At 35.9% G+C, this 72089-nt stretch overlaps 5 protein-coding genes across 5 annotated transcripts; 4 read left to right on the top strand and 1 right to left on the bottom strand.

Annotated features, from left to right (window-relative positions):
* The first annotated feature begins 11763 nt into the window (after window positions 1-11763).
* Window positions 11764-12737, top strand: LOC109021134 (dirigent protein 22-like). Its single transcript, XM_019003691.2, has one exon. The coding sequence runs from the start codon at window positions 11839-11841 to the stop codon at window positions 12418-12420; it is 582 nt and encodes a 193-aa protein (XP_018859236.1). The 5' UTR covers window positions 11764-11838; the 3' UTR covers window positions 12421-12737.
* Window positions 12738-14880: 2143 nt separating this feature from the next.
* On the top strand, window positions 14881-15689 carry LOC109021133 (dirigent protein 22-like). The gene has a single exon (XM_019003690.2). The coding sequence runs from the start codon at window positions 14949-14951 to the stop codon at window positions 15513-15515; it is 567 nt and encodes a 188-aa protein (XP_018859235.1). The 5' UTR covers window positions 14881-14948; the 3' UTR covers window positions 15516-15689.
* A 22162-nt stretch (window positions 15690-37851) lies between these two features.
* Window positions 37852-41151, top strand: LOC109007184 (disease resistance protein RPV1-like). Its single transcript, XM_018986754.2, has 5 exons — window positions 37852-38417; window positions 38674-39772; window positions 39883-40176; window positions 40272-40984; window positions 41148-41151. The coding sequence occupies exons 1-5, from the start codon at window positions 37852-37854 to the stop codon at window positions 41149-41151; spliced, it is 2676 nt and encodes an 891-aa protein (XP_018842299.2).
* An 8194-nt stretch (window positions 41152-49345) lies between these two features.
* On the top strand, window positions 49346-54124 carry LOC109007183 (TMV resistance protein N-like). Its single transcript, XM_035690105.1, has 6 exons — window positions 49346-49932; window positions 50195-51284; window positions 51370-51666; window positions 51754-51963; window positions 52088-52675; window positions 53537-54124. The coding sequence occupies exons 1-6, from the start codon at window positions 49346-49348 to the stop codon at window positions 54122-54124; spliced, it is 3360 nt and encodes a 1119-aa protein (XP_035545998.1).
* Window positions 54125-54785: 661 nt separating this feature from the next.
* Window positions 54786-66670, bottom strand: LOC109007186 (casein kinase 1-like protein HD16). Its single transcript, XM_035690149.1, has 16 exons — window positions 66045-66670; window positions 65307-65435; window positions 65156-65229; window positions 64952-65021; window positions 64816-64871; window positions 62947-63018; window positions 62668-62762; window positions 62515-62581; window positions 62298-62427; window positions 61976-62194; window positions 61748-61878; window positions 57971-58145; window positions 57777-57867; window positions 56497-56654; window positions 55207-55395; window positions 54786-55083 (listed from the first exon to the last, which is right to left on the bottom strand). Exons 1-16 carry the CDS (start codon window positions 66369-66371, stop codon window positions 55024-55026), a joined length of 2043 nt encoding a protein of 680 aa, XP_035546042.1. The 5' UTR covers window positions 66372-66670; the 3' UTR covers window positions 54786-55023.
* Window positions 66671-72089: the final 5419 nt, after the last annotated feature.

The raw sequence follows: 72089 nt of genomic DNA, 5'->3' as shown, positions 1-72089 counted from the left end.
TTATGATTGACCTTGCGGTCAAAATTGATCAGGCCAAAATTGGTAGGGCCCCTGCCCAGGGATCGTATGCCTCTGCGTCACCACAAGCAGCTGGCCTATCAACTCTGCATTCATTGCGGTGCGAGGGAGATGCCGGTGCTAGGTGTCAGCAGGCTTTTCCGGTTTGCTAGGGAAATGTTTGGGCCACTAGCAAACCGGAAATAGGTAACTTCGTTGAGTGCTTATGAATAAATTCGAGAACACTCTATTCTTGAATATGTGGTCCGGACTCTTTAATAATAATAATAAAAAAGAAAGTTTAGGGCACTACAGCTCCATCATGCGTACCTTTGACGTCAAGACTTCATACACGCATCAGGAGATGCAATATGGTTGAACAATGAATACAATGTCTACGACTTCCATTATTGGTACTCTCTTTGAGCTTTCGTAGTTAGCTTAATTTATGCAGTTATTCCTTCCTTAGATGAGATATTTGAATTATGTTGTCCACTAATTTTGTTTACAGCTTTAAGTGGGGCTGGTTTACAGCTTTAAGTAATTCTATATATAATTATAAAATGTATAAATATCGTATAATCGATTTAAAAAAAATAAGATCTATTATTAAAAAATTAATTTTTTTTATATAAATTTCATATTTTATTAATTTTTTTTAAAACGATTACGTAAGAATTGTACAATTTATAATTATAAATATCTTTTATCATATATCATGGACTCAATCGTTCCCATATACGTGCTTAATTTCTTGATAACAAGTTAACAACCAACCATACGTGCTAGACTTGCACACATAACTAAAAAAATTATCAAAGGTTAAGAATGTGGTACGGCGAAAATATATTAAGAAAAATGTTAAATGTCTTAATGATAGTGGATTGTGATATTTTCTTCTATTTAATAATTAAGAAAATATATTTTTTAATGATATTAGTATTATTTTAAAATATTTAAATGATTAAACAAATACATTAAAAAAAAAAAAAAGACAAGAGAATCTTCTTGTGTCGATGGCTGTAGTGACACCCAATATATTAATGGTCTACTTTTTTGTCCACCTCTAACACGTAGTTGTCTACTTTAATTAATGCAAGAAGTTTCTTTCAAGTCCATCACAATATTAGTTAAAAGAGAGCGAGAAGATCACGTATAATTAACGGAGAAAAAGACGTCATGTACATATCAACATGACGCGAGCATGGTTTCAATTCTAAACGAGTCTTTTTAACTCATGTTATTGGAAGTATGATGTATGCAATGCATTTCACATATCCAAATATAGCTTTTATCGTGGCAAATTGAGTAGATATACAGGTTGTCCAGGCGTGAAACATTGGAAATCAATTTTTATTGTTTTGTGTTATTTAAAAGGAACTAAGTCCTATGCTCTATATTATGAAAGATATCCATCTATAATTGAGAGTTTCAGTGACGCTAATTAGAACTGTATGGATGATGGATCTAAATCTATAAGTGGGTGAGTGTTCACCTTTGGTGGCACGACAATCTCATGGTGATCCAAGAATCAAACTTGCATAACTCACTCAACTATAGAGTCTGAGTTAGTGGCTTTAGGAGCTGCTGAAAAAGAGGCCGAATGGTTGAGAAACCTCTTAATAGACTTGCCTATATATGTGGCTAAGTCTAATGCCTCCTATTTCCTTACATTGTGATAGTCAAACCACGTTATCAAGAGTGTATAGCAAGTCATACAATGGGAAATCAAGACATATAAATCTTCGATATAACACTGTGAGACAATTGTTAGAAGAAGACATAATCACAGTAGACTATGTAAAGTCAAGTACAAACTTGGCAGATCCTCTAATAAAAGGCCTAAATAAGGATCTTATTCATAAAACATCGATTAAGATGGGTCTAAAACCTATGGAATGGATCACTAAAAGATGGAAACCCAACCTAGATTTGGAATTCTAAATTCTAGATTCAATGGGAAAAACAAAATCTTATTAGTGATGGTAATAGCATTGAATTAGACCATCATATAAAAAGAAATTATTGTTTAGTGCTAGTCCTGCAATGAAAAGGAAAGATTGAGAATAACTCTTAGTGAATTTGCATAAAAGGTGTTTTTATGCTAAAGCATCTAGATGAACTCTACCTATGTGAGTGTAAAGTCAAGCCGCTTTTGTCGGAGTTTGGTAAATTGCCTATAGCACTAATGAAATTGGGTTAATGCGTATGACCTTTAATGCGCTACTATAAAGAATAATATAAATGTGTTGATATGTGTTAGTTTTTTGGTTTTATCACACGATATGATAGTTCAAAGACATCATGTCTAATATCATATTGATAAAGCTTTGAGAATCATACACTACATGGAAGATCAAACCCAAAAGGTACTTACATTTAAGTGCCAACATATAATTGTAATAGCAACATTAAAAAAAAAACAAAAATATTATTTATTATTTGAAATAAGTGGGAGAATGTTGAATTATTTATTTGACTTTGACTTCTTTTGAAGTATTTCTCCGATGTGATTTTTTGTTAGTCCCACATTGAAAAGACAAGTAAACTTTTAGTAGTTTCTAAGTGCATGAGTTCACAATACATAAATTGGAATATATGGGTAGACACACAATAGTAGTGTCACCAAATCACTGTTTTTAATATCGTACCATACCGGCTAGTACGGTCAGTATTTACCGTATCGACCCAAATACCAGTACAAGTATCATATATGTTTCGTACCGACCTATATTTCTGCATGTACAAGCCTATATTTTGGCATGTAATTTTTTATTTATTTTTTATTTTTTCAAACTACAAGTTTATTTTTTGACCCCAATTCAGATTAGACTATTTATAATTTATATATATATGTATGTATTTATATATAATTTATTTATATATGAACTATCTCGAAACAGTATACGAAACGGTACCAGTATCGAAATATTTCGTTCTAGTGCCTTAACCGGTACGGTATTCAAAACATTGCACCCAATGCGAAGCACTTACCACACACATGCACACATGACGCATAGACGCACTTAGCACTTACACATCGTCGCAAGTGATGAAATGATTTTAATTCAAATGAAATGATTTGTTGTTCATCTTTTTTGACAGTTATTATTAACTGTCAATGACAATTACGTCACATCTTTATGATAGAAATTGTTTTATTTAAATTTAAATAAAAGATTACAGCTGCTGCCATACATCTGTTCGTTCTAAGATTAGTGTTTAGAATTTGCAATTTGCATACTATATAAACAATATTGTATTCTAAGAACATACTTGTCAGATTCTTTTTTACAGAACTCAATTCGTGAGTGGAATGCAATATTTGTCTAAGATGCATATTAACAATTGTCTAACTATTTGCCATTTTCAATCTCTGTTTGCTCTTAATTTCTAACAAGAACCTGGTATTCCACCACGTTGCGGCACCAGCAGCACCGGACTTTTCCGGTTTACAAGTGGTTATGCCGAGATTAGGACTCACGTATTTGATCTCAAGACGTTGAGTACAATGTCTCTGTGTTGCATTATTGATGCTCTTTAGTCTCTTGACCTTTTGGGGTCGGGTATATTCGATAATGCTCTGTTTTTTTTAGGGTGAAATATTTTACTGTAAGTTGGTCACTTTTGAATAAAAACCCGTGTGGGATCAAGGTTTAAACATCTGCAGAAGTTGTATAGTTTTTATTTTGTGTGGTTTCCACCATGCTTAATTCCATTCTATTCTAAATCATGTCATGTTAATTAATAAAGAGACTGCTACTCCGGACAGCCACCTACCAACTCAAACTGTGGCAGAAGAGGCCAAGGATGTGTTTTTGGCGAATAGCAGCTAGTCATCAACTTTATTTATTTCTTTATTTTAAAGCTAATCAATATATAATTGGATTGTTGACCGATTCTTTCTCATGAAGACGTTTGTGAGTGGGAGTCTATCATCTTAAGAGTCCTTTAAGTGGTCAAACACTCCTCCATTCAATTTAAATTGATCCCATGAAAATATGATCACGTGGGACACGTAAACCCGAAATTTGATGGGAATTTCGGCTATAAATACATGTGTTTGGTCCCCAAACTCACTCACTCAATTCCCTCCGGTAATACACCATCTAAATAGAGTAGAGAAGAGTTTGGAAGAGCCAAACACAGTGAAAACCGAAACAAATACAGTGAATTGCATCAATGGCTGGAGGTAAGATTTCTTGGCGTTAAACCCTTTAATTCTCGTTTCTAAAGTGTTATTCCGCATTAGAGAATTTTATTTAAGTCTAACAGTTGGTATCAGAGCATTAAAATCCTCTGTCTTGATGTTTAAATACAAAAACCCGAGTTCCTCTGTTTTTTGGCCGTGAATTGAAAATTTTTTTTGGGTTTTGATTTTGGACGTTTTTAATTTGAAAGAAGTTTAGAAATCATATAGAAATATTTTTTCTAAGCTTTCTGTGATTAAAAACATCATTTTTGACGTGAAAAAACACTGTAAAACGCGAAAATCGCGCTGCGTCTGGAGGTAGAAGACGACGCGAACGACATGTCGTTTTCAGGCTTGTTGAAAACGACATGTCGTTTTGGCAGCTTATGTTTCATTCGGTTCTGCTAAACGACAGGTCGTTTTCAACTTTGATGAAAACGACATGTCGTTTAGCATTAGGTTCTCTACTCCCGTATACCGCTAAACGACACGTCGTTTTCAATTTAATGAAAACGACATGTCGTTTTACTTCGGAGGCCGTTCAAGTGTAATGACAAAAACGACACGTCGTTTTTCAATTGATGAAAACGACATGTCGTTTTATTCGGTAGTCGTTTATCAAGCCTGAAGGTAAACGACATGTCGTTTTGAGTTTCAGTAAAACGACATGTCGTTTAGAGGCTGTCTGTGTTTTAAGAAATGGGCAAAACGACACGTCGTTTTTTCCTTCTTGAAAAACGACATGTCGTTTACTTGGTGCAAAAAAAAAAAAAAAAGTTTTTTTTTTTTCCCATTTTTAAATGGGTTGAATAGTGGGTTTTTGGGTTTATGCCCATTGTGCTTATAATTTTTTATTTTTATTTTTAATTATATGCATTGAGGATATTTGTTTATTATGCTCATATTTAGTTTGTATAAATTGATTAATTTTTGCTTTTTACATGCAATTTTTGATGAGTATATAATTTAGAGCATGAGATTAAATGTTATGCATAATATTATAATCTAGATTGTGCAATATTTATGCTTATATTATGAATCTTTTGTGCATAGTTATAACATGTGAGTATTAGTTAAAATTATGTAATTCATAATATTAAGCTAGTCTTATGCAATTTAAATGTCTAGTGATCCATATAGTTTTATGTTAATTAGAGATTAGCCACAGCATCTTTAATTAAGTAAAATTATAATGATTGATTAGGATCACATAAGGAATATTAGACATTAATTGTAATTAATTATACATAAATATAATAAATTTTATCCCACAGGAATTTTTATTATATTTATATTATTAATTAGGATAAAATATCAAGTTATTCATAAATTACCCACAGGAATTATGAATGAAGTAAATAATTTGATAGTTTTATCATAAAAGTCTAAGATAGAATACACATGAAATTCATAATATATCCTTTAGAATTATGAATTAAGTAATAATATTGATAAAATTCTATCATATAGATTAATTGGATCTACTGGTATTAAAATTTAGCCCACAGGCAATTTTATGTCCTTAGATTCAATTTTTAGGCATGATTTACATTGGTAAAACATGAATATTTATTTAGGCCTCAATTTTAACATAAACATGTAATCTATATGCAGTTTCACAACCTACAAATTTCTCTGATATTCGTTATGATATCCCTGAACTTAAGGGAGATAACTATAAGGTCTGGAAGGAGAGAATTCTTCTTCATTTAGGGTGGATGGATATAGATTATGCTATTAGGAAAGACGAACCACCAGCTGTAACTGATACCAGTAATGCAGCAGACATCGCACTTTATGAGCGATGGGAGCGATCTAATCGCCTAAGCATGATGTTCATTAAGACTAGAATATCAGCTGGTATTCGTGGTTCTGTCGATCAGCATGAAAAGGTCCGAGACTTGCTAAAAGCCATTGATGAACAATTTGTCACTTCAGACAAGGCTCTAGCAAGCACCCTAATTATGAAGTTCTCATCCCTAAGACTCACCAGTGTGAAAGGTGTGCGTGAGCACATCATGCAAATGAGGGACAATGTGGCTCAATTGAAGAAACTCGAGGTTGAAATGTCGGAGTCCTTCCTAGTGCACTACATCCTGAACACACTCCCGCATCAATATGGACCCTTCAAAATCTCTTACAACACACATAAGGATAAATGGTCAATTAATGAACTCATGACCATGTGTGTTCAAGAGGAAGGGAGACTGATGATGGAACAGGGTGAAAGTGCAATGCTGGCAACGCATGGAAAGGGCAAAAATCAAGCCAAACTGAAGGGAAAAGGCAAAATACCTCCGCAAGGTGGTATTAAGAAAGATTCCAAGTGTTTCTTCTGTAAAAAGAAGGGACACATGAAGAAGGAATGCGCCAAATTCCAGAAATGGCTTGCAGACAAAGGTAATTCGACCTCACTTGTTTGTTATGAATCTAATATGGTTAATGTCAATATTAACACATGGTGGATTGATTCTGGATCAACAATCCACATTTCGAATTCCTTGCAGGGTTTGCAAAACCTAAGGAAGCCAGTGGGAAGTGAGCGAAGCATCTTATCAGGAAACAAGATGGGCTCGCATGTGGAAGCTGTTGGAACTTGCTATTTAATTTTATCTAGTGGTTTTGTTTTAAAGTTGGAGAAGACCTTTTATGTTCCAAGTTTTTCTAGAAACTTGATTTCAGTTTCAAGACTAGTACCTTTTGAATATTCCTTTAATTTTTCAAATTCATCATTCAGTTTATTTTATAAATCTGATTGTGTTGGGAATGGTACTTTGTCTGATGGTCTTTACTGCATTAATTTACAAAACAATACCACTTATGATTCAATGCATGTTCACACTGGCACTAAAAGATGTGTTATTAATGAGGATTCCTCTAAATTATGGCACCGGAGATTAGGCCATATCTCCATAGATAGGATTAAAAGATTAGTAAATGAAGGGGTACTTAATACTCTAGATTTTTCTGATTTTGAGACTTGTGTGGACTGCATAAAGGGAAAGCAGACCAACAAGTCAAAGAAAGGTGCCAATAGGAGTTCAGACATATTAGAGATCATACATACTGATATATGTAGTCCAGACATGGACTCATATGGTCAGAAATACTTCATCTCTTTTATAGATGATTACTCACGATATATGTATCTCTACATGCTTCATAATAAGAACGAAACATTAGATGCCTTTAAAATCTTTAAGGCTGAAGTAAAGAAACAATGCGGTAAACAAATTAAGATCGTGAGATCAGATAGAGGTGGAGAATATTATGGTAGATACACTGAGAATGGACAAGCACCTGGGCCATTTGCAAAGTTTCTTCAAGAGCATGGGATTGTTGCCCAATACACCACGCCTGGTTCACCGGACCAGAATGGTGTAGCAGAAAGAAGAAACCGAACATTATTGGACATGGTGCGGAGTATCCTTAGCAGCTCCAATCTTCCTAAATCATTGTGGGTTGAAACACTTAAGACGGCAGTGTATATATTAAACCGAGTTCCAACCAAGGATGTTTCTAAAACGCCATTTGAATTATGGAAAGGTTGGAAACCGAGTTTGCGACATATGCGCGTTTGGGGATGCCCGTCTGAGGTGAGAATTTATAATCCACAAGAGAAGAAACTAGACCCAAGGACCATTAGTGGGTATTTCATTGGATATGCTGAAAGGTCTAAAGGTTATAGATTTTATTGTCCATCTCACAGTACTAGGATTGTGGAATCAAGAAATGCAAAGTTTCTTGAGAATGACTTGATCAGTGGGAGCGATCAAACCAGGAACATAGTTCTGAGAATGATCATTCAGAATCTCAACCTTCCACTTCAAGTGATAGATTGGTTATTGTTTACAACACCCCTCAAGTACCAACTGGTGTTGAACTACCAATCATTGAAGTTCCACAAGTTGCTAACGACACTCTAGTAGATCAGGTAGTTCAAGAGTTGCCAACAACTTTTGAACAACCAGTTGAACCACATACTACTTCTCAGGAAGATGATGGTACAACATTAAGAAGATCTGTTAGAGCAAGAAGATCAGCAATTCCTAGTGATTATGTTGTGTATCTGCAAGAATCTGACTATAACATTGGAGCCGAAAATGATCCCGAGTTATTTTCACAAGCCATGAGTTGCAAAGAATCAGAATTATGGTACAATGCCATGAAGGAAGAGATGAATTCCATGAAGAGTAACGAAGTCTGGGATCTTGTTGAGTTGCCTAATGGTGTAAAAGCCATTGGATGTAAATGGGTCTTTAAAACCAAAAGAGACTCATTAGGCAACATTGAGAGATACAAGGCAAGACTCGTTGCTAAGGGATTCACTCAGAAAGAAGGAATCGATTACACGGAGACTTTCTCTCCCGTATCTAAGAAAGATTCCTTGCGTGTTATTTTGGCATTAGTAGCCCATTTTGATTTTGAATTGCAACAAATGGATGTGAAAACAGCATTTCTCAATGGAGATCTAGAGGAGGAGGTTTACATGAAACAGCCTGAAGGATTCCCCTCTAGTGATGGTGAGCAATTGGTTTGCAAGCTTAAGAAATCCATATACGGTTTAAAACAAGCATCTCGCCAATGGTATTTGAAATTCCATAATGTAATTTCTTCATTCGGTTTTGTAGAAAACGTTATGGATCAATGTATATACCAGAAGGTCAGTGGGAGTAAAATATGTTTTCTTGTTTTATATGTGGATGGCATTTTGCTAGCAACCAATGATAAGGGTTTGCTGCATGAAGTGAAACAATTCCTCTCTAAAAATTTTGATATGAAGGATATGGGTGAGGCATCTTATGTCATTGGCATTAAGATCCATAGAGACAGATTTCGAGGCATCTTGGGTCTGTCTCAGGAAACCTATATTAATAAATTTTTGGAGAGATATCGGATGAAGGATTGTTCACCAAGTGTAGCTCCCATTGTGAAGGGTGATAGGTTCAATTTGAATCAATGCCCAAAGAACGACCTTGAAAGAGAACAAATGAAGAACATTCCATATGCTTCTGCTGTCGGAAGCCTAATGTATGCTCAGGTCTGTACAAGACCTGACATTGCATTTGCTGTGGGAATGTTAGGACGATATCAGAGTAATCCAGGTTTAGACCACTGGAGAGCTGCAAAGAAAGTAATGAGGTACCTTCAAGGGACCAAAGAATACATGCTTATGTATAGACGAACGGACAATCTGGAAGTAATTGGCTACTCAGATTCTGACTTTGCTGGCTGTGTTGATTCACGCAAATCAACATCAGGATACATATTTTTGATGGCCGGTGGAGCTATATCATGGAGGAGTGCCAAGCAGACTTTGACTGCCACTTCTACTATGGAAGCCGAGTTCGTCTCTTGTTTTGAGGCCACTTCACATGGTGTATGGCTTAAGAGTTTCATTTCTGGGCTTAGAATTATGGATTCAATCTCTAGGCCATTGAGAATGTATTGCGACAATTCAGCTGCTGTTTTTATGGCTAAGAATAACAAAAGTGGGAGTCGGAGTAAACACATCGACATTAAATATTTAGCCATAAGGGAACGTGTTAAAGAAAATAAAGTGGTCATTGAGCACGTAAGCACTGAACTAATGATCGCTGATCCTTTGACTAAGGGCATGCCACCGTTGAAATTCAAGGATCATATAGTGAATATGGGACTTGGTTCCATTATGTAGTTTTTCATTGTATGAACAATGTTATTTTTAATGAAATTCTTAATCATTTTGATGATCTTTTCTCATATTAATGTGCACCTTAATTTATTTTTGAGAAAATTTATCAGTATTGGACCAAGAATAAACATAGAGTTTATTCATTAAGAGATTGTTCCCACATAAATTGTAAAGAATGAATACATAGTAATACATGGAAGGTAATACTCGTCATTAGAGGACCTATCGCCATGATTCATGTATTTATTACTTAAATGAAGATTATTGATGGGTTTAAGATCAGGAGTGTTGACCAAGTGGGAGAATGTTGACCGATTCTTTCTCATGAAGACGTTTGTGAGTGGGAGTCTATCATCTTAAGAGTCCTTTAAGTGGTCAAACACTCCTCCATTCAATTTAAATTGATCCCATGAAAATAGGATCACGTGGGACACGTAAACCCGAAATTTGATGGGAATTTCGGCTATAAATACATGTGTTTGGTCCCCAAACTCACTCACTCAATTCCCTCCGGTAATACACCATCTAAATAGAGTAGAGAAGAGTTTGGAAGAGCCAAACACAGTGAAAACCGAAACAAATACAGTGAATTGCATCAATGGCTGGAGGTAAGATTTCTTGGCGTTAAACCCTTTAATTCTCGTTTCTAAAGTGTTATTCCGCATTAGAGAATTTTATTTAAGTCTAACATGGATATCAATTAAGATAACATTAAAAAAAGGGGTTAGGGTACCAACAATCAAAAAGAGAAACAAAAAAAAAAAAGAAGATATATAAGCAGATAAAAACTAAACTGTAGTTTTCATCAGGAATTGTAGAATGTAAAGCTGAATATATATAATGAAATAATTAACTTTAGCAAACGAGATCTATTGAAATCATCCTCCTAATTTCAACAAATGAGAAAAAAAAAATCCTCCTAATTTAGAAATTAATTATTCAAATCTAAACCATCTCTGTTTGGATTTAGAGATGGTTTCATCTCATCTTATTTTATTATTATAATTTTCTCAAATTTTTACACAAAATATAATAAACAATTCGATTATTTCAAATCTTATAATAATAATAATATTAAAAAAAATATTCTAATAATATTTTATTAACTTATCTAAAACCATCTCATTTCATTATTCAAACGAGCTTGTTAGCCGAAATGCTACAACTTTGTGCAACATGGTGCTGCATAGGCTTCTCTGATATATTGGGATCATTTGACGCACATATATTCATCAGCTCAGGCATGCGTGATATGGTAGCATCTGCAATCAGAGAGGAAGGCTCTCTTAACAGCTAAAAAATGAAATTAATTTTCCAATTAAGCATCTGCTGGTGGAGGGGGTTCGTCCAGTACTGTTGTGGCTATGCAAGTCGGATATATGCTGCAAACAAGGGGGAGCAATCATGCATGACGATTCTCAAGATTTGACTTTTAGCGCAACACCAGCCGGGTTAAGTGCAATTCACCCGTTTTTAAAATTGAGTCGGCAGCGTATAGATGTACATAAATTAAGCCATGGGAACTCGAATACGGTCATGAGAGATAAATGACGTTTGTGCAATATATCATGTGTTCAGACGACTCATTTTCAATTGAACATAAAGGACAAGCCAAACCTTGAACGTGGAGAAGGCTGACCTTTATCAAATACTGGCTTTTGAGACATCGAATCTTCTTTTTGTAACAGGATAGGAGAAGGAACATCCAAGGTCGGTTCACCGAGGTTGTATTTGTCTCACAGATGACATTTTAATCAGCAATAAATTAGAGACATTATTAGTAGGACCTTCCAGAAGTAGGTTAACCAAATTTGATTGAATAATCTACTTTGTGGGTTGGTAAATACACGGTCAAGTTTTGCCGCCTCGATGCACAACTCCCTCTGAATATATATATATACACACACACACACACATACAACGTCCCAAGTCCAATTCATTTGCCATTACTTACTACCTGCATAGATAGTTTCTCATGGCTAGACTTCTTCCCATCTTGGTTTGTCCTCTCATCGTTTTCTATCTCCTCTCTTCCTTCTCTACAATTTCTGCCACCGCAGAAGACCAGAGCTATGCAAGGAGCCTAGACCCTAAGCTGCTTGGGCTAAAGAAACAGAAGCTCAGCCACTTCCATTTCTACTGGCATGACATCGTGAGTGGTCCTAATCCCACTGCTGTCCTGGTCGTGCCTCCACCCAAAAACTCATCCACAGCCTTTGGTACAGTAAGGATGATTGATGACCCTTTAACCTTGGGAACCAACATTACCTCCAAATTGATTGGAAGGGCACAAGGGTTTTATGCCTCAGCCTCACAAAAGGACCTTGACCTATTAATGGTCATGAACTTCGTATTCACTGAAGGAAAGTACAATGGCAGCACCATCACCATCCTAGGGAGGAACCCGCTCTTCAACCCAGTGAGGGAGTTGCCGGTGATCAGTGGCACCGGCCTTTTCCGGTTTGCAAGAGGTTATGCCGAGATCAAGACCCACATGTTTGATCTCAACACGTTGGATGCCGTAGTTGAGTACAATGTCTATGTATTGCATTATTGACGCTCTTTAGTCTCTTGGCATTTTGGGTTCGGCCGGCTGGTATATTCGATGATGCTGTGTTGTCTAGAGTGATGTCTTTTTCCTGTATGTTGGTCAGTTTTGACTGCTTTCAGCCGTGTGGGGGTTGGTTTGATTTTTTTTTTTTCTTTTAATACTGTTTAAAATAAATTAATGTGTTACGAAGACTTTTCATATATGTATTTAAACATCTTCAGATCGAAAATGCTTGATTTCTATTTTTTTGTGGTTTCCACCGTGCTTCCATTCTAAATCATGTCATATCTTGGACATCAGCCAGTCGTCCACAGCTTAATTTATATATTTCTTTTAAAGCAAATTTATATATTGGATATCAATTAAGAACAAAAAAGAAAGGGATAGGGTACCAACAATCAAAAAGAGAACAAAGAAGTAAAAGGCAGAGGATAAGGCTGCTTTTGCATAGAATAATGCACGTCATCTTTACCGTTTAAAAAGGTGTATATAATCCACAAAATTGATAGTGGAGTTTGCTAACAAGTTAACAACTGGCCGTAAAGAGTTGACTGTAAGAGCTGAAAGTGATGATCTCCACTTCGTCCTTATGAATATTATAATAAGAGTCATTTTATAGTTTGCCAAAGTTACTCCATCAATAAGAACTATAAATATAATCCTCTTTATGAATATTTTGTAAACAATTAAAAAAGGCGTTAGCTAGAAATTAAAACCTAAAGACATGTATTAGACACAATGGTTGTTGATGTCGTGTTTCGCGACTTGGGCAACTCCAGACTGTTGAGCTTGGGTCTAATTCCTGTTAAGATGGAGAATGGAGGGCTTGGGGGCTTGGTACCTTGGACGCTCGAGTTAGTTAAAGGTAAGAGATGAAAAGAGGAAATACTTGCTTAAAAAAGATGATAGTAGAAGGATATAAGAGTGTGAACCCTCTCCCTGGTCGTGGGAGGGGGGGGGGGGATTTATACTAGTTGGCTGACTCTCATGGTGCGGTAGTGGACATGTTGTTTCATATGTGGTCAGGTGTCCCTCCCACTCACCTATTGTGTCTCAAACCAGTCAGACTTGATGGTGGCTGCCTCTGACACCCAAGATTCACGTTATGGCGTGCCAAGTCTCGGGACACATTAAATGCGGCGTGACTCTCCTTCCTGGCTTGGCTTCCTCCATCTCATTAATGCGGCGTGGCCTCAGTTAGACATATCCACCTCTTTGACATGTTTGGGCGTCGAGTTTCAGGGTCAAGGGATGTCATTTTTTGTTGGCCAATAAGAGTATTAGACTGTTCTTCCTACCACCCTTCTATCAGTGTATTCTACCTAGTCATTCCTCTTCTTGGGCCTCTTAGGCTGGCTGAGCCTAGATAGGCCTTATCCTAATAACTCCCCTCACAATGGTAATACATTGTAAGAAAAGTTCAAGTAGATTTTAGAAGTTAATTCAAGATGAAGATGATGTTGACTGGGACTAATAGGACCCAAAATTATAGGTAGTACTTAAAATAATGTGACTTCCAAACTACCAATTAGTTTGACACTTAAGTACATCTCAATTTAAAATTTTAAATATAATTTACATATTTATTGAGATATTCTATCTATTAAGATGGACAATAAAATAAGTAACAAAATACAATCTTAACCGTTAAATGTCAATAAACGGGTCGGGTCACAATTAAATCTCAAAATAATTAGGTATTAGTTGCCAAATTAAAGTTTGGGTGTCAAATTATCTATCTAATGTATGATAATTCGAGAATTATATGTAGTTTCCTAAGAAGATATACAATAAAAAACCACTCAACTAGACAACATCTGTCCATTGTGGTCATAGTACGTACTATTCTAGACCCATCTTTTTAAGTTATATTTTTCACCTCAAACTATAAGACATGATCATGAGGACTTGAGAATTTGACAAATACATGAATATTAATATTCAGTATAATAAAGTTAGAGATACAGTACTGACCAGTCAAATTAAAAAATATAAATATAAAAAAACACATATTGAAAATTTATTTCTTAACGACTCGGCATATCTGGATTTGTCAACAGCATATTACCTTTCAGAACAGCTTCCAATCTTGGGATCGATAGTCAAGCATCCGTGGTGTAATTACTGCATGCAGGACCCATGCATTCCCATATCTTTTCCTTTCTGTTTTATGCGCGAAGGAACATGCATGATGGCTTCCTTACTTTGAACGCGACTCACCAACAAAGATTTTGTTTAGATTAAAAACAAGAAAAAGTAAGAGATTTGGAATTGTCAAGCAGCAGTTGGATGACATGATCAAGCTTCCAGAAGATGAGAACAGGGTTGCCCAAATTGACCGACTAACCTGGCTCCCTTTTTCAACATATGACCATCATGAGGCGGCTGCATGCTTGTGTCGGGTGAAGTACACCACAATAATTCACTTAATTTATAAATATACACTTGATCCTAGTACCATTTGCTAGCTACCATTAACAATTAGTAATTACATATAAAAGTTCCCATTGCTAGCAAGTGTTCTTCCAGCAGCCATGGCTTCCAAATTGATCATTTTCTTCCTTACAGTGGCTTCCTTCACCACAATCTCGGTTTTAGGAGAAGAACAAGGCTTTGGAAGTCCCCTAGACAGGAAACTAGTCGGGCTGAAGAAAGAAAAGCTCAGCCACTTCCGGTTCTATTTCCATGACATCGTTGGTGGCCAAAATCCTACTGCTGTCCAAGTAGTGCCACCCTCCAATAAATCAGCAACGCTATTTGGTCAAATAACGATGATCGATAATCCATTAACCTTAGGGCCCAAATCAAGCTCCAAAACAGTGGGAAAGGCACAAGGATTTTATGCGTCTGCTGCACAACAAGAGATTGCTTTCTTAATGGTTATGAACTTTGCATTCATTGAAGGAAAATATAATGGCAGCACACTCAGCATACTAGGGAGGAACAACGGTGGCAGCAGCAGGGTGAGGGAGATGCCGGTGATCGGAGGCACCAGGCTGTTCAGGTTCGCTAGGGGGTATGCTGAGGTCACCACGCATTCGTACGATCCCAAGACCAATGACGCTGTACTTGAGTACAATGTCTACGTCTTCCATTATTGATGTTCTTGCCCCTTGTTTTTTTTTTTACCATTTTGCTATCGTTTGATGATTGTGTTCCCACTTTTGATAGCCTTTAAGATAAGTGGGGCTGGTTTTGTGGTATTTTGTATTACTAGAAATTTAAACGTGGACCATATAATATACGTTCATAAATATTATATATGCAAGTAGACATTGCGGAATTTCAGTCTAAAAATCTCAAGTCTCTGCGCAATTATTCTGTGAAACGCGACATGATTAATATTCGAAGGTGTGGTTGTTTTGAAATGCATATGCTGACTGCCTTTCTGCCCCTGCTTTCGACCATGGTTAGCTTTGCTGTCGAAGGTCGTTGGATATATATATATATATAAATGATGTTTATAGTCATAGATCAGTACGCAAGCGCCGTATACTATTTTTGAAAAGGAAAATGATTTACATATAATATTTTTTACAATACTTTACACAATTATATTTTAAATGAGAGGTATTTTTATAAAACATATTATAAAAGCAACATAATTTTACAAAACTATCCAATTTTATAATATTGTTGTGCAACGTGTTGTGTATATTATTATTATTTTAAAAAAATGAATAAATATAAGTCCTACATAAAAAGAAGACCCCACTCATTTTTAAAAAGAGTATACGATGCTTGCACAACACATAACTGTATCTAATATTATCATTTTTTCAACATTTGTGTTTGCTTATTTTTTAGTATTGTAATTTGTGTTTTTTATTTTCTTGTATTTTTTTAAAATACATAAAAATTCTTTAAAAAAAGAAACAAAAAAAATTTTACATGGTAAAACGTATTCGGTCACCCTGTCATTTTCCTTGGTGTTATGGTAAAACGTATGGATTCTACATGGATTCGGGCTTTATGGAATTTTATTTTATATCCTATGGAGGAATTGGTGAAGGTTAAGCCGATCCCTTCTTTTGGGCTCGGGCTTTCCTGGTCGGGCCTAATGTGTGAAAAACCAATCGGTCGGTCGATGATCAACTCATCTTGTGTATGGTGTCCTTGTGAAAAATAAGGTCATCATGTTCTGAAGCCAAGAGTTTCTTAAAAGTTTGCATACTCTCAATTCAAATTTCAAACGTCTTTCATATAAACAGAATTTCAATTATCAAGGTATAAGTAGATATTTGTCCCACAAAAATATTCTTCCTAAAAATAATTTCTAATAAGTCCCCTAACTTTTTCAAATTTTTATAAAAACAAGTCTGAAAAGCTTTCTCAATCTAAACAACATTTTTAATAAATAAATTGTTCAAAGGACGGAATTTTCAAAATTGCAAGTAGAACATGTGATAAGTGCACAACCTAATTTGGATGATTCCATGGTACCCACGATTGATACTCCAATATATAATATGAGTCATGATGCATAGAGCATACACCAATGTCATAATCGTGTGCTGTATAAGATGATTTTATTATAAGTAATACTACATACAGTCATGGAGTGTGCAAGCGTCATGCAGTACTCACTTTGAAAAAAAGTGAGATTTATTATTAAATTATTATTATTATTATTATTATTTTTATATAAGTCTCGTATTTATTCATTTTTTCGAAATAATTGTGCGGCACTAGCATACTCACGATTGTAATTATCATTTCTCTTATTGCAAACTTCTCAAAGAGCTTTTAGAAAGACAGAACTCGTTAAGTAAAAAATTTCTCTCTATGTAAACATGACAAGTCCCTATATATACTTTTATGTTTTTTTTTTTTTTTTTTTTTTTAAATTTCTAACCATCCAATGATCAATATATATTAAAACTGGTGAACTTATTGGTAGTACGTAAGCAGATTTAAGAGAAGTGGAGAAGTATGATGTGAGTAGGTGAAACTAGAATGCTTAAAATGTACTTTGTGCTGTAGAGATGGACTTGCACATTAAAAAAAGGTCATGTTTAGTTCTGAATTCTGATGGAAACGGATAACTGCATGTTAAAGCTCTTTATAATAGTCCATTGCTTTCGGAGTGATACAATATATGTACGTAGTAGAGTATAGTAGAGTAGGGTACCCTTCCCCCCAAAAATGTTATCACAACTCATCTCATCTCATCTCATCTCATCTCATTGTATTATTATAAATTTTACAAAATTTTTACATAACACAATAAACAATTCAATTTTTTCAAATTCAAAAATAATAATAATATTAAAAAATAATATTTTAATAATATTTTATTATATTTTTATATTAACTAATCTCATCTCCACTCAATATACAAACCTAACCATAATTAATAAATCCCTTTTTCTAAGTTGAAAGCCAAGTTTGGCCAAGCTAGCTAGGTGAGCAAGCTGGAGCGTAGGGATCGAGTGGACAGGGTAGGTATCCTTCTTTTTCGTTGCAAATCATTTTTAGCTCTATGGCAAAGCTAAGCCTATGTTTTTATAAAGTGGAGAAGTGAGAAGTGAGAAGTGAGAAGTGAGTACTTTCACGAGATGACAATGTTTAGAGAGCCCAAATTTCTCGGCTCATCTGGATAGTAGTGAGATCTCTAAGGAGTGGTCAGGGCAGATGAAGGTTCCTCATCTATTATGAGGGATTCTTAGGACAGATTCATATGGGCTGGCATACCTCAGGATCAAGTGTTGAAGGTTTGGAGCGGATGGAGTGAGCATGCGGCTCTGGTTATGTCTTTTTGTTGTTTTGAATACGTATTTTTTTTTCTGGTTAAATACTTTATAGGCTTGTTTATGTTCAGTTATAGGTCTGGTAATAGGTTTGAATTATTTAAATTGGTGCTCGGGATCTTAGGGTTACGAGTCTTCCATATTATTGTAAATCTCAATTCCTTGTTTTTTATTAAGGTATTCTCCACCACAAACGAGGGTCTATTAATAAATTTAGGTGGGGATCATTATTAGACAGGTGACTACTCACTCTTTGATTAATATATATATATATATATATATAATGAGATTTATTCTTTCTAAGAAATAAGTTGGACGTACACAAGATTACAGTTTACTTTCATATAGCAGCAGCCAATGATCCTTCTCCTCACTCCTGTTCCATGGACATGAAATGAAAGTTGGAGAAGCCTACATTATACAAGCTAAGCGTACACATTCTGCATGGACATACATACATACATATATATATATATATAAGAAGATCAGACCATGCATGGAAAAAAATAAAAGAGAAAAATAAAAATATAACAAAGACCATGCAAGGAAGTTTGGTGGGATATGAGAAAGAAAATCAGTACAAGTACAAAGGTGACACCCCAAGGAGAGGCCCCGGCTCGGTGGATAGCACCTGGATCCGACCCTGGAATGGGGAGGCTTATAAGATCACTGCCTGTGGAAAGCCGATGAATAGTAATGACAAGTAACAGAGGAGAAATAACCAGCAAACGTTGCAAGAGATCGGACACTGTAGTCATTATTGCATCATAAATTACAGAAACCAGAAATGCACAAATGCATATTGTAGCTGTCATTAGGAGCCATTGCTCTGAGGGGCTGAAACTGGACGTTCTTGATCTCGGGAATGAAGCCATTGGGACAAGTGTTTAGTGAGTGAATAGTAAGCGAAAGGGTCAAGAACAATCCGAATATATATACAACGTATATAATAGATATATATGGTCAAAAGATAAAAAGTACGAATAATAATACAGGGGTAGGTGTGCTTTTGTGTGTATATATATTCTGTGGACTTTTGCACGCTAAGTTCAGTAGGATATATGAATTATTGAAACTATAGTTTGAAACTTTCGCACTCTAATTTAACGAGCAGCCTAGCTAGCTAGCTTAGATTTAACACATTCATTTGGAATCATGTGATCGTACTGGAATTTAGTACTCTTACAGTGCAATTATATTCACAGTTCATTCAATTACCGTTCAGATAATTTATTGACATATATGCAAATTAGGACAATGCTGTTTATCTCTAATCTAAGCAAGAGTTTCCTCAAGTTATATCAAAACAAAAGCATCAGCCATGGGTTCTACATGGGCTGATGCAATCAAGAAGCTCCTATTATTGTTAAGTTAGGCTCTGGAAGGGCTTTAATAACCAAGAACAAAGAAACTTTGATTTAAGGAGATAAGTTTGGGCAGGATGACTTTCAGCCTGTTGGCAATGGTTTTTGAAACAACTTTGTACATTACATTGCATAAACTAATAAGCCTGTATTCAGCTACTCTCTTTGGATTTTTTACTTTGGGGATAAGGGATCGGAGATGTAATTTACCTCAATTAAGAAGCCACCTTGGTTAAGGACTTGTTAATTGGCTTATGTTTAGATTCTCATTTAAGCTCCTTACCTCAGTTAAGGAGCCACCTAGAGGATAAAACCTCTCAATTATTTTTTATATAAATCACCAACCTTAAATGATATTTTTTATATTTTTACTTTTGACTTTATATTAAGAAGTCTAATATTATATAACAAAAAACTTTGAAATTCATATTAATGAGTTTAGAATTTTATAAATATTACAGAGCATATAGAGATTATAAATTTTTTTGGAGGGACTATTAATGTCTCATAAATTTATTTTTTTATTTTTTATTTTTTTTATAACATCTCGTAAATAATATTACTTGCCTGCACAATTCTGTGAAACGCGACATGATTAAGATTTGAAGGTGCGGTCGTTTTGAAATGCATATGCTGACTGCCCTTCTGCCCCTGCTTTCGGCCATGGTCAACTTTATTGTCAATGGTCGTCGGGTATATATATATATTTTTGGCATAGAAGATAGTAATTTGTGTTTTTTATTTTTTATATGTTTTTTAAAATACATAAAAATCCTTTAAAAAAAAGAAACAAAAAAAATTTACGTTGTCGATATCAAATTCAGTACCTTTTATCGGTTGGTCAGCACCATCCATTAGAAAAAAGCTAGGGATTCCATTGGGAGATCCCGCTGTAACCTACCGCTGCCTTTTTTTATTTTTTATTTTTTTTTGGCTTTGTTATTAAGAAAGAGTTTTTTAATAATATTATTAATTTTTTTTAAATATTTTAAATATTAAGAAATGATATGAAAACAAAAAATAAAAAATTAAAATGACCTAGCAGGAGCTCCCAGCGGTGGGTGTAGACCCGCCCCCATATTGATATTTCAATTGATATGTTGTTTTTCCACAAAATAATAACTCTTATAATATATTGGTGTTAGGACGCTGCTAGGGGACCAAAGATGGTGTCCCGACGGAATTTTCAAAATTGCAAGTAGAACATGTGATAAGTGCACAACCTAATTTGGATGATTCCATGGTACCCACGATGGATACTCCAATATACAACATAAGATGCATGATGCATAGAGCATACATCATATATAGTCATGTGCTGTATAAGATGATTTTATTATATAGTGTAACAAATATAACGTTAAGTTGGTACTACAATTCACTCGCAGATATTATAATTTAAATAATTAAATTGACATATTTTTATGATTTGAACCTTTCTAGATAAACGACAATTCAATGTTATATGTAAAAGCTTGGATATAAACAATTTTTCATTAATCCCACTAGAAATATTTCTATGCGGATTATTTCAGAACTCTCGTTAAGTAAAAACTTTATGTCTATGTAAACATATTGATCACAAGTCCCTACTTTTATCTTCTTTTTTTGTAATTCTTTAATTACTAAGCATCCAATGATCAATAGATATTAATAGTGGTGAGCTTATCGGTAGTAGTACGTAGGGCAGATTTAAGGGAAGTGGAGAAGTACGTGAGTAGGTGAAACTAAAAGTCATGTTAGTTCTGGCGGAAACGGATGGTGCATGTTAAAGCTCTTTATAATAGTCCATTGCTTTCCGAGTGATACAATATATGTAGTAGAGTAGAGTAGGCTTAATTAATTAGTTATAATTTGAGAGGATGGTCCTATATTAATATAGGTAATTGCGCCTCAACTTTTGACTGCTCCTAAGGTTAGCCCCCGGCTCGGTGGATAGCACCTGGCTCCGACCCTGGATTAATAGGGAGGCTTATAAGATGCACGCCTGCATGTGGAAAGCCGATGAATAGCAATGACAAGTAACAGAGGAGAAATAACCAACAAACGTTGCAAGAGATCGGACCACTGTAGCCATTATTGCATCATAAATTACATAAACCAGAAATGCACAAATGCATATTGTCGCTGTCATTAGGAGCCATTGCTCTGAGGGCCTGAAACTGGACGTTCTTGATCTCGGGAATGAAGCCATTAGGACAAGTGTTTAGTGAGTGAATAGTGCGCGAAAGGGTCAAGCTAGAATAATCCGAATACATATAGTCGTATACAATGTATATAAGATATATGGTCAAAAGATAGAAAGTATGAATAATAATACAGGGGTAGATGTGCTTTTGTATATATTCTGTGGACTTCTGCACTCTACATTCAGTGGGATATATGAATTATTGAATCTATAGTTTGAAACTTTTGCACTCTAATTTAACGAGCAGCCTAGCTAGCTTTCAGAGCAAGTTTATTCATAGTCATTCGACTACCGATCAGGTAATTTATTGATTGTTTATGTCTAATCTAAGCAAGGGTTTCCTAGTTATATCCAAACAAATGCTTCAGCCATGGGTTCTACATGGGCTGATGCACCCAAGAAGCTCCTATTATTGTTAAGTTAGGCTAGCTCCATTGGCATGTTTATTCTACATGGGCCAGCCATCAAGACTCATGAAATGGCTATTAAGCCACTTCATAACCCTTAGCCAAGGGAAGAGGAATGGGTACCTATTATGGATGTCCATTTATTACATCTCTGAGTCATACATAATGAGTAAGATGACTAGATCTGTATCTCTTAATATGTTTTCAATCTTGTTCAAGTAAATAGATAAAGTGAATTTCGAATAAACTCTCTATTTGATATTCACTCGAACGTCTGTCGAATAAGTGTCGAGCGAACTCTCTCTCATTCTCGAGTCATCAATAAATGATACTCATTTTCATGGTTGTATAGGATCAGAACGGATAAAAATAAAATATTTCCACACGCATAGCAAATAGAGAAGAGGGCATATTTTACCACCATACAAGAACTTATTTTCCACTAGTCTAGGCAACATGCTTGACATTGTCTTTCGGCTGAAAGCTAAGGGATTCTTTAAATGCCTCGAATGAATTTCTTCTTCTCGTAGAAAATGTAACGAATCAAGTCGACAAGCATCAAATTTCAAACTTGTGATGGGGGAGCTTGAATTTTTATATTGATTCGTAAACAGCTTTACCTAATTAATTTACATTTTTGGCATAGAAGATAGTGATATTGTATAACACTCTGTATTCCAACCAATCAGCGAATCCATTCCACAACCAATATTCTTGGGGATATATAGAAGATGGGACTTTGGAGATATGTGCCCTCACTTTTTTCTCACGACTCTGCTACAGCCACAAGACTGAACTCCACCGAAACGACAACTTTAAAAAAGATTTCTTTAAGTAAAAATAAAATAAAAATCAATCAGTAGCCACCATGGGTACTGGCTTTTCTTTGTGGGATAAGTATATTATCCTTTCTCACAAAGTGTCCGACTTTTTCTCACAAAATGAAAGGGCAAGACCATCTTCAAGCATCTAACCCCAAATTAATATAATTAAGGGCCTGCAAATGATAAACTATTATAATGATAATTTGTGTACGTTTTAGTCAAAAAGTTAGTAAAGTGGGAGGAAGAAGCTAGCGGAGCTACGTACGCAGAAACACCTTCTTAATAAAATATGTAATCATTCTTAACTACTATTTTTTATTTTTTAATCTGACGTGATTAGCTGTTGGAAGCCACCTGGAAATTACCTGCAGGCTGCAACAAACAAAGACTTCCAAACATATACATGATAAAGCATATATGATAGATATTAGTTTATTTCTTTATGCCTAGCTAGCTAGCTGCCACTCTCTTGTAGGACTAAGGCCTTGTTTGATAGGATTATTAATTTCATCTCATTTCATTCTAACTATTTCATTCTATCTCATTTTTTTTTTTTCTAAACATTGTTCAAATACAAATACAATTTAATTTTCAATTTTCAATTTTTTAATCTAATGATCATTTTTGGCATAAATAGAAGATAGTGACCAAAAACAATCGTTCAGTTGAATGAATCACTGAATCCATTCCATAACCACTCAAGAATTGCTACAAGAGTAATGCTACTCATCATTCTAACTTTCATCATCCTCCCATCATCTTATGATGTGGAATTAAATAATTAGAGATTATTTATTATATTTTACTTGTGAACCTATCATTTAATGTCACATAATGGGATGATGAGAGGATGATAGAAGGAGGGGAGATGGGTGTCGGGTGAGTCAGTATCGTGCGAGATATTTGGGGAAGAAGTCACTGGAATATTAGACGAAACAGGGGAAGAAGTTAAAGGAAATGAAGGAGGGGCGAAAAGTAAACTTGGAGAATTACCTGAAGGGTGTACGCAGCTGGCAGGACTCGTGACGGTGGATTGTACATGAGCTGGAAACTTGCCTTAGTCAAAAATCACGTTGCGAGATATATAAACTCGTCTAGAGGAAGGGTCAAAACACTGAAAGCCTTTATGATTAGAACAATAACCAATGAAAATTCAAGGTGTGCTATGATATGATAATTTATCATTTGTATAAGGACGAAGGCATGGAAAACATTGACAGCCAAATGCTCGAAAATATGTGAAGTCGGGAGGGAGATGAAAAAGACGTTCATAAGGTGATAAATAATCAAGAACCTTGGTAGGTAAGCGATTAATTATATAAGTAGCGGTTAAGAACGCATCAACCCAAAATTTCTTAGATAATCTTGATTGAGCGAGAAGAGTAAGTCCCATTTCCATAATATGATAGTGTTTCCTCTCGGCGAGGCCATTTTTTTGAGACGTATGAGGGCATGATAATCGATGAAAAATTCCATTAGCACTCAGAAATTGCTTAAAGATGGTAGAACAATATCCACTACCATTATCGCTTTGAAATTGTTTAATGGTGGAATTAAATTGTTTTTCCACTAAAAGCTTGAATTTAACAAATGTAGAGTAAACATCGGATTTATTTGAAATAGGAAACATCCAACAAAAACGTGTGAAGTCATCAATGAAAATTATATAATAGCGACAAACACTCAAAGAAGGAGTGGAAGTGGACCAAACATCAGAATGAATTAGTTCTAAAGGAGTAGTTGATTGTCTAGAAGAATCAGAGAATGGCAACTGTTTTGACTTTCCGAGTTGACAAGACACACAAATGGATGATTTATTTATTGAATCACTAACTGGAAGAGAAAAATTAGAAATGACACAATGAAGAATTGCTGTGGAAGGATGTCCCAAGTGACAATGCCAAATGGAGGTAGAAGCTTTGACGCCAACAATCATTGTGAGAGCATGCAATTTTGGTGATGATAATTGACGAAGGTTGATCGGGTACAATCCATTATCACTTCGTCCTGTCAGTAGCGTGTCCCCCGTTAGGATATCCTTCATAGAAAAATCAAAACCAGTGAGTTCAAAAAGAACATTATTATCATTACAAAATTTATTGATAGAGAGAAGATGAGCGGAAGCTTTAGGACAATAAGCAATATTATTCAAGGTAAGAGTAGATGAAGATGTTTTAATGGAGGCATTGCCAGTACGAGATATGAGCAAACCTATCCCATTACCTACGCCCACAGAGTCATCACCTTCATAAGGTTGAGAAGTCGTAAGATTAGCAATATCGGAGGTAACATGAATATTAGCACCACTGTCGGCATACCATTGATGCTGATTTAAATAAGTCGTATTAGCCTCAGCAACCATAGCAGCTAATTCAGTAGGAGGATGACGTCCCTGGAAGGAGTAGTTCATGCGATTAAAGCAATCCAAGGCCTGATGTCCCTCGCGTTTGCAGATCTGACATGGGGATCAGGAACGTGACTCAGACGGAACATGGGCAGTAGAAGGCGAGGACGGTAGGTGAGGTAATGGCTGTCGAAACTGGGTAGGAGAATTACTCGAGCCTTTAGATATTCCTGAGAAACGAGATTTGTTACTGTTGTGCCGAGAACCTGATTTAGAACCAGGTTTATGCGAGTAGAGAGCATAGGGAACTACCTCAGAGTGGAGAGACTGGTGATGAAATTTTTGCATTAGATCATGGCTTAGTAACTCTGCATGGAAATCCAAAAAAGACATAGATTTCTCTTTGGCGAGAAGCATATGTGTTGTCATAAAGGAGTGAAAAGAGGAATTGAGACCATTGAGAACAGGGAGAATTAAATCAGAATCATCAATCGGTTTGCCAACAGTAGATAATTCATCAGCAAGAGACTTAACTTCATCCAAAAAATTTTGGCAAGACAAGGAGCCTTGCTGTAAAGTTTGCAGCTTTCTCTTAATAAGAGAGATACGAGAAGTTGAGGGCGCAGCAAATCGTGCGCCAAGAGCTTGCCAAGCAAGTCAAGAAGTTTCAAGTCCATAAATGGTGGAGACCACCGTAGGAGACAAAGAAGAAATAATCCAGCCAAGTACTGTTTGGTCCTTATACTGCCAAGCCATATAAGCAGGGTTAAGAATACCTTGGGCCTTTTGTTCATCGTTGGAAAAACGAGGTGGACAAAGATCGGAACCATCAATGATGCCCATCAGTCCATAGCTCCGAAACAGAGGAAGCAATTGAGCACTCCAAGCAAGGAAGTTAGTTCCATCAAGTTTTATGGAAATAACTTGAGCTGGAAGGTGAAATGCAGCGGAAGATGATGAAGAGTCCGTAGCAACAACCATAAGATCAAAGGAAGCGTTAGCTATAAGAGTCTCTGATACCATGAAAGAAATAAAATAAATCTGGAATTACTTACCAAATACGTATGCATTTGTATTCATATATATAAGTAAAGTTCTTACAAAGGATAAGATTTACAAGAATTTAAACTTAAGTGTAAAAGGTAACTGCTGTAGAACAACATGAAGAGGAAAAACAAAGAATCATGTCAACCACCAAACTACGATATCTTCAGTAAGTTACGTAGTCTGAATATTAGTTATTATAGATTGAACTTTATCCTTATCAGAGTCCATATTACCTTTCCCTGTCCAAATTTTGATCAAATGCCTTACTTTTCAAACAATTGAATCAGGTTCGTAAATCTCATGGGAGGACTGACTTGCTTAGAGAGCAAGGGCCTTGATAAAGGGAGCACTGCTGCATTCATTGTAAAACTTGGGTTAACAGATTTCACACAATTCTGGCTAGAGAGGGAGAGAGAAACAGTGAAAGAGAGGGATGGGTTTTGAAGCTCGCCTCTGCGTCTTCTTCTTCACCTTTAGCTCAGCTTGTTAGGGCTCCGTCGACGCTGAGGAAGAAGACAGGAACTTAAGTCAAGTGTTTTGTGGGATCTGTCGAAGTGAAAGAAGGTAGAGAGGCTTGAAGCATTTCAAAGAAGGCTGGAACGACGTCGCGGAACCCAGGGACTTGAAGAACAAGACGCATCGTATTGCTGGGTGTTTTTATTAGTCTGTAAAACATAGCGTTTGATGTGTTCATCTATCAATTATTTTTCTTCATACCTAGTCTGTCATTTATTTTAATACATATTGGAGGTCAAGTTAGTTTATTCGGAATTCTGTTAGAGCAACATCTTAAGGCATGGAAGGTAGTGGAATTGTATTATTGAAGAATATTGTAAGAAGTGAATTCTGAAGGAGGTTGGGAGCCCTCGAAGTTACTCCCGTAGCAATCCATTTCTTCTAACCATTATTCCAAGCACCTAGTGTGCATATTCTCTATTGCATCAATCCACAACATTCTATTTCTATTACATTCCTCAATATAACAGCATCTCAATAGAATTAATACAAAAGCCGTAATCCTCATTTCTACCATCTCCAGTAATATAGTAGAGTTTACAAGGGAGTTCTTAACAGTGGTATCAACTAGCAGTTGGTCCTATGGAAGAAAATACACGCTCCAAAAATTAGCAATATGATGTCCTCCATCAACATGTTCAGGATATCCAGTAGGAAAACATTCATCAACATCAAACAATGGAGGACCTGAAAGCAAACATACACCAATTAAATGATTTGGTACGTACCCTTGTCATTGCCCAAAATAACCAAGTTCCCCAAAACAGAGACCCTTATCTAGAACCTCCCCATTTCCAAAATGACCAATTCCAAAATGACCATGACTAGAATGACTTTAGAAGGCCTAATCTGAGGGGAGTTAAACTTGATTTTACTCATTTCCTTGGTGACAACCCAGCAGCTTGGCTCTATAAAGCCAATCACTATTTTGAATTTCACCAAATGCCTTTACCTCACCGTTTACTTATGGCCTCCTAGTATATGGATGGAGAATCTCTTGTGTGATACCAAGAGGCCTTGAAGGGTGGCCAGTTTCAAGATCGGGATGCTTTTGCAAGGTCTTTCCTGATTCAGTTTGGACCGACAGCTTATGACAATCCCATGGAGGCCTTAACTCACTTGAAGCAAACTGGTTCTATAGCTGTTTATCAAGCACAGCTTGAGGCACTTTCCAATTGGTTAAGGGGATTATCTGATATGCACAAGTTGAGTTGTTTCCTAAGTGGGTTGAAGGATGAGACCCATCTTCCCATTCACATGTTCAACACCGTGCTTACGGGATGGCTAAGATATAAGAATAATACCTTGTAAGTACCAAGAAATCTAACAAGGTTGTGTTGGATAAAATTGGTCCAATGGGAGAAAGGAGTTACAATCGTGGGCCATATTCAGGGGAAGGAAACAGTGGCAAATGGCAAAAGCCGTGGGGTGGAATGAGTAAGGTGTAACCCTTTCAAATGGATGAAAAGAGAAAAAAGGGTTTGCGCTACCACTGTGATGAGAAGTGCAACCCAAATCATACGTGCAAGAATCCTAGAATTTATTTGATGCAAGGTGATGAAGAGTTGTCTCAAGATGAAGGGGAACCAGTAGTGGAAGAAAAAGCTGAAAATGAAGTTGTAAGAGTGACTAAAACTAGTGTAGAGGCACCTGAAATTTCTCTAGCAGCTATCACAAAAATACCCACCATGAGTACCATGCATTTACTAGGAACTTTGATGGGGGAACTTGTCATAATCTTAGTGGACTCGGGGAGCTCACACAACTTTGTGAAGTCCACTTTGATAACCAAATTGAAGCTGTCAATTGATGTTTCTGGCAACTTGAATGTAAGGGTGGCCAATGGGCAGAGTTTGAGGAATAGAGGTGTGTGCAAGGAAGTGAAGTTAACGGTGCAAGGTATAATGTTCCAACCCTCTCTTCATTTATTAAATCTTGCTAGTTGTGACATTGTGTTGGGCATTCAATGGTTGGTTACTTTAGACATTATAACTTGGAATTTTTCCTAGTTGATTGGTTTTACTTATGGAGGGAAAAGGGTGGAGTTAAAGGGGTTAAAATTAAACCCATATGTGGTAGAAGATGGACACAAGTTGCTCAAGGCCACCACGACTAAGAGCAGGGGAATTTTGCTACAAATTATGACCCAAGAAGTCAAGGAAAAAAAAAAAAGTTGTTAGATCCTCGGTTTACCAAACTGTTGGCTAGATTTGAGGAAGTTTTTAAAGAACTTGAGGGTTACCACAAGCCCATAAGCATGACAACAAAATTGTCCTCAAGGAGGGCACCCAACCCATTGCTAATAGACCATACCGATACTCGTATTACCAAAAAATTAAAATAGAAAATATCGTGGCAGAATTGTTGAGGTCCTGAGTTGTAAGACCAAGTACTAGTCTCTTTTCATCTCCTGTTTTACTAGTGAGAAAGGAGGATGGGAGTTGGAGACTTTGTGTGGATTACAGGGCACTTAATAAAGAAACTGTGAAGGCAAAATTTCTCATTTCCGTAATTGACGAACTGTTGGATGAGTTGGTTGGTTCAATAGTGTTTTCTAAGCTTGACTTAAGATCTGGATACCACCAAGTGAGAGTGGCGGTGGATGAAATACCCAAAACGGCCTTCTAAACACATGAAGGGTACTGCGAGTTCTTGGTAATATATTTTGGCTTAACTAATGTCCTGGCCACATTTCAAGGGTTGATGAATGATGTGTCGAAACCTTTTTTGAGAAAAATCATACTTGTCTTTTTTGATGACATACTTGTGTACTTCTCTCATGCCACTCTCTAAAAATCTCTATGTGATGTTTCAGTCATGTTATGCCAAAGGAGGATTTCGAATAAGAATATTTTTAAACTTTCTCTCTGATATTTTTGATAATATATTCTGACTCTACATTTTGAAAAGAAAAAATATTTTTGTTCTACATTTTGAACTTCATAAATGCTCATGTTTTCATACTGGTATATGTTATCTGCTTACTGAGTTGTTGATAACTCATTCCTTATCTCCAAACATTTCTCAGATTATCTTGATGGTCCTGCTGGAGGGCAAGAGTAGGTTGTATTAGAAATGCTGGATATTCGTAGAAGAACAAGTACCAGAGGGTACAAGTACTTATTTGAGAGTCATAGTTAGATAATTTGTTATTTTCGTTATGATGAGTTAAGGATATTTTAGAGTCCTTAGGGAGTGTTTAATTTATTCTTTTGAGATTTTCTTTGTTGTCCTCGAAGGAACATGAAGATTTGGATTGAGCAAGTGAATATTTATTTTTATGGAGTTCTCTCGATATTATAGTGGTAATATTGGAGTTTCTATTCAGTAATAAGAGTTAACTCTCCGGACCTACGGATTCGGGGCATTATAAATATAGCCACAATGCTTGACAATAATGTGTCAGTTATTCAACATAGCTTGATCATTCAACTTAAATATCAATATCTTGTAATGCTACATATCAAGCTCAAACCCTAAAGATATGAGCTATGAGCTACATGTTCAACCCACTAAAACAAAGTTTGGAGAATTTGTACACACACATGGCTTGGCGTGGAGTGGTGGCTTGAGAGGAGCATGACGTTGCTGGGGAGAGCTGGTCGCCACGGGTTGTGAACAGAGCAAGGGAGAGAGGGAGGGCCTTGGGCTGCTCGGCTAGGCGTGGAGGAGAAGGGTGCTCCGACGGAGAGCTGGCAACAGCGTTAACGTGTGGATGGTGGCAAATGGCGTCCCTAATGGCAGCGATATAGAGAAATCCGAAAGAGGGAGAGAAAAAGGTGAGGACAGGTTTGAGGAGAAAAGAGATCGGCGAGGGGCTGGGGGAGAATGAGGGGTGGCCGTCGAGATGAGGTAGTGGTGGTGTGGTGGGGTCATTGGCGACAGGTTGTGCGCAGCGGCGTGGGGAGAGACGGAGGGAAATGCCTAACAAGAAACGCATGGGGTAATTAAATTTTATTAACTTTTTGTGGCAAGATAATATTGCCGTAAAATATGAAAACCTTGCCGAAAATGATGAAAAGCTCATTTTTTTTAGAATAAAAAATGGTTGAAACAGCATATTTGCAACGAGTAAACTTCGCCAGAAATAGTCTTGTACAGTTTTCTATAAATTTTGTAAAATACTATTTCTGGCGCTTTTTCTTCGCTGCTAATAAGCACTTAATTGGCCGCATAAAACTTTTACAGCAACAATGCTCACCACAAAAAGTATCTATTGTGGCGATTTTCATATTTGACAGAAAGAAAAAAGCCGCTATAGTCACAATTTTTTTTTTGACAAAAAAAGTCACCGCAATATCTCTAAAAGTCACCACAAGAAACTTAACAATGATTTCTAATCAGCATTTTCCAAATTTGGCTTTGGAATTCAGTGGCGAACTTTAAATTGCCGCAAATAAGTAGTAATTGGGCACGACGATCGTAAAATCGCTGGAAATATGTTACGGAGGATTAATATGTAAGGTGCTCAACCAATAAGGAAGGAGCTTCCAACGTATTTATGGCTATAGAATAAATAATTCGTTTAGGCAATATTGTTCTGTTTTTGGAAGTATTGCTCTGTTTTTGGAAGTATTGCTCTGTTTTTGGTAGTATATCAATTAGCATTTAATTTACGAATATTGCTATCAGCCATATTTTTGGATAGTGAATAAGGAGTTGGCTATAAAATTGTAAGCTAAGGCGATGAATATGACATTCAAAAAAGTATCCTCTACTTGGTTCTATTATTCTCTCAACAAAAGGTAAGGCACATTGGAGCAATCCGGCGTCCTTTCCGGTTGATCCTCCCATAACACGTTCAGTAGCTAGAACTCGCAACATTTTGGCATCAGAGCAGGTCAAGGTGGACTCTCGAGTTGAGTGTTTGGAATAACAAATGGCTAATTTTGGGAGCCTTATGGAACGCTTAATGAAAAAATTTGAGGAAACAAGTGCGAAGGTGGATTCTTTGGCCAACAAGAGTTCGGGTGAGGGAGAAGGATCAGGATCGAGAAATAGGAACAAAAGGAACCATGGTGGAGGGCACAATTCAGCTGCACCCAAGTTTGTTAAATTAGACTTTTTGAAATATAATGGTCTGGATGATCCAACAAGTTGGATCTACCAGGTGGAACAATTCATTGAATATCAACAGACCGAGGAAGGGGAGAAATTGCATCTGGCCGCTTACCACCTGGAAGGGGAGGTGCAAATGTGGTACCAACTTTTTAAAGATAGTGAGGAAATCTTGTCTTGGAAAGCGCTAAAGAAAGGCTTGCGAACTCGTTATGGTCCAACCATGTTCGAATATCACTTTGGTTCGTTAAGCCAGCTATGGTAAACAGGTTCCGTTCGAGAATATCAATTACAGTTTGAACAACTATTAAGCCGAGTGGGTGGACTGGCCCCCAACCATTAGCTAGGATGTTTCATCAGTGGACTCAAGGAACCCCTACGCACGGACGTACAGGCCACGCGTCCCACGTCCATTACGGACGCAATCGGTTTAGCAAGACTCTATGAAGTGAGAACTATAAAGAAACCAATGCAGATGGAGGCCAAACGACAAATGCCTATGGAACCATCGCCACCCCCTCTGCCCTCTGCCAATTTATCAAGAACAAAAACACCATCCATTAGACGCCTTACTTCAAGCGAGCTACAAGAACGGAGGAAGAAAGGCCTTTGCTTTAATTGTGATGAGCAATTCGTACCAAGCCATCGTTGTAAGAAGTTTTTTTCTGATTGAGGGGATATATATGCAGGATGAAGAAATTAATGGCGAAGATGATAGGGAGGAGCAAATCGAGTTTGATAAGGAGCCGATGATCTCATTACACGCGATGGTAGGAACCATGTCACCACAGACGATGAGGATTCGAGGAGCAATTATGGGGCACGGCATCACTGTTCTCTTAGATTCCGAAAGCTCTCATAGTTTTTTGAATGCTTCATCCGTAAAAAAAAAATGGGATTGACTTCCCAGCTGACACAAGGTACGAAAATGATGGTGGCAAATGGAGAAAAGCTGGAGTGTGAGGGATGTTGCAATGGAGTGCAGATATGGTTCCAAGGTACCCAGTTCTCTATTGATTTTTTCTTGTTGGCAATTGAAGGTTGTGATGCAGTACTTGGTACCCAATGGCTACGTACGCTAGGCCCAATTTGGTGGGACTTTGCAAAACTTGTACTGAGTCTCAAGTATAAGGGAAGGCAGATGGAATTGAAAGGAATAAGAGGGCCAAAACACATGGTGGTGGAGGAAAAGGTAGCAGCACGAGAATTATGCATGAGAAAGTCTGGGTTCCTTTGTCAATTGCTTCCGTTGGCTCACAAGGGACCCAAAACTACAACTGAATTTTTCTCCATTAACTTGGGTGCTGATGTTGCAGGAACTACCTCCATAACCCATGAAGTGGGAAAAATATTGCAGGAATATAAGGATCTATTTTCTGAACTAACGGGACTCCCACCAGACCGATCTCACAATCACCAAATTCCTCTGAAGCCTATTCTGGACCAATTAACGTTCGACCATACCGCTACCCTCATTACATGAAAGGAGAAATCGAGAAAATGATATCAAGTCTCTTGCAATCAAGGGTGGTGCGAACTAGTACCAGTCCGTATTCCTCACTTGTGTTGATGGTTAAAAAGAGGGATGGCTTGGGACGCCTTTGTGTGGATTACAGGACACTCAACCAAATCACAGCAAAGGATAAATTTCCTATAACCATTATTGACGAATTGTTGGATGAGTTAAATGGAGCAAAAAAAAATTTCAAGCTGGATCTTCGCTCGGGTTATCACCAGATAAAGATGCATGCAGAAGATGTAGAAAAAACAGCATTCCAGACGCACCATGGACATTACGAATTTCTCGTGATGCCGTTTGGACTTACCAATGCTCCATCGACCTTCCAGTCCCTCATGAACGAGATTTTTAAGTTCGTTTTATGGAGGTATGTGCTAATATATTTTTTTTGATGATATACTTGTTTATAGTCGAACATAGGAGGATCATTTAGCACATCTTAGGGTGGTGCTGAACACGTTACAATCTAACCATTTGTTTGTGAGGATGGATAAGTGTCAATTTGGGTAGGACCAGATCAATTATTTGGGGCATCTCATTTTCGAACATGGAGTGGCAATGGATCTGAAAAAGTAGCTGCAATGACGGAATGGCCCAGACCCACCTCTGTTAAAGCCGTAGGTGGATTTCTCGGCTTGACCGGATATTACCAAAAATTCATTAGAAACTACGGCCAAATTGCAAGCTCACTGACACAGTTGCTGAAGAAGGATGCCTTTGGGTGGAAAGAAGGTCCTGAAGCAGCCTTTATTCAACTAAAGCAGGCAATGACTACGGGACCAGTCCTAGCACTACCGGCTTTTTCCAAGGAATTCGTAGTGGAGTGCGATGCATCTGGTTTTTGCTTAGGAGCCATACTCATGCAAGACGGTAGGCCCATCGCCTATTTTAGCAAGGCCCTTCAAGGTTGGAATTTAAGTCGATCAACTTATGAGAAGGAGATCATGGCATTAGTTGCTGTCATCTAAAAACGGAGGCCATATTTAGTCGGAAACAAATTTGTGGTCCGAACATATCAAAGGAGCTTGCATATGGGATCAAACCATTGCTACGGAAGCCCAGCAGAAATGGTTAGTCAAGGTTATGGGTTACGATTTCGTAATCAAATATAAAAGGAGACGTGAGACTCCGCTGCGGACAGCCTCTCCAGGCTTGAGGAAGGCCTTCATCAGGAGAAAAAAAAATTTTGCTCTCAGCATGCCGTTACCACTCTGGACTGAACCCATAAAAGAGGAAGTGATCACTAACCCAGAGTTACAGTCGTTAGCAAAAAATATTCAAGATGGTGAAACTATTGGACCATGGAGTTTCAAGTCAGGGATCATTTTTTATAAGGGTCGAATTTATTTGAGGCCAAATTCGCCATTGACCCAACAAATCATCAGTGAGTTTCATGGTGGAACTCATGAAGGATTTCATAAAACTTGGCAACGTCTCAAGGCTGTATTTTACTGGCGAGGGGCGATGTCTCGAGTCAAGGCCTTCATCTGTGGGTGCGACGTTTGCCAGCGACACAAGAGTGAGCACACCAAACCAGCTGGGCTCCTCCAACCTTTGCCAATTTCGATTGCCGTATGGTTGGACCTCTCCATGGATTTTATAACAGGACTGCCCAGTTCACAAGGGAAGAGTGTTATTTATGTGGTGGACGATCAGTTTTCCAAATTCGCCCATTTCGTGCCTCTCAAACATCCGTTTACAACGACAATGATAACTCAAGTTTTTTTTGAAAACGTGTTTAAGTTGTACAGGCTTCCTACTTCCATCGTATGCAATAGAGACCCCACTTTCACCAGCAACTTTTGGTAAGTGCTCTTTCAATTACAAGGGATTAAATTCAACTTTAGCTCCTCCTATCATCCGTAGACGGACAGTCAAATCGAGGTGGTTAATCGCACTCTCGAAATGTATTTACGTTGCTTCACCAGCTCCACACCTTCGGCATGGGTAAAGTGGCTTCCCTGGGTTGAATACGTTTATAACACCAGCTCTCATTCCAACATAGGACGATCTCCTTATGAAGTGGTATATGGCCGAACTCCACCTACCCTACTTTCATATGTGCCTGGAACTACACGAGTGGACACTGTAACACAAACTCTTACTGAGCAGGATCAGCTCATGAATGAAGTATGCCTCAAGCTTCAGCAAGCACAAAAAGAATGAAGTTGCAATATGACTACGGACATCAAGAAATGAGTTTCCAACCAGAAGACCAGGTTTACGTTCAGCTACAACCATATAGGCAGCAGACAGTAGAAAGAAGAACAAACATGAAGTTGGCCGCTCACTACTACGGCCCTTTTCGAGTTCTGGAGCGAATTTGGCAGGTTGCATATCGTCTCGAGTTTCCTGCAGGATCTCGTGTGCACCCTATTTTTCACGTGTCTCTCCTCAAACTCAAGTTGGAAAATCACGAAACAACAATATTAGAACTCCCAGAGGGTACCTTCTCACCAATCCAACCACAAACAGTGCTGGCTTATCGAGGTAAGGGGGCGCAAGGCAATGGCCCTCATCCATTGGTGTGGTACCAACTGAGCAGAAGCTACTTGGGAAAACATAGCAACTATTAAGTTGCAATTTCCGGATTTCAACCTTGAGGACAAGGATCAGCTTAATGGAGGGAGGAATGTTACGAAGGATTAATATGGAAGGTGCTCAGCCAATAAGGAAGGAGCTTCCAGCGGATTTATGGCTATAGAATAAATAATTCGTTTAGGCAATATTGTTATGTTTTTGGAAGTATTGCTCTGTTTTCGAAAGTATATCAATTAGCATTTAATTTACCAATATTGCTATCATCCATATTTTTGGATAGTGAATAAGGAGTTGGTTATAAAATTGTAAGCTAAGGGGATGAATAAGACATTTAGAAAATTATCCTCTACTTGTTTCTATTCTTCTCTCAGTATAGGTAAGGCACGTTGGAGCGATCCAGTGTCCTTTCCGGTTGATCCTCCCGTAACACATTCAGTAGCTAGAGCTCGTAACAAAATAGCCTATTTTCTTGTAGTGTGCATGTTTATAGGGAAGGAAATAAGGCTACTCATCTACTTGCCCGTAATGCTTGGAGAGTTGAGAATATTCAAATGTTGTGGGATTGTATTCTAGACTTTATTTCTTGATCAATGTCTTAATAGTTTTCTCTAATGAAATGGATGGATGATTTCTTATAAAAAAAAAAAAAAGAAAGAATATTTTTTCAAAAATCTGTTTTTCAAAATTTCTTAGTTTTTCTTCATCATCTAATAATTCATAATATTTCTTTGAGATATAGTCTCTGTCTATTTTTGAAGATTTTGAGAAGAAAATTAATCTATTTTGTTTATAATTTTCTTCTTTCATGAAATCTTGCTTAAGATATTATTTATTAATCTTAAAATCTTCTTTATTAAGAGTACATATTTGGACATTATCCCCAACTATTTGTGATTATGTTGGGGAAGAGAGTTCTCTAGGATGATCATGAGCAGGTGAGGTACAAGCTGGTATATTAGTATTAACACTATAAATAGGTGTATCTATATTAATGTTTCTAGGAATAACTCCTTGAATTAATTGGGTGTCCAAATTCTGGAATTTATTCTGAGAAATTGAAGTGAATACAGACCTAAGTGTCTGGTAATTAGAGGATGCAGTTAAAAAATAATAGAAAAATGGCCTTCCAAAGGCTAGAAAGAGATTTGGAGTGATCCGTCTAATTTTTTATCTATGTAATCTAGATTATTTATAGCATTATTCTCTACTTTGGGTAATAAAGTTTTATCATCCAACTTACACTTTGTTCTTTTATTAAAAAACTTTCCAACAATACTGATTAATGATTGATTTTGTTTCGTTTTGGGTCACATGTTCCACAGGAACAGCATTATATATATAACGAGCTTTAGATCAAACTCTTTAGATGTATGCCATTTTCCACCAGCCTAGAACTTAATTTCCACAAGTCTAGGCAACATGCTTACCTCTTCGATCGGCTGAATTAAGACTAGGCATTAATCATTAAATGCATATGAGTTTCGATCTTGATGTTGTTGTAGAAAATGTAGCTAGCCAAGTCAATCAACAGGCATGAAATTTCAAAGTTCAAACCTGTGGTGGGGTAGCTTTGATTATTAGATTGATTTGTAAACAGCTTTCCCAAACTAATGTACATTTTGGCATGGATCCAAGATAGCGATTTGAAATTATAATAATAATCAAAGCGCTCCCCCATCACAGGTTTGAAATTATTTCATACCTGTTGACTGACTTGGTTACATTTTCTACAAGATTACGTACGAAAGAATTCATATGAGGCATGCATGCGCGAAGGATGAAAGGAAAAAGATATTTGTAATTAACAATCAATGAAAATGATTGGCAATATTAGCTTCAAAAATTAAACTTCTACAATTAAATCTCTCGGATGGCATTCATGGCCACTCAAAGAGCCTCTTCATCTACTTCCAAAGATATTAAGAAAACAAAAAGAGCCCATTCATCTTGTTCGGAAGAAGATGAAAAAATCGCAACATCTTCCACATCACCTCAATGGAAACATGATGTTTTCCTTAGTTTCTATGGTAAAGACACTCGAAAGAGTTTTACGGATCATCTATATGTTGGTTTAAAACGGAAAGGCATTCTCGTCTTCAAGGATGGTGAAACACTCAAGCGAGGAGAATTCATTTCTAAAGAGCTTTTGAAAGCAATTCGAGAATCCATATACGCAATCATCATTATTTCGAAAAACTATGCATCTTCCAAATGGTGCCTCATGGAACTTGCCGCGATCGTTGAATGGGCTAAAAATACGGAGCTCACAATTTTGCCCATTTTCTATCACGTGAATCCTTCTGATGTAAGAAATCTAACAGGGTCTTTTGGAAAAGCTTTCGCTTCCCATAAAAACAACCCCAAGGTTGGCGTCAAGAAGATGCAGAAGTGGAAAAATGCTTTTCAAGAAGTCGGCAATATCGTCGGATGGGCTTTACATGACAGGTAACATTATTTACATTGACGCCTGCCAAACATAAGTTGGAAACTTTGAGAAAATAACTATTATATATGTTAATAATTGTTAAAACGTTTATCGTGGTCTAGTCTGAGGACCCAAGTGTTCCTAAAGAGAAAATTCTGAAGATAAATTAAGTGTAATTTTATTTTCTCTACAACACATGAGTATGGGCTAAAACGTATTGTCTGTCTGTGCCTATTAATGTCTCGTAAATATTATTACTTGTCTATCAATTTACAGGTACGAATCAGCGTTGATCCATGAAATTAGTGGAAATATATCTCGTAAGTTGAATTGTAGATTCTCACGTCATGATTACGAGAAATTTGTTGCTATTAACTCCCGTGTAGAAGAAATGATGAACTTAATGGATATGGAATCGAATGATGTTCGCTTCATAGGAATTCATGGGATGGGTGGCGTTGGTAAAACAACTCTGGCCGAAATAATTTATGATAGAATTTCTTGTCAGTTTGAAGGAAGTAGCTTTATTTCTTGTATTAGAGAAGAATCTAGAGCTCGTGGTCTAGCTTCTTTACAAAAACAACTTCTTTCTATGATCATGCAAGAAGAAATACATATATGGGATCATCACCAGGGAATCAAGGTGATAAGGAGCATGCTGCGTAATAAAAAGGTTTTTATCGTCCTTGATGATGTGGATAGTGAAAAACAATTAATGGCACTATCAGGGAGTCATGGTTGGTTTGGTCCAGGGAGCAGGGTGATTATAACATGCAGAGATAGTCATCTGTTGAGAACACATGAAGTGAATGATATCTATAAGGTTGAGCAGCTTGAAACTACTGAAGCTTTGCAACTCTTTAGTTTGTCAGCCTTCAAGCAAACCCATCCAATGGAGAATTACAAGGATCTATCTATGGACTTTGTGAATTATGCTCAAGGCCTTCCTTTAGCTCTAAAAGTTTTAGGTTCCTTCTTATTTGGGAGAACAATAGATGCCTGGAAAAGTGCTAGGGATCAACTAGAAGCAATTCCTAATACAGAAATCATGAACATACTTAAAATAAGTTTTGAGGGGCTGGAGGATTTGCAGAAAGAGTTGTTCTTGGATATGGCATGTTTGTTTCGAGGACAGTGGCTGGCAGATAACATATTTTTGCAGACATTAGAAAGTTTTGGTTATTATCCCGGCGTCAACATTGACGTTCTCATGGACAACTCCCTCGTAAGCATCTCAAATGGAATGTTGTTCATGCATGATTTGCTACAAAAAATGGGCCAGGCAATAGTTCGTCGCGAATGCCTTGAAGAACCTGGACGACGTAGTAGATTGTGTTGTCACGAGGATGTCTTCCATGTGTTGAAGAATAATACTGTAAGTTGATTAGTGTGGACATTCATATAAATAGGTACTATATTTTCATCCTAATTCTTCAGGTCAAAGATTTTCCCCATACCTGCTAATCCATTGTTCTTGGTTACTAGGGAACTGATGCAATTGAAGCCATAGTCCTGGATTTTTGCCCTGAAACGAATGATAGATTCAACACGAAAGCATTCTCAAAGATGAGGAAATTGAGATTTCTAAAAATCCATCATTCTCCAACTATAGAATGGCGTGGAGATCCTTTTGAATTCATGCCAACCTATGAGTACTTGCGATTCCTTGACTGGGTTGGATATCCTTGGAAATCATTGCCGAGCAGTTTCCAACCAAAAAATCTTACAGTACTAAGCATGCCTTGCAGCCGCATCAAACAACTATGGAAGGGGTTGATGGTAAGTTTTTCACTTGTATAAATACGTATTCTTCTTCATAATCCCCCTTCTTTCCCAAATATGTTAATAAATTCATATTTTGATCCAATTAACAGGTTTTAGACAATTTGAAGTACATTGATCTAAGTTATTCTAGGAACTTGATTGAAACACCAGATTTGACAGGAGCCCCAAATCTTGAGAAAATATTCCTTCCAGGTTGTAGAAGCTTGTGTAAGGTCCACCCATCCATCGGATTTCTCAAACGATTAAAAGCATTGAATTTAGATCATTGTGAATGTCTTAGAAGACTTCCAGACAAGTTCTGCTTGGAATCTCTTGAATTTTTGAGTCTTACAGAATGTTCAAGACTTGAGAAGTTCCCAGATATTTTGGGAGATATGAAATCTCTTGAGAGCTTAGTTTTTAGCGAGCCTACCAAAAAAGACATGCCATCATCATTTATGAGTTTCTCCGGGCTTCGCTATTTACATTTACAAGATTGCAAAAACATTTCAATTTTTCCCAGTTTTATCTTTAGTTTATCATATCTTGAGAGTCTTCGGTTGGATGGTTGGTCAAGACTGGAGAAATTTCCAGACCTGAGTAGGTTGGAATGCCTGACGCATCTAATGGCACTGGGAACTGCTATAACAGAAATACCATCCGTCCATCTAATCCCCAAAAGCATCCGTTCCTTCCATCTTGAAGGAAGAAAGTGGATGCCACATGAATCAAGAGATTTGCCCATCTTCATGAATGACTGCTATTTGTCAAAGCAAACCTCAGATCAGTATCAGATGGATGGCATGTATAAGTTAGACACAGAGTACTTTGATGTTGACAGCGAAGGAGAAAACAAATTACACCTGGCAGGTGGAGGTATTCGGATTTCATTCAATGCCAATGCGGTGAGTAACAAAATAGTTTTTTTTTTTTTTTGGGAAAATTTGCTCCAATTAACATCTCTTTTTGGGGGTTGTGTTTTACAGATGATATATGGGTGGTCGTTGGGATCAGGAATCCCGAAGTGGGTCCACAATAAAAGTAACGGCTCCTCCTTAAACATAGAGTTGGATGGTAATATGAAGGGAATTGGTTGTGCAATCTTTATTGTTTGTGATTATCATCAATTCCATTCCCCAGGAGGGGATTCAATATCTTCGTTATTCAAGGAATCGTTTTTCTATTCTTCACGTATGGAGTTTACATTTTGTTTTGAGACGGATGAAGGTTATGTAGAACATTTTTACTACTCCTTTGTGTTTCCTTCCAGCCTGGACGTCTCTTTCGTTAAGCCAATTGGATTATGGGCATATATACCGGCTCTGAGGTTTTTGGAACGCTCCAGATCGAATAATTTGGATCAACTGAGCTTCATTAAGATATTAATTACAGCAAAAATGCATAGCTTCCGCTCTCGTACTCCAATGGAAGTGAAAGAATGCGGGGTGCATTTTGTATGTCCAGATGATGCTAATTCAAAGTTCTATAATAGCATTGCTCCTTTTGGCAGTTCGAGATCTTCAAATTCAGATTTCCATCGACAATTTTATTTTACCTTGTACCAGAAACCTCCCGATTTTAGTGACGAGCTCGAAGTGTTCATAACATCCCAGCAGATTGATTAAGGGAATGCAGTCGATCGACCTCCCAAGCATTTCTTCTTTATCATGTTTCTGGTACGTACTTATGGTACCTCCGCCCTTCATCTTTAACTTACTACTTACTGAGTTGCATCTCCATAAAGCATGTAGTATAGTCATTTCTGCTTCTATCTATATAAAATATAATTAATGTTATGTGTATGGAAGTGATCAGGGAACCTTCGGCTGCATATCCATGGGAGAATACTTGACATGGAAGTCCTGCATGATGAGAAAAGAAGATTAGATTCAGCAGGAGTGTTCCTTTAAAGTTGAGTCCTTTTGAGCATTGGCTTGGCATTGTTGACGAGTTAGGAGTTGGGTCTCATGTATTGTCGGCTTTTCAAATTTAAGCACCACGACTTATCAATTCAAGGGAGCCCAAGAATATTATTATTACAAAAATATTATTATCATTTAAGCACCATACTTATGATCAATTTAGAGTCTCTAAATTTGATTGTGATCAATTAATTCTATAGTGAATTTTAAGGTGGTGGCCAAGTACTGAAGTGCTTTTTCTAGCTAGTAAAAGAAGTGGGAGTATAGCACCTGGCTCTGACCCTGGAATCGGAAGGCTTATAAGATGCCTGCCTGTTGAAACGATGAATAGCAATGACAAGTAACAGAGGAGAAATGACCAGCAAACGTTACTAGAGATCGGACGCTGTAGCCATTTTTGCATAATAAATTACATAAACCAGAAATGCACAAATGCATATTGTAGATGTCATTAGGAGCCATTGCTCTGAGGGGCTGAAACTTGATGTTCTTGATCTCGGGAATGAAGCCATTAGGACAAGTGTTTAGTGAGTGAATAGGGAGCGAGAGGATCAAGCTAGAACAATCCGAATACATATAGTCGTATACAATGTATATAAGATATATGGTCAAAAGATAGAAAGTATGAATAATAATACAGGGGTAGATGTGCTTTTGTATATATTCTGTGGACTTTTGCACTCTACATTCAGTGGGATATATGAATTATTGAATCTATAGTTTGAAACTTTTGCACTCTAATTTAACCAGCAGCCTTGCTGGCTTAGATTTAACAGATTCATTTGGAATCATGTGATCGTGGAATTTAGTATTCTCACATAGTATTAATTCTATTCATAATTCAATTACTGATCAGATAATTTATTGACATATATGCTGTAACATCCGGTATTTTAGTGTATTTTTAATTGAATGATTATTTGTTATTGATTTAAAAATTGATTCTCTTGTTTTAAATTCTTCATATTTTAGTGGGTTTATTTTTATGATTTTTAATTTGTGAAAATTAAATTTGACATGTTTTCTTAATATTAATAATTGTTATGCATTTAAATTTCTCTTTATTTTAAATTAATTTATTGTTGGGTTTAATTATTTTATTTTCATTTAATCACTACGTTTGAATTATTTTATTTAACTTGCTATTTTGAAATCATTTCCGTTGGATCATTTTTGTGACCCAAGATGACATGTGAGAGTTGGACCTCATTTCTTTCCCTACATTTTTTTTCTTTCTTTCCTCTTTTTCTTTTCTTCTTCTCTTTTCTTTTTCTCATTTCTCTCTCTCTCCTTTCCCATGCGCGAAGACCTTCTCTCCCTCTCCCCCGTGCGATTTCTTCTACTCATGCACCTAGCCCCCGTCGCGCGCCACCGTGTACCTCACCGCCCAGCCCACCTCCTTCTCCACCCTCCGGCGACCACCACCCTCCTTCCTTGTGCTCGCACGCCGCCATCGCGCCACCTCCAGCCACAATTTTTTCACCACTTCATCCTCGACCTCCCAGCTACCTAATGCACCAATCCTTGGCTCCAATCTGTCACCGGTGAAGCCCATCTATCTCCATCTCCGAATTGAGCATTTTGGCCTAAAACCACCGCCCACGCCGCCACCTACGGCCAACCACCACCACCACTAGCTTCACTGACATCTTTAAGCCCTTCCCTATCAATCTTTGGTCTTGGTTTGTCTCCATTCAAAAGTGGGTTTTTTAGACTTATGGCCACAATGCATTTTTCACTATTCCGTTGTTGTGCCACCACTTCTAACACTTCCGTGATCTTTCAAAAATTATATTACAGCATTGTATGTATTTTTCTAAAGAACTTTTGAGATTTAAATATATTTTCGCGCTAACTCATATTTACTGTGAATTGGTTGGTTGTGCCGGACTGAGTCCAATGAGTAAGGGGGTCTGTTGGATTGGATGATGGAGTTATTTGTGTGATTGGTTTATGCTATGAGATTTGTTGGCTGTTTCGGGTTTAAATATTGGTGTTTTGTGTTTGACGTGGGTTATGGTGGATATTAGTGATTTTAGGAAGTAATGGTATATTTTGAGATTATGATGGTTTTAAGTTTTGAAGAATTAAAATAGGTTATAATTTTTTAATTTTAATCATAATTCTTCTCATTTCATCTTAATTGATATTATCTTCAAAAATAAACGAGCCCCCCAAAACTTACTAAAGTGGGAGGAAGCGGTCCAAGCGGAGCTGCGCAGAACCATCTTATAAATTCCTAATAAAATATGTAATCATGCATTCTTCAATTTCTTTTAAGCGGTTGGGTTGGAAGCCATCTGGAAATCATCACCTGCAACAAATTAACAAAGACTTCCTTCCAAGTCCATTTGTAAAATAATATGAAATATTTCTTATATAAACCGGAAGGCGCAACACACTAGTGCATTGAGTTTAAAAAAAAAAAAAATTCACGTGTGCTGCAGCTTTTGACTGATGCCCATAACTGTTCAAATAATATATATTATAGCTTTTTTCCAAAAGGCAATGTTCATAAAGCATGATAGATATTTGTTTATTTCTTTATGGTAGCTGCATGCCACTAATCTCTTCCAGGACTAAAATTAATGAGATGGGTAATGATATTCTTACATTTTTTTTTATTATTTTATTATTCAATTTTTTTTTCTTTTTACCAGCTATTTTTATCTAGATTAAAAATTTTAGAATATAAATTTCTTGGATAATTTATATGAAAATAAATTCAATCAATCAACGTAATTATGTAAATTAATTAAAAATAAATTTAATTTTATAAAAATTTACTCAAAGATCAAAAGGTTAATTTTTATAAAATTGAATTTATTTTTTATTAAATTACATTAGTTGCTTAAATTTATTTATTTTTAAATTATATAAGAAGATCATGTTATGTTATGAGATTTTTAATCTAATTAATTCAAAGAACAACAAGAAAATAAAATTAATTAGAGAGTAAAATAGTAGTAAAAGAGGTATAAACGTATCATTATCTAATTAAGATATAGTACTAGTTTATTAATTAATGGTGTCACCGGCAAATAGAGTCAATCAGGCAAGGATTTGTCGTTCAGACGTTTGATAGAATGTTTGATGACAAATCATAAGATATATGGTTTTGCTTTTTCGATGTTTTGACCACCCCGGCGCTGACCTAGTCCATTTCTTATTTAATGAATAATAATTCTGTCATTGCACCTTGGCGTATGGGCGTGCTTTAATAAAATATAATTCTGAAAAGGATCTTCCTACTCGTACTCAAAAAAAAACTTAAAAAGAAAAACGTACAACACGTGAATGCAATTGACAAAGTTGAGGTCTTTGTTTCTACACTTGCTTTTCTATCACTCGGTTTCTTTTACCTTTTGAATTTTCTCATTTATTTTAAAAAAAAAATTAAAATATTTAAATATGTTAAAAGATATAAAAATAAAATTTATATCACGCCTAACTGTTAAAGTTGAACGACATACTAGAACTAACCGTTTTTACATTTTCTTTTATTTTCTTCACTTTTCCGTTTTTGTTGACCTTGTTGTTTATTTTCTTCTTTTGTCAACTGTCATGCGCGTGGGATTATAATTGTACGCTTTCATTCAAGTACAAAAAAAACATTTCTAGAAATTATTTGTTGCAGCCATGTAATTAAGGTAGTGATAGGGTTGCTACCTATTACTATCTATTTATTATTTATAATTTATATGAAATTTATTTTTTTTATCATTTTTTTTAAGTATTTTTTTAACATTATTAATCATTAAGAAAAAATTTGAAAAATATATAATTTTATTAATAATTACTTCTTTAACTATTAAATAAAATTAAAAATTAAATATAAATAAATAATAAATAAATAGTAAAAGAATAATAACTTTATTATTATCTTTCTATAAATAAAGAGGCTAGCCGTACTGAAGAGACCAGAGCTGAAAAGTTTCAAGTTATTTAAAAATATTTCGTTAACCATTTAATAATAATAATAATAAATAAATAAATAAACAACCTTCGGTTGGCTTTTCTCGGTAAAATAATGTTAGTATGCCTCTTTATTTTCTATTCAATGCATAGAGAACCAAATTGATCAATTTCTATTCAATGCATTCCAATTTCCTAAACCAATTTGAATTTGACTTATTCTTAGTTTCGTTTAGATAATGAGATGAGGTGAGATGAGATGAAATAAAAATTAAATAAAATATTATTATTATTTTAAAATTTTAAAAAAAATTAAATTTTTTATTACATTTTACATAGAAATTTAAAAGAAATTAATAATTAAAAAAATAAAATGAAATAAAGCTGAAACACTTTCATTATGCCTTTATATATATATCCCTTATATCTTAAAAGTGGCTATAAGATCTATAGTAATGAACAGTGATTCATTGGATTCAACGGCATCGTCCTCTTCTATCGTTCATTTCCTTTCATTTCAGTCACATTTTTACATCTCAATTGAATGTTAAATGTCTGGTTAGCTTTTCTTCGACAGTCCAAAATATCTAGCCTTATAAAAGAGATGGAATGCAAGATATTTCTACATCTGCAGACGTTTCGAGTTGAGGAAGAAAGATTTCTTCCGGTGTTGTTTGAGAGTTTTCTTCTCACCGTTTGGTATGCAAAAATTCCTAATTTCACTTCTGCATGTTGTTTTTCATCTTTCTCGCATATTTGTTTCCTCTGTTTGTTTTCGGTTTGACGAGAGGAAGAGAGAGTTGTCGTCTGCGTGTTAATGGTAGTGTGCGACGGAGAGGGAAAGGGAAGTTCGTGGTCGCCGGGTCTGGTAGAGATTGTCGCCGGTGTGAAGTGGTGGAGGTCTGGTGGCCTGGGTGGCCGCCTACGGCGGCGCTGGTTGAGAGAAATGGGAGAAACCCATTTCGGATGTGTTTCCGCGGGAGAGACCTAGGGCTACGCGTGGGGGACATCGTTGGTGGCTGGGTTGGTCGCCGGCGTGAGGGGGAGTCGGCTGTGGTGGTCGTGACGGTAGGTGGCCGCGTACGGCGGCGCCGGTTGAGAGAAATGGGAAAAACCCATTTCGGATGGGTTTCCGCGGGGGAGACCTACGGCTGCGCGTGGGGGACATCCATGGTGCCTCGGGTGGTCGTCGGCGTGAGAGGGACTCCCCGGTGGTGGCGGTGAGATTGGCCGGCGCACGGCAGCGTCGCGCTGGGCTGAAGCAAAACTGACGGTGAGGAAGTTCGGGCCACCGAGAGAGAACCTGAGGAAAAAGAAAAAAAAAATCATTATAAATTCAATAAAAAAATAATATATGTTGAAAAATATTTAATTATTTGTTATTAATAAATAATAGTCAATTCTTTCTTTTTCATAGGAATGTTTAGATAGAAAATAACTTTAGATGAAAAAATCAGTAATGTTCCTAATAACATAGTCAATTCTTTCTTTTTCTTTTTATTTTTTATTTTTTTACATAAAACTGAATATATATAATATAATGTACGTAGGAATGTTTAGATAGAAAATAACTTTAGAGGTTTAATTCAAGCATGTATAGGACTTTATTATACCTATGATGTTTTATGTAATAAAACTTCTTATTTAACAAATAAATGGAAATAATATCAAAGTTGAGATTTTGAATTTTAACTTGAGAATCCTAAGTTGAATAATTGCAAATGAAATGTTAATTATATATAGGTCAAGACAAAAACATCTTTCAGTTAATGTGACACATCAAACAGATGTTGGCCCAAGAGAGTAAATCTTATCATTTAAATTATGCAGATGATATCCTCTATACACATATTTAATAATAAAATAACTCTTAATATCATGATGCAGAAGAAATATATCACCAACAACACAATTAATCCATAAATATATTTTACATAGAAAATATGGACTCAATTGTTCGAATCTTGAATATATATATATATATATATATATATATATATAACTGCATTTTAATTATATATGAGCCATACCAATTATATCATCGTATTTAAATGAGGAATGAGTCAGCTAATTTGCTTGATGCAATGAACCCATCACCGAGGTTATAGATAAGATCAGTATCATAGTAAAAATCATTATAAATTCAATACAAAAAAATAATACAAGTTAAAAAATATCTAATTATTTGTTATTAATAAATAATAGTCAATTTTTTTTTTCTTTCCATAAAACTGAATATATAATATAATGTAAGTAGGAATATTTAGATAAAAAATAGCTCTAGATGAAAAAATCAGTAATGTTTCTCTAATAACATCAATATTAAAAATCATTATAAATTCACTACAAAAAAATAATATATGTTGAAAAACATCTCATTATTTATTATTAATACATAATGTTTAGATAGAAAATAAATCTAGATGGAAAATTCAGTAATGTCCCTAATAACATCAATATCATAGTAGACAAATAAATATAAAAAAATTATCTGCATGTCAACTATTTTGAAACAAATAAAATTTCCAGCATTCTCATCTTAAATGGATTCATTTCCAATAGCTAAGAATTAATCAAACAGAATATAAAAAAAAAAAAAAAAAAATTTAATGACTTCAAACCCAATGTATTTAACCATCAGTATATGTGCAATGATTGGTAGAATTACTCCATGGTGTCAAAAATTAATAATTATAAGCTATTGCATATTTAATATAAATAATATAAAAAAAAACAATTATATAATATTTAGTCGTTTAAAAAATAAACTGTAATTTGAATTAGTTTGTCTTCCAAATTTACTTGAACTTATAGTTTGTTTAAACTTATTACTATTTAAATTAGTAGTTTCTAATTAGAATAATCTATATTATTCGCATAGACCTTATCATTAAATTCTCTTCTTCTATACTATATATTTATATTTTAGAATAATTAAATACAGGGCAAACGTGCCTCGCACGTAACTTCACCGCTAATATATATATATATATATATATATATATAATGTGGGGTGATGAGCGCTTGGAAGCCCCGTACCTGGTAAGTACGTACGTACGAGGTTTTGGTGGATAATAAAATATGTAATCTGGAAATTAAAGTAAGTACAGCGCTTGTTGTGCGCAGCTCAGCTTCCTCCCATGCATGCCTTTTTACTAAGTGAACACAAACTGATCGATTTTAATCGATGCATTCCATGGCCGATAGATAGATGATGTTGCATCTACTTTGAACTTTCCTGCTCAGGTTGACCGGGTACGTACTAGCACTCCATGGCTAGTTTCTATATATACATACAGATCACCTCATCATCTCTTCACTGATCTTCTCCCTCTCGCATTGCATTCATGGCCACTCAAACACCATCTTCATCTACTTCCGAAGATATTAAGAAAAGAAAAAGAGACAATTCATTTTGTTCGGAAGAAGATGAAAAAATCATCATAACCTCTTTCTCACCTTCAGCTTCCTCGACGCCTCGATGGAAACATGATGTTTTCCTCAATTTCTATGGTAAAGACACTCGCACGAGTTTTACGGATCATCTATATGTTGATTTAAAACGGAAAGGTATTCTCGTCTTTAGGGATGACGAAACACTCAAGCGAGGAAAATGCATTTCTCAACAGCTTTTGCAAGCAATTCAAGAATCCCAATACGCCATTGTCATTTTTTCACCAAATTATGCTTCTTCCAAATGGTGCCTCATGGAACTTGCCGAGATCGTTGAATGGGAGACAAAGATGAAGCTGATCACAATTATTCCTATTTTCTACCATGTGAATCCTTCAGACGTAAGAGAACAAAGAGGGACTTTTGCAGAAGCTTTCAACGCGCATGAAAAAGATCCCAAGGTAGACATCAAAGAGATTGATACGTGGAGAAATGCTTTCAGAAAAGTCGGCAATATTGCCGGAGAGCACATACATGACAGGTAACATTTAAGATAACTTGGAAACTTTGAGAAAATAGCTAGTAATGTAGTCAACACTACTAGTACTGTTCATGTTATTGTTATTATTAGTCATGTTGTTATTAATATGATCTATCTATCTATCTATCTGCTTATTACAGTTTTAATTTTTCTACTAAACAACGCTAAATATTCTAATTATAAGTTAGAGTTTTTTTTTAATTTTTTTTTTGTTCGTGCCTATTTTGGCCTCTTCTATATTAATTGCTCTATCAAATTACAGGTACGAGTCAACAATTATACAACAAATCAGTGGAATAATATTCTACAATTATACAATGCTAAATATTCTAATTCATGATTCCCAGAAACTTGTTGGAATAAGCTCTCGTGTAGAGGAAATGATAAAGTTATTGGATATGGAATCGAATGATGTTCGCTTCTTAGGAGTTCATGGGATGGGTGGCGTTGGTAAGACAACGCTGGCAGAAATAATTTATGATAGAGTTTCTTGTCAATTTGAAGGAAGTAGCCTTATTTCTTGTATTAGAGAAAAATCTGGTACTCGTGATCTAGCTTCTTTACAAAAACAACTTCTTTCTATGATCATGCAAGAAAAAATACACGTATGGGATCATCACCAGGGAATTAGGATGATAAGAAGCATGATGCGGAATAAAAAGGTTTTTATCGTCCTTGATGATGTGGATAGTGAAAAACAACTCATGGCATTATCAGGGAGTCAGGATTGGTTTGGTCCAGGGAGTAGGGTGATTATAACATGCAGAGATAGTCATCTGTTGATAACACATAAAGTGAATGATATCTATGAGGTTGAGCTGCTTCAAACCGCCAATGCTTTGCAGCTCTTTAGTTTGTCAGCCTTCCACAGAACCCATCCTCCACAGAATTACGAGGATCTGTCTATGGATTTTGTGAATTATGCTGGAGGCCTTCCTTTAGCTCTTAAAGTTTTGGGTTCCTTCTTATTTGGGAGAACAATAGATGCATGGAAAAGTGCCAGGGATCAGCTAGAGGCAATTCCTAATAAAGAAGTTATGAATATACTTCAAATAAGTTTTGATGGGCTGGAGGAATCGCAGCAAAAACTGTTTTTGGATGTGGCATGTTTTTCTCGTTTTGGAGTACAGTGGCTAGAAAACAATTTTAAGGAAATATATCCGGACATCGACATTGAGGTTCTCGTCGACAAGTCCCTCATAAGCAAATCATGTATGGGAATGTTGATCATGCATGATTTACTACAAAAAATGGGTCAGGAAATAGTTCGTCGTGAATGTCCTGAGGAACCTGGACGACGTAGTAGACTGTTTCGTGTGGAGGATGTCTTTCACGTACTGAAGAATGATACTGTAAGTTGATTAGTGTAGAGACTAATATAAAAAGGTATATTTTCATCCTAATTCTTGCTAACCTGTTTTTCTGGGTTACATGTAGGGAACTGATGCAATTGAAGGCATAGTCCTCGATTTTTATTATCCTAAAGCGAAACATAGATTCATTAACGCCAAAGCATTCTCAAAGATGAGAAAATTGAGATTTGTTAAATTCAATCATTTTGGATATATAAAATGGCGTGGAAATCCTTTAAAATACATGCCAACCGATGAGTTGCGATTCCTAGAGTGGTTTGAATATCCTTCGAGAAATTGGCCGACCAGTTTCCATCCAAAAAATCTTACTGCACTAAGCATGCCTGGCAGCCGCTTCAAACGACTGTGGAAAGGATTGATGGTAAGTTAATATACGTATTCTTCCTTTTCCAAATAAGTTAATATATTCATATTTTGGTCCAACCAACTACTTGTTTGTTTATAACAGGTTTTAGACAACTTGAAGTACTTAAATCTGAGTGATTCTGAGAACTTGATTAAAACACCAGATTTGACTGGAGCCCCAAATCTTGAGATAATAGACTTTTCAGGTTGTACAAGCTTGTGTAAGGTCCACCCATCCATCGAAGTGCTCAAACGACTGCAAGAATTAAGAATGTCTGGCAGCCGAATCAAACAACTATGGAAGTGGTCGGTGGTAAGTTTTTCATGAAAACTTATTAATAAATACGTATTCTTCTTAATAATCCCACTTCCTATCTTTTCCAAATAAGTTAATATTTCATATTTTGATCCAATTATTAACTACTTGTTTATAACAGGTACTTTTAGACGATTTGAAGTACTTGAATCTGAGTTCTTCAAAGAACTTGATTGAAACACCAGACTTGACAGGAGCTCCAAACCTTGAGAAAATAGACCTTTCAGGTTGTAGAACCTTGCGTGAAGTCCATCCATCCATCGGAGTTCTCAAACTATTAAAAGAATTGATTTTAGATAAGTGCGAATGTGTTAGAAGACTTCCAGATAAGTTCTGCTTGGAATCTCTTGAATTTTTGCATCTTGTCGAATGTTCAAGACTTGAGAAGTTACCAGACCTGAGAAGGTTGGAATGCCTGACGCATTTTGAGGCTTGGGGAACTGCTATAACACAAATACCATCTGTCAATATGATCCCCAAAAGCATCCGTTCCTTTCGTCTCGGAGGAAGAAAGTGGATGCCACGTAAATCAAGAGATTTGGCCATCTTCATTAATGACTACTCTTTGCCGAAACAAAGCTCATATCCCACCTATGATATCGAATCACTTGTAGAAGATGAGATGGAAGGAATGCTTGAGGTAGAAGAACTGTATATTAATTTTGGCGAAGAAAGCGAACATTGGTTGGACATCGTCTTTGCCGAAGTGGTGACTCTCTCTCTCTCTCTCTCTTCTTTAGAAAAGAACACGCACATAAATATACGGGGAGAGGGAGAAAATAGCTCAATATTTGCAATAATTTAGAGCATTTTCAATAGCTTTTTTTATCTTATCCTTTAAAATACATCATTAAAATATTTTTTTATTTTACATATTAACTTTTACAATATATCATACATCAGCTTCTCTATTTTTTCTTTATATCATTTAAATATCATACTTCTTAATATTTTTTATTTATTTCAAATATTTTCTCTGACTATCAATAATATCATCATATATTTTTATATTTACAATATATCTCTATATACAATATCATATAATTATATTCTTTTTTAAATTAATCTAGATCTACAAGCTAAACTAAAATATAAATTTATTTAAAAAATAAAAACAGACATTATATTTATTAGAAAATTCTCAAAGAATATTATGAAAACAATAAAGACACTACACAAAACAACCATTCTATTGTATACCCACCCTCTCATCCGAATAAGAATGAAACGTTAGTCATAGAATGTAGCTACACTCGAAAGTGCAGGATATTTTTTTTTAACGGTGGTACCATGAAATGTTAAATATTTTGCCATAAAATGAGAGAAAAATGTTGAAATGAAAATATAATAACTTTCAAGCAGTGGGAAAAGAAACTTAGAGGAGAGAGAAATTAATTTAAAATATTTTAAAATTGTGAACAGTATCCTTTACCTCTAACAGGATTACTGAAATACGACATCAATTGAAATGAACTTTTGAGCAACTTTTTTTATATTTTACAAAAAAAAAAATTATATTTTACAAAATCCATTATGAATGCTCATGTCTTTTTTGGGATTGTTTTTACAGATGATACGTGGGTGGTCATTGGGATCTGTAATCCCGAAGTGGGTCCACAATACAAGTAATGGCTCCTCTGTAAAGATAGATTTGGAGGGTTATACTAATCTGAAGGGGATGGGGTGTGCTTTCTTTATTGTTTGTGATTTTCATGATCAATTCCATACCCCACTGGCGACTTCAGTTTCTTCGTTATTCAAGAAACCGTATACACATGTGGGTTTTAGACTTTGTTTTGAGACGGATGAAGGTTCTCTAGAAGATAATTCCTTTTACTACCTTAGGTTTTCAGCTCAAATGGACACTGTCTCTTTCGTTAAGCCAATTGTATTCTGGGCGTATATACTGGTTCCACAATTTTTGGAATGCTGGAAATCAAATAATTTGGATAAACGACAGAGCTTCATTAAGATTTCAATTACAGCGAAAATGGAGAGTTTCAACTCTGATTTTCCAACAAAAGAATTAGAAGTGAAAGAATGCGGGGTACATTTATTATGTCCGGATGATGCTGGTCTTGGTTTGGGATCAAAGTTAGATTCATATGGTCGATTTTATTCAGCATGGAAGTGCGGCATGACGAGAAATGAAGATTAGATTAAGCAGGAGTACTCCTTTAAAGCTGTTTCCTTTTGAGTGCTGGCTTGGCATTGTTTGTTTTGGGAATAGAAGATGTTCACCATTTTGTACCTGAAACCTCTCCATTCCATTGACGATGTTAAAAATCTCAGATTGATCAAGGGAATGCAGTCAACCACCCAAGCTTTTCTTCTTTGTCATGTTTATGCTATCTCTCATGTCCTTCATCTCAGACTCGGATCTCTATAAAACATGCAGTAGTTTAGTCATTTCTGCTTCTATCTGTTTTTAATATGAAAAATATGATTAAATGTTATGTGCATGGAAGTGATCATCAGGGAACCTTCAGCTGCCAAAACGTGGGAGAATACTTGACATGGAAGTGCTGCATGAAGATTCGATTCAGCAGGAGTCCTTTGTATAAGCTATATATTCTTTTGAGTGTTGGCTTTGGTATTGTTTCTTTGGGAATAGAAGATGTTCACCATTTTAATTACAAGTTAAGAGTCAGTCTGTAGTGTCGACTTTCCAATTGGTTTGTTGCGACGCCTCATTCAACCATGAGTTATCAGTTAATAAAATATTATTATATAAGAGATTTTTTCTTTGAGAGATCGAGAATTCCTCTAATACCCGATCTAAAAAATCTTTCTAAAAGAAACAAGAAAAGAAAAAATGGTGCGCCACTAAATAATTTTTTCTTATAAACTCGTACACACAAGTAAAATAAAAGGCAAACGTACAGCTTTAATACCAATTTATAATACAGAGGAGCACACGTCTCGGCTGCTGCCGCAGCTAAGCTCCTCAAATCGTTTTTTACAATTGACATGAAATCCTACATAAATGATAGGAAAAGAGGAACATCAAAATCTCACTTTCTTTTGACCTAGAAACTCCTTGCAATTACAAAGGAATCAAGATACCGTCCGCCCATAACACAAACAAGCAAGATAGAGATTCTTTTGCCACTTTTCCTGCACATAAACAAGAAGTACAGAAGAAAAATTTAGTGTATCACGTCTCAGAAAAGGTACAATGAATCTGCACCTCATACAAATAATCTCACCCAAGAACAATATACTCCCCCACACATTTACCTTAACATGGGTGCTCGGAAATTGGGATGTACGTAAGGTCTCTTGCGTTTCATCACCAGGTTTGCGCCTAGGCACACTCAAAATGAGGGCAGCTTGATCCCAAGTGGCAGCTGTCGATGTAATTCGGTAACCACTGTCCCAACGCCTATGGATGCCCTCACTTGGATAAAGAAAATCAAGCTCCACAACCTTATACAAAGCAGTGACAGCACAGGTCAGAGATCCCGGGGGGAGGGGGGGGGGGACAAAAGCAACCATGCCAATTTGTCTTCAAATGTGAAGAAACAATGTTGAAAATATGATCGATTTGTCTACCAACTAGTTTACACCCTAGATCACGTAGCAGAATTCAACATAAGCAGCCAAGTCCATCATCTTAAGTTGTTTCAAATTTATTTGGTGAAACATTTACACTAAATCAAGCAGAGTGAAAAGTAACGTCATGAAAATTCCAACTTTTATCTCCTCACAGATTTCCGACAAGTCAAATTAACATTTACAAGCCAATATTAAGTTACGTCTCCTAATTAAATAATATAATATATATAATCAAATTAGCAGTGTAAATTTAAACTGAAAAACCAGACCGAACCGGTTGGTCCAGTTTTGAACCAATCCGGTCTGGGACCAATTCCTATATTATGAAAACCGGCCGTACCCAATCCGGTTCCGGTTCCATAGATTCCGGGACCGGACCAGTTGGGAAAAAATATATATATATAAATTAATTTATATAATTATATATGAAACTTTTATATATAATATATATAATTAAATATCATATATGAAATAATTTCATATTATAATTTATAAATTATAACATAAAATGTTAATATTAAATATGAACATTTGTAATTTGTTTGATCATATGTTATTAATATAATTAGATTTAAGATAATATTATTATAATTTATAAAATAAAAGTTTAATCTTAAAGATGAAAATTTAATTGATCATATGTTTTAAATATAAAATATATATATTAAATTATTAATAACATTTTATCGAAGTAACATTTTATCATAAGTTTTTTACATTTTAAAAAAACCGGTAAACTGAACCGGACCAGAAACCGGAGGTACCGAAACCAGTACATACCGGTTCGGTCATAAATTTTGTCCAAGACTGGACCCGTTACACCCCAAAACTCAAAGAAAAAGAAAAAAAACCAAAGAAACACTAAGAACACAAAAGGGCAGCTTGTCTTTCACTTTCACCACATTTTTGTAGGAACACAGAAAAATTAAAGTGAGAACAGATTATGTTGTACATAGAACAAGCAAAATCAACCTGATCACTGAAGCCAGCATTACGAGACATGACAACACCCCAACGGCTCCCGGCAGTTGCCATTGATGTCACATGGAACCCTTCCCTCCACTTCTTGTTTATCCACTTGAAGGGGAAAGAATCGCTCACTTTGTAAGACTGCTGAGTGTATTGGGTGCCTGCAAAAATTTAGGTCATAACTTCAAAACTTAGTAGCTGAGGATGAATGCCATCAAGTAAAACCAGCATACCGCAGTTGTCCCAAAACTTCCTAACGCACGAGAAAATAATCTTTTGACCAAAACAAACCACCAAACAGTATGCCTCTCACAAAGTTCTCATTAGAAATGACATAAGATGCACCACTTTTTCCAAGACAATGTGAATTATAGTCTTGGATTGGTGTTGTTTGTGTAAAAAGAGCGGAGAATCCATCAATCATCTACTAATACATTGTGAGATTGCCATGACTTTGTGGAATGACTTTTTTGCTGGGGTGGGTGTTGCTTAGCTGATGCCAAGACGGGTGATCAACCTCTTAGCTTCATGGAAAGGTATCCAAGGCACTTCTTAGATTGCCGCAATTTGGAAGATGGTACCAATATGCCTATGGTGGGGTCTTTGGAAGGAGAGGAACGAGTGTAGCTTCAAAGATCATGAGCAGTCATCAGATGAACTCAGAAAAAAAAAATTTAACTAGTTCCAATGGTCGATTGTAAGATTTAATGGCATGACCATTCACGAATTTCTTGTATCACTAGAACATCACTCCTAGGCATTACTCTTGTATATAACCCACGTACTTGGGTTTTTGCCTATTCTTATGATCAATAAAATCTTATTTATGAATCAAAAATACATATCTAAGGCTTAATGGGATGAGATTCTTTCTAGGCTTGGTATTGCGTGGGTCATGCCTAGGAGGGTGGTTGACTTACAATCATGTTGGAGAGAAATTCAGGATAATCGTCAAATTGCGGCCATTTGGAAGATGGTGCCTCCAAGCTTAATGTGGTGTGCTTGGAACGAAAGGAATGGTCACTGCTTTGATAATAGGGAACATTCGATGGGAGGGTTTAGGGACTTTTTCTTTCATATATTGTTACTTTGGGCTTCAGCCATTGTATTGAATGGGACTAATTTTAATGACTTTTATGCCAATTTTCACAGTGCTTAGCTTGTAATTAGGTTCACCTCTTGTATACTTCCCATGTACTTGGGCTATGCCTAATTATGTGGATTAATAAATTCTTCTTACTTATCAAAAAAATATATATATATATCTAATAAAGTAAACAAACCTTTAGACATAACCACAAGGGAGCTCCCATTGTTGGCACCAGCAATAGAACTGATGTAGTAGTTCTTTTCCCATTGTTCCATGATCCATTCCTGTGGATTTGGAACAACAAATTTAATTTTTATTTCATGATAATATCCCCTGAGATGATAACAGATTATAATATGTGTGTATGCATGTGGCAAGGAATTTCACCTTGTGCAAGAAAAAAGATGACAGCTCATAAACTTGGCTTGTAAAACCAGTTCCAGCATCCATGATAAGTGCCCAGAGATTGGAACAAGATGCCACACAACTTATAAGCAGGCCATCTGCAATCCCTCTCTCCACATGTTGCGCCAGCCTTGCATCAGCTACATTATAATGGTACCTAAACATTAAATAAGCGAGAAGGTCATTTTCTTTTAGATAAGTAATAAGCGAGCAGGTCATAAAGCAACTAAATCTGTGATCCCCTATGACTGTTCTTTACAACAAAGCAAATACATAAAAATGGTATGTTAATTTTTTCTAACACCAAAGCTTTCTCCAGCAAGGAAACAATGATGAGGTGATTAAGTCTTCAAACCAAACCAGGGATCACAGAAACCAAAAGGCCAGGTGACCCCAAAGGTAATCCAACAGCAAAGGTCTTGCACCCTACAAGTCCATCTCCTCAATATGGTTCCAATTCCATTCTCAGTACCATAATTTCAGTCAGTTTTGAACCATGGCTTTTTTCTTTTTCTTTTTTGAAAGAGGATGGTACCTCCATGATTTTATTAATAACCTTGGCTTTGATGGGTAATAGAATTTCTTTATTAGTATGGTGCTCACTTAATCAATTAAATGACCCTATCAGGCTTAGCTTAGTATGGGGAACCCTCTTGTACACTACAGTCGCGCTTTTTAGGCTATTTATAACACTACTCTTACACATTAAAAAGCAGGCTTATCTTGACTCTGTTTTTTTTTTACAAGTAATAAGAGAACTATCATTAAAGTGCAAAAGGCACAATCTAAGTACACATGACATACAAGGTTTTATTAATCCAAATTCTATCTTGTCAATAATTTCTAGTTACTCCATGGGGACTCCTACGGCACAGCACGATAGATTGAAGTGGAGGTCTAATGCTCACAAGAAATGAGTCGGGAGTGCTGTTGGATACTGTGTCTAGGGATATTGTGGCTCCCTTGGCCTCTCTTCCTCCAATAGCAGATTGGATTCTGCCTAAAGTTAAAGAGATTCAACAGTTCGTGAAAATTTCCCATGGAGGATGTGAAAACCAATTTAAAGAATTAATTACTGCTATCAAGACAAGCCACTCACTTGAAGCCAAATCAACTTTCAAGAAAAGCAAGGAGTTACAGCGTCTCTTTTCGACAATCAACTACGACGCTAAAGGTAATAGCTCAACTAGAGGGAAGTCTAAAGGGAGGGCATTGTGAAGACGGGAAACAAGGGGTTGGGGTGGGGTTTTTGGGCAGAGTTTTAATTCTACAGAAAACAAGGAGTTGGGGTCAGGCTTGGTGTATTTTAGGTTGCTTTTCACGGGCTTTTTGGGTTATTAGGGGTTTTCTATTATGGGCAAGGTGTTCTCTTGTATACATCAGTGTACTTGGTTACACCTTTTGATATATATATATAATATTTTTACTTATCAAAAAAAAAAATGCTCGATTAAGGTGTACTATAAAATTTTATCAACACAAGATCATGCTCCATTCCCATGGAAGAATATTTGGAGGTCTCGTGTGCCTTCTAAAATAGCTTTTTTTTTTGTATGGAATGCTGCTCTTGGGAAGATCTTGACCACGAACACTTTGAGGAAGAGGGAATGTACCATGATGGATTGGTGCTATATGTGTAAAAAGAATGAAAAATCTGTAGATCATCTCTTATTGCATTGTGAGGCAACAAGAATGTTGTGGGATGAGATCTTCTAGAGGGTTGATATTGCTTGGGTGATGTCTTTGAGGGTGGTGGATTTATTGGGCTGTTGGAGGAAGATGCAAGGTTGTCGTCAAGTAGTAGCCGTATAGAAGATGATCCCGTTGTGCATCATGTGGTGTATTTGGTCGGAAAGGAATGCACATTGCTTTGAAGACAAGGAAAGTACAATGGCGGAGTTGAAGAATTTTCTCCACACATTATTGCTTTGGTTTTCCGCTATTGTACTAAATAGGGACAATGTTCATGATTTCTTGTCTTTAACTTATCGCTCTTAGAATGTATTTAGGTGGTTTTTTGTATACTCTATGTGTATACGGGCTATGTCTATTTCATTCATATCAATAATATTTATTTCTTACTTATCCAAAAAAAGGAAATTATTGACGAGAGGAGGCCCACTGCCATTTTACATTAAATCTGGCACCAAGCACAATCTTTCATGAACAAATAAAGTGATGTTTGATAAAAGGATACTATATAAGCCAATAGCAGCAAGGTTAAACACCAGAAACTTTGAAGTCAGATCCAAAGGTTCTCTCTTTCCATTCAAATAAACCTGCCAAACCTTGAAAGCTGAACATCCAACACTTTCTTTCATCAGCTGCTCGATAGTTAATCTCAGAACCAAGTTAGGAGGCACAAGTTTTTTGATAAGTAAATAAGTATCTTTATTGAATAGAATGAAACTAGGCAATGCCCAAGTACACAGGAAGTAAACAAAGTGAGACACCTAATTACATTCTAGTGAGCTGAAAAGAAGATAGAAACTCATGGACATTCCCACCCTTCAATACAATAGCAGAAAACCACTGTAAAAGAGAGAACAGGAGGCACAAGTACGAAGGCACACATTAAATATATAAAATATTCATGCAGATTGCACTAGGGCTAAGATTTTGGGTAACATAAAGAAGTTGTTCTTAGATTTTCTCCTTTTATAAGTAAAGTTCTAAAGATTTACAAAGACTCATTCAAAAAATCCATAGTACTTGATACATAGAATTTTTTTTAATCAGTAAACAAGGTTTTATTAATGATGTTGACTTGATAAATAGAAAATACCACACAAACACCACTTGTGTCCCTAAAAGTTGCAACCAAGTCCCTCAATTATAGAATTTGTTAGACTTAAGTCCTTTTTCCAGCCACACTAATACTATTTTTTGTAAGATTATTTTATTAATGATCAAGAAAACAACGGACGGCATAATTGAAGTACGTGAGGGGTATCCAACAAATACACCTAGCGAGAGAGAGAAGAACATGTAGAGTAAAGCTAGAGAGACAAAGTTTGGCTGCCATCCAATAGTAGATTGCATTAAAAAGGACAGCCTGGAGGTCTTCAATGTTGCATTGGGTATCCTCAAAACTTGTTCATTGCTTTCCAAAATATCTCAGTGTGTTTGTTCTCAAACCACCCCTTCCAATATGCCAAAATATCTACACCACCTTTCTAGGCATCATCCAACTCAACCCAAAAAAAATAATTTCTTTTTTGATCGGTAACTCGACCCAAAAAAAATTAAAAACATTGAATTGTTCAATAAGTAATTCTTGAAATACTGAACTACGTGATCATTTAGCTTTGATTGGTAGGAATGTTCTATGCCATTCACGTTCAAGGATTCCAGAGAATTGTTTCATCTACGTGAATTGGCCACTTGGCGGAAGCACTAGCTGATTGACTCTTGCTCACTAATGCTAATATATAATGTCACATTTAGTAGCTGATATCGAATGACTTATTGATAATTTAGCAAAACTTCCAAAAAGAGAACCAACCGAGTTTAAGGCTAGTGACGTGATTCCAATAACCAGTCAAAACCATGCTCTTTTTTCAACTGATTATTCAATTAAAAATTTTTGTTTATAATTATTCAATTAATAAATCTTCCGAGTCTAAAATTTCTAATGCATATTTGGAGTTGCTGAAACTCAATTAGTTTCTCTGCCCGCCAAAGGGGTGGGTGTTTAATTGAGTGTGAGAGTGAGAGAGAGAGAGAGAGAGAGAGACCAAAAGCAAAATGTAGACCTACCTCTGTTTCATTGGTAGCCTAGCATTGTAAACTGAAATCCACTGTGTAGCAGGAACTCCTAAACGAACCTTCTTCTTGGGCTGCCCATCATCGTCCTCCTCAATATTCAACCTACCCCGTTTTTGACCAACCTGACAAACATATCAACAGCAGTTGCATAAAATATCTCTGAATAAAATAACTACAGAATCAGAATTTATCCCTAAGTTCATATATTACCAAAATTACCTTTTGAGCACCATCAGTGCTTATTGGCCTTAAAGCCGGATTAGGACCTATTAAGCCCTCGAACAAAGATATTAGCTTGGCATAGTTAGGCTCCTCATCAAATTTCATGTTCACCACAATCTCAAGAAATTGCTTAAGAGGTGGCGGGCAGAAGCAGCATAGCATTTCAGGAGAGGTTGCCATCTTTTTTTTGCAAACTAGAAATGATTTGTTATCTCCCTGTCAGGGAAAAATGGACAGAAATAAAGAATTCAAAACAGTCCCAAAAGCAACTCCAAAGACAATAACAAATACTCTAAACGCATGGTGTATGTGTTAGTACCTGATAGCCTTGCCAAGGCAACCTGCCTCGATGGAGAAAGATGAGTGTATATGCAAGAGACTCAAGATCATCTCTTCTACTAGCAGTTCTTCCCAGGTGAGCGTGAACACTAGCATATCGAACAGTTCCTCTGGCACAGAGAAGAAAAGGTATCAAGACCAGCCGTAAAATAGTTGTGTTGCAAACCAGTAGCCTAATGACAAAAAGATTCATTCACCTAAACATATCAGGACGTTGATCATATTCGACATGCTGTCCATTAGAGCTATCTCTCCACTTTGTTGCTGCAATCATGTATTGATAAAGATGACGTAAGAAAATGTGTAGAATAAATTAATTTGAGTGTAAGAATTACATGAAATTTACTCGCCTAATCCAAGGTCAACAAGAAACAACTTCTTCTCTTGTGGTGAAGATGGCTGCCCAAGTAAAAAGTTCTCTGGCTTGACATCACCATGGACATAACTAGTATCAAACAGATACATGATTACAAATTATGGAGATTAATATTTCACAATAAAGGACCATGAAACAAAGCTATTTGATGTAGTATTGCCAACATAAATTTTTTTTTTTTTTTTTTTGGGGGGGGAAAAAAGGGCAACTGAACCTTACAAAGTCAAAAAAAAAAACTATTACAATCACATACCCTCTTGCATGCATCTTCTCTAGAATTGATAAGGACTCAACTGCTATACAAGCAACCATTTCTGAGGACATCCTGTGTGTATATATCATTGTGTGAAAGATTTAGAAACAAGACATACATTTTGGTAGACAAGGAATGAAGAGAGGAAGAAGAAACATAGTTAAGACCAATAACATATACTTCTAAAATAAAGAAAAACAATGTTAGACTCTAAAAACAATTCATGTTCAAAAGATGCTTTTAACAACAATCAAAATTGAAGTAGCTTACTGTAGTAATTGTGGCCAGGAAAAAAAAAAAAAAACTAAAATAAGACACCCTGAAAACACAAGCTCAAGTGTGCAGGTGAACACAAACAAATGTAAATTTTTTTTTTTTATAATTAATAAGAAATTTTAGTACCAAAAATAGGCAAACCCAAGTACACAGGACGTATACAAAGGAAATACCTACTACACTCTAGAGGGCAGGAAAAAGAAGACACATACAAATCCAGAAAATTATCATCATTCGGTACAAGAGTCTTAGCCCACAAACACAGTACTAAAGAAAAAATAAGGTGAAATGTAAATAAGGTGAAAAACCAAACGTAAAATATTCCCCATAACGAATTAACCAAATTATCTTCATTTGTAGCAAGCTAAAATATGTTGAGATCTTTGCCTATCACAGGTGCCCCCTTCAAAAGCATGGACAAGATTTCCATCACCCCTCCTTTTTATATGGGTGGGTGTAGGAAAGGAATGAAGGGTGGATCATCATTTCACTTTTTGAAGATATATAGAAAAAATTGCAATTTTATAACAGTTCAAGATTAACAGTTTAAGATCAACTAGCTAGATAGGTGTGCTTCTTGTATACGTCTGTGTACTTGGATTGCGTCTTTTGCCTTTTTTTATCAAATTTATATTACTTCTCAAAAGAGATTATATTAAAAAAAGTAGGATACTCCATCCACCTGAATATTTCATAACCAAAGTGGCATAGGAGATTTTTATATTGATGGTCTGGCTGCGATTATTTAAGATGACAACCACCTGAATACAAGATTTCTTGATTTTCAAAGAGAATCCAAAAAACAAGCCTGTACAAAGTCCAAAATATCATCTTAAACTGAAACTATCACCACTATTAACCACTTTTTTGTTTCTTTCAGAAACCAGGAAGAAAATACAGTTAAAAGGAGAGAGTACAAATCGCTCTTTCTGCTTCATTACAATGTTAGCCCATAAAGGTCGTGGAAGTGATCTATAGTCCATAGTTCACTCATGCTTGGTTGCCGCTCCTGCATATGTCCCGTGTACTAGGGCTTTGCCTACCTATATCATCAATAAAACTCTGTTTACTGATCAAAAAAGTTCAAAGTCATATATTTTCGTGAAACGCCTTGTGGCTGGTTGCAGCATTCTTCGCCAGCAGAGCATATAGGCAGTAGAATTTAAATCACACAGTTTTGCAGTATAATTTGAATCATGATGATTTCACAGATGCTCTTTAATAGTTTTAAGGTATAAAATCAGGAGCTTTGGTACATCACAGTTGTGGATACCAACGATTCCTACTTTTAAAGACTCTTTTTTCTGCATAATTTACATCCTTTATTCCCCTTATTTTCTTTTGAAGTCAGACCCAAAGCGACGTCTACTTTTAATATTATAAACCTGTGACTTTGAAGGCATGATACTTAGTCTACTAAGATCTAAAAGTCTTTCCTTTAAAAAACTTAATTGAGCTTTGCCTCCAACCAAGCCCACAACAGCCATCTATAACAAACTCAAGTTTAAGATTTCAAGAAAACACAGGACAGTAGAACAATAAAAATTATGACACTCTAGGAGGTAAAGAAAGATACAAGCATGGGATACTCACGCCTGCCCTGAAGTATTCCAAACATCCCACAAGCTGGGACCTAGCATGTCCATAACCTGCATATAAACAAGTATAAAAGTTAAACCAACAAGTTATAATAGAGAGATGATAAAGATGAATTTTGTGTGGATCATACCATAACATAATAGTCTCCTTGCCGCCCTTTATAGTGTACTCTTGGCACTCCATGACTACCACCAAGAGTGCTGTTCAAACAAAATGAAAGAAAAAATCATAAATAAATGCTATAAACAGACACACACACACATATATAGATTGTAATCATCTGCAATCCTTATAAAAAAAAGTAACCCAGAAGAACCCTAAAAAAAGGACCTACTTGTACACTTGCCACTCATATGGTGGACCATAGTTGCAGCCTTTACTGTTTCTATGCTCAAATTTCAGAGCTACCTGATATAACAAAAGCAATCAGAAATTATATTCAACTGACAGATAAGTTTGAAGGAGAGAATCTGAAGTGAGCTAACCTCCAAAGCCGAAGAACCTGTGGCACGTTCAGTTCCACCTGAAACGCGACGACCAACAAATACCTGACCGAACCCACCTTTGCCTAGTTTCCTCTCTATCTTATATATGGGTGACCCTCCTACCGAGACCTACCGAAAAATCATAAACATCAATGCACCAAACAAAAACTAAAATAATATACATCATTAGAGAACTCAAGCTCAATATAATCGCAATGAAAAAATAAATAAATCAACCATATATCTGATAGCAGAATACAACCATGTAAATTAGAGATACAAGCATATATATATAAGTAGTGAATCACAGCCCAGCAGACCCTTTAACTTAAACCCCTAAAAGGAAACACAATTCTTCATCATAACGATCACATAATAAATTAAATTCTTCAAATAACAATAGTGAAAACCACCATACAACCAATATTTGGAAAGAAAGTAATACACAATAAATCGTTCACAAAAGAACCATATATCTGAAATTATAACAACACATCCAGGAATACCAGAACACCACGAAGTAAACGGCCACAGCAACTTTTTTCACAATTATGCCACCAACTAAATTTAGAAACACCAAAACAACACCAATTAAGCTACCCAAAACCCATTTACATACAACTACGACACCAAAAAAATTGTGGTAAAACAACATCGAATCGCCAAAGAAGCCTTTTTTTAAATTTGAGAGTTTGCAGCAAGCCAAAACGAGAAAAGTTAACAATCCAAAACGCATACCTTCTCGGGAAAAGGTGCGGTGTTGCCCTCTTCCTCTTGACCAGCGGCCTTATTGGCACTCAAGCCGCCACTATCATCGGCCATCGCACCCTTCTGTTCCTTCCCAACAACCTTCTTTCCCTTCTTCCCCTCCGAACCACTATCCCTCTCGGAAATCACGATCACCTGCTGCTTCTGTTCCTCCTCCTCCTCCTCCTCCTCAAGCTTCAACTTCTTAGCTCTGGCAACCGCGGCACGGGTCTTCACGTAGTTTCCAACCGGGGGCTCGGGTTGCTTGTGCGCGACCTTAGCACGGCCTCGGCGGACTCCTCTGCGAAGCTCCGGCATTGCTCAGACCCATACAATAGGAGCCAGAGTCCAAAAATCCGATCATTATATTGCTCAGCTCACATGGCCGAAATGAAAGATTTTGGTTAGGGGAAATGCGAAAGGGCGAGGACCCGATCGAGGATTCGGTGGAAGTGGGTGGGATTGGAGAAAATCGGGGTTGGATATTGGGGCGGAGTAGGGTTAGGGTTGGGTAAAAATATAGCAAATAGATTTTTTCAATTTGAAAACAGATGGGGAGAAGCCAACTCGAACCATGCTCAGATCACAAGGATGGTGTTGCGACCGACGTACAAAATATTGGAATGAAATATTTCGTTATTAATATCGTTTTAGATAGATATATAAATAAATTATATATATAAATATATATAAATTATATTTTAAGATAATAATATATATAAATATATATATATAAATTATAAATAGTTTAGTCTAAATTTAAAATTAAAAAATAAGTTTATAATTTAAAAAAAAAAAATTAAAGCCTTAAATATCGATCGGTATAGACTAAAATACAGGTCGGTACAGACTGAAATATAGATCGGTATGGTCGGTATTTAGACCGGTACGAAACATATATGATACATGTACCGGCCATTAGGTTGATACGACAAATACCGACCGATACGGTACGAGATTAAAAACAATCGTTAGAACCAAATGGGAAATGGATTCCGAGATCTCTATTTATCTATTATTTAGAATCATCACATCTAATTATTATAATTTTATTAAATTCTTACATAAAATAAAATAAATAATTCAACTTTTTCAAATTTTAAAATAAAAATAATATTAAAAATATATATTATAATAATATTTTATTCAATTTTCATATTATTTTATTTGATCTACAAAAACAAACAAACAAATAAGTTTTTAGTAATAATATATGTAGCTTTAAGAGCATTGGCAATAGTCCAAATTTTAGCTAGAATTTTAAATTTTGGCTATAGTATTAACCTTTGGCTATTCATCTTAAAATTAAAATAATAATATAATATTATATATTTTAATAATATTTTACAAAAAAAAATTGTAATATTTTGTAAATACACTTTATATATTAATTAATAATTTAATTATTATTTAAAATTATTGTTTCCCAACTACTTGAACGAGAACTTGTCTATTACTTGAGCCAATTTGTTCATAACCTGTTAAGAATATTTTTATGACGACGTTGGCTGGATGTAAGTTGGTTGCAAATTTGACCATAATGAATGAATGCAAATAGATCATACAAAACAAAAAGTTGATTATAAATTTCTTGCTTTTAATCACAATACTATCTGAATGTAAATTTTGCAAATAGACCATACAAAGCATAAAGTTTGCAAATTTGAAAAACAAATTTTACTATTGTGATTAAATACAAAAGATAAATGTCCTATTTACATAAGTTTCTACCAACAAATTTTCTACCAACACATTTTTTACCAACACAAAAAATGAGAAAATTGTAAATCTACCAACACAATGACTACCAACATAGTTGGTATCATATAAATGCAAATCCAGCACAAACCGCAAAAACAAATTCCAATTTCTAACAACACAGTTCTACCATATAATTGATGTTTCTACCATCACTACATCCAAAAATAATTGCAATTTGATCTCAGCCACAACACAAACATTTGACCTCTTTAGTTGCTACCCAGCCACATGTGGACAGAAACATGTGGCTAGGTAGCCACTACAATAAAATAAAAAATAATCTACTAAAACAGCCAGTTAGACACATTCATAAGGTGTCGATGGAGATGTAGATGTACATCCAGAATGAGATTTCGATGCCTCAAAAATTGATTGTTGAATATTAAGAAAATATTCTTGTTATATGGCATTCATGCCAGCAAGATCTAGTCTCATCATCTTTGTCTCGAACTTCTTCTTCTTTAGTTCAAATTCTACACATCTATCGCGAGATACCTTCAACACAGCATTTATTCGCTCTACGATGCATAGGGCTCTATCCTCAATCATTTTAGCTAAGGCAATATTGATTTCAGTATCATGTCCTTCGATCAACTTTCTTTCTCAAATTTTTTACCTCGAGGTCTCTCACCAAGAACCTCCATGTTCTCCTCCACTGTGTCAACAGTAACTTCACTGTGAAGTTTTTCTTGTGGCCTTCTCCTCGTACCAAGGGTGGATATGTGTTGCTGCCTTTTTGTCTTAGACACCAACAATGATCCATTGTAAAGTTCGCCCTCTCCATCTCTTTATACAAAATTTTTACATTCTCAATCTACAAAGATGAAGAAATATCATTAGTTCATAAATCAGTCCTACATAATTGCATAATTAAAGAAAAATGTACATACCTTGTCTTGCTTCGTTGCAACACTCGGGTGCAATGACTATACCTATGCTAAAAATGCACAAAACTTATTTGTGCATTTCTAAATCAAAGACCACTGATTCATCAAAGAGACTATAGAACGGTTCACAATATTCGATTTTTTATATTCATAATAAAATTCTAAAATCATGTCTCACATTTGAGTGAACTTTTGATCAGTACAATTTCTCACATCGATACTAATGTTTAGCCAAGCTAAGACGAGGAGCTTATCCTCCTCTACAGTGAAAGATGCATCCCTTTGAACTTTTTTTGGATGATGCCTCTTTCACGGTAATTGGGGGTTGCTTGGACCACAACATTAGAATGTTACGTTGAGGTGCTATTACAATCTTCTCCTCCACTTTTTAAGAGTTCACTTTGTAAGAGAGTGGTGAAGAATGGGTCATCATCAATTTGTATGTCCATCCTTAAAAAAATATTACATTTTCAAAGAGTCAGAAAAGTTTAAAAATTCTCAAGTCCAATAAAGCAGCAAATCATGTTATACAAAGTAAACAAATGTTGTCAATATATAGATGTTATATCTGCCTGCCGACATGTAAAACCACATGTATCTCTAATGGAATGTTTAAATCAACTTAAATTATGATTAAAAAAAAAAAACCTATCTGGCACTACTTACAAGAACAGTGTTGTCATTCATTGACTAATATAAGTAGTAGTGTGCCACAAACCCATCACAAGCCAAGATAGATCTATATGAAACAAATCTCATAGGGCAGGACATAGCAAGTCACAACATGTGCATTTAAAACCTAAGTAGAATAACATAAACTAATATTTCAAATATAAGATGGAACTCACCCAAACCCCAACATGACTCCAATCTTAAACCCAAACTTGCTTGTCCTTGATTATCTAATTCCCAAAAAGATCTTATGGGTTCAGAGAGCTTTTTAGCCTTTAACACAGTGACTTAAAAAGAATATAAAATAAAATAGTTACTTGGTAATAGACAAGGAAGTTAGAACAAGACAAAGAAAAGCAACAAGCTTCCATATATAATGACAACCTTCTACCCATAAGTCAGAACATCTTCCTCCATATATATAACCACACAAATCCAACACAGTCTCTACCAATAATGAACCATGTGTTCAAAACACAAAACACAAATCCAAAAAAATAATTGCAGTTTCTACAAACACTACTCCAAAAAAATAATTGCAGTGTCTACCATATATTTAACCACTACTGCACAACAATATCCAACACAAAAAAAGGCAATCAAACTAGTAAATATTATTAACTATTAATTATACAAGTCGATTTCCCTTACTTCTTTCCTTCCCTTTGTTACTAAATACTACTTTATCTGGAGTGTAGATCAAAATAATTGCCAACTAGGATTTTGTCGGTGAAAAGTAGATCTAAACCAATCAGTGCTAATAAATGTAGAAAAACTAATAACAGGAATGCCCACAACACTAGCTGTTAACATTCAGGAAAAGCCACATCCCACATGATAGGTAAACTTGCTTAGACAAGACATTACAACCTCCTTAGAGCAGTAGTCAAACAACAAAAATGGAAGTTGTCATCCTTCACAAATAAAACAATTCCCACATGATCTTTGCAGCACAAAAAAAGAACTAAGGTAAGAAATGGAGTAGTAAGCACCTTGCTCAACAACCAAAACCGATTGATGATTATAGTGCTTCCAACATTTCCAACATTCAGCAAAATATTTCCAGCATTTCCAACTTCAGCAAAATATTTGAGTCTATACAAAACATCTGCTAGACATAAAAACATAAGTAACAAAAAAAATCCACTATAAAAGATTTTGCAAAAATACTTCATTGAGCTGCTTGTTTTTTGACCCAAAAGAGGTGTAAAAATCATCTCTTTTACATACCAAGAGCAAGTACACACCCATCATTTTTAAAGTTTCATTATCGTATAAAAATCATCTCTTTTACAGACCACTACATTAACCATATGCATAGCAGACCACAGATGGGCACCAATTTAAAAAATATGCTCATACCACCACAGATCAGACCAGCTCTGAAAAAACCACATAGCAAATCACCTAAAAATGCACATAGCAGTTAAGCACTGACTTGACCATACACTCAAAAGACCACATAACAGATCACCACAGACTCAACTTCACAGACTAGGAACACAAACCAGATTCAATGCATGTACGGGGCCATCATTCAAGTATACAAGAGGAATGAAAACGTTAAAGAAAAAAAAACAATCAAAGTTTTTTATGCATACCCAAGTAGAAAAAACATTGAAAATCAAAATATGATCAAATCTGAGTGCAAGACCCACGAGTAATACTACTACAGAAAAGAAAAATATATAAAAGCAAATTTATGTCAAAATTTGCATCTGCCCAGAAAGATCAATTGCACCCAGAAATTCAACAAGAAAAAAAAAAGTAATGAAACCTCTAAATCTTGTATTGGACCAAGACTCTTATTATATGCAAGAAAAAAAAATGAACTTTGGAATATTGAAACGAACGAGTTTTGGAAAATCTTACCTTTTTGTTTTTGTGGGGATAGAAATCCACAGTCGATTTTCTATTGCAAATCGATTGATCCTTCCCCACGTTCCTAAGCTAAAAATAATGAAAAACAAATGAGAGAATGAGAGATATGGAATGTCAGGCCAATCTAGAGGAAAGAGAGAAAATGAGAGAAAAAAATGAAAGGGTGTTCGGCAAGGCAAAGGGGGAGAAAAAGTGAAAATTGTTTCAGGGGAACGGATACATGAGGGAAATGCTTTGTTGCAGTTGTTCTGCAAGTGATTTGAGAATAAAATATTCATTTGGCTATGATCAGGAACTTGCCAAAGATGGAAATATGTTTAGATATACTGTAGCTCAAAACTTAAACTCCCACCTTTTACCTATTCCAATGCAACACGTTTAAAGAGATAAAAAGCCATATTTTGCATTACTTAGAGTTATGCCTACGCCGATGCGGATGCTCTAAGATGTCAAACTTTGCCTTTTTAAAAAAAAAAAAACAAAGTAATAATAAATCTAAAATTTTTATAAAAGAAAATATTTTTTAATAGTATACTCTATTTTTTATAGGAAGTGCAAAAGAGATTTCTTGGACATTTGCCCAAAAAAGAGACTTTCAGGCCTTGGAAAATTTCTTACTGTACCCAAGGTTGTCTCCTAGTTCCCAGAACTGTGGAGGTTTTACCATTTTTCTAGAGTGTCTAAGATAGGTGCTATGGGATGGCCGAGAAGATCATACAGAAGTGGGGTAAATTCAGTTTAACTGAGGCAAAGCAGAATGAGATTCAACTTGACATCTTTGCGAATGATGTGATAACCAGGTAGGGAAAAATTTGTCTCACAGGCCTCGTCATTT

This window comes from Juglans regia, chromosome 5, assembly GCF_001411555.2.
Source record: "Juglans regia cultivar Chandler chromosome 5, Walnut 2.0, whole genome shotgun sequence".
Taxonomy (NCBI): Eukaryota; Viridiplantae; Streptophyta; class Magnoliopsida; order Fagales; family Juglandaceae; genus Juglans; species Juglans regia.
The sequence above is the reverse complement of the archived record's forward strand: the minus strand, read 5'-3'. Positions and strand labels throughout refer to the sequence as shown.

Excerpts from the sequence above, each read along its gene's own strand:
- LOC109021134 (XM_019003691.2), top strand. The coding sequence starts at position 11,839 with ATGGCTAGACTTCTTCCCATCTTGGTTTGTCCTCTCATCGTTTTCTAT.
- LOC109021133 (XM_019003690.2), top strand. The coding sequence starts at position 14,949 with ATGGCTTCCAAATTGATCATTTTCTTCCTTACAGTGGCTTCCTTCACC.
- LOC109007184 (XM_018986754.2), top strand. The coding sequence starts at position 37,852 with ATGGCCACTCAAAGAGCCTCTTCATCTACTTCCAAAGATATTAAGAAA. Across the intron at positions 38,418-38,673 it reads GGATGGGCTTTACATGACAG|GTACGAATCAGCGTTGATCC; the intron begins GTAACATTATTT and ends ATCAATTTACAG. Across the intron at positions 40,177-40,271 it reads AACTATGGAAGGGGTTGATG|GTTTTAGACAATTTGAAGTA; the intron begins GTAAGTTTTTCA and ends TCCAATTAACAG.
- LOC109007183 (XM_035690105.1), top strand. The coding sequence starts at position 49,346 with ATGGCCACTCAAACACCATCTTCATCTACTTCCGAAGATATTAAGAAA. Across the intron at positions 51,285-51,369 it reads ACGTACTGAAGAATGATACT|GGAACTGATGCAATTGAAGG; the intron begins GTAAGTTGATTA and ends GGTTACATGTAG. Across the intron at positions 52,676-53,536 it reads ACATCGTCTTTGCCGAAGTG|ATGATACGTGGGTGGTCATT; the intron begins GTGACTCTCTCT and ends TTGTTTTTACAG.
- LOC109007186 (XM_035690149.1), bottom strand. The coding sequence starts at position 66,371 with ATGCCGGAGCTTCGCAGAGGAGTCCGCCGAGGCCGTGCTAAGGTCGCG. Across the intron at positions 63,019-64,815 it reads TGGAATACTTCAGGGCAGGC|GATGTCCTCAGAAATGGTTG; the intron begins GTGAGTATCCCA and ends ATATACACACAG. Across the intron at positions 57,868-57,970 it reads CATCTTTTTTCTTGCACAAG|GAATGGATCATGGAACAATG; the intron begins GTGAAATTCCTT and ends CCAAATCCACAG.